This window comes from Primulina tabacum, chromosome 6 (assembly GCF_025594145.1).
Source record: "Primulina tabacum isolate GXHZ01 chromosome 6, ASM2559414v2, whole genome shotgun sequence".
Taxonomy (NCBI): domain Eukaryota; kingdom Viridiplantae; phylum Streptophyta; class Magnoliopsida; order Lamiales; family Gesneriaceae; genus Primulina; species Primulina tabacum.
The window spans coordinates 43,354,316-43,426,404 of record NC_134555.1 but is presented as its reverse complement, the minus strand read 5'-3'; the positions used below and the strand labels follow the sequence as shown (position 1 = coordinate 43,426,404).

The window sequence follows — 72,089 nt, the reverse complement described above, 5'->3', positions numbered from 1 at the left end:
ACCATGCAGCAAACGTTGGAGGATACGCGGTGGATGGGTGCAGGGAGTTCATGGCTGCCGGGGAGGAGGGAACAAGCGGCGCCCTCGCCTGTGCCGCCTGCGGATGCCACCGTAACTTCCACCGGAGGGTGGAGGAGGGGGGTGGAGAGGCGGAAGGGGAGGTGGGTTTTGAGTGATCTTCTCCCTGGCTAGAGCTTGAAAACAACACATGTATAGAGTAAGTGCAAATACCGTATAGTGTGTTTTGTGCTTGTTTTGTGTGTGTGTGCGTGTGTCATTTTCTTTCTTCTTCTTCTTCTTTTTTTGCCATTATTGTTATTGTTTAATTAAGTTAAATAGAATTATTGTACGATTTTTTATGGTTTGATTATATAAGCGTCAGGAATGGTGATTTCTACTAAGCATGGAAATAATTTATTTTTGTTTTTTATATTTGACTTACTACATATACATATACATATACATATACATATATAAGTGTATATGTATGTACGTATGTTTCTTAGCCATGAATTTGTGGAAAGAAAACAAAATACATTGACTTTATCCCACGAGTCTACACAATTTCTTACTTAATGAATTAATTTAAAAAAAATTATCAAAAAACCATCACATTAGAAGTTATGAAATGCAGGAAATTCGACCTAGAACATTTTCGACTAAACCACGAAATCTGAAAATAATCAAGAGCAGGCTTCGTTAATTATGCTCTCCAAGTCACTGTCCAATCTCCTAAATCAGTTAAATACCAAATCAGATCGAGTCTTCAACCATTTATAATTTTTCCATAAATTTGTATAATCATGCATATATTAGTTTTCAAGTCGGGTAACATAAACTCAATCGAAGAGTACTATTAATTGTTCACTAGAATGCCAAGAAAATAGACAAATGTATCCTAAGTATTTTGATTTAATATGGTACGATATATAGAATTGGTAATGAAGCAAAGGGAAAAACTAGAACTAAATTTATGCTCCTCCAAAACGACGATCCATTAAAATCTCATGTGCGATGGATATGAGTGAAAGTGGTTATAAGGTTAGGTATAGAATATATAGGGAGCAAACTTTTAGGTATATGTTAATTTAATTAGGTTCTTGTCAAATCGATAGCGCATCGATTTCATGGTTTTGGAGCATAAAGAGTACATACTTTGGGATCAAATGAATATATCGAAACTATTATAAAGAGAAGCTTGAGACCATTTGAAGAATGGATAAATATGATGGACTCACTATGTTTGTTGTAAAGTGTTTGAGGATAAAAAGTTCGTCTTCTCGACTTATTTTCCTTGCTATCTTTTACCTTCCTTTTCCTCTTTGATATCTCGATTCATCGCGGTTTTAAAATAAGATTGTAGATATGTAGCTCGATGGATCGATGTACATATATAGTCATAGTCCTATGTGTTCGAAGGTCTTGGTCTAAACCCGTAAGGCTAGAGTAAAAGCGTCTAAGCAGCGTTACTATTGTCGACTACCCGAGGTCTCGTCGAGTATCAAAACTAGTTACTGGTTGAGGGTTTTTTTTTTTTTTTTTTTGGGATCTTTTTCTAGACATCCCCTATTGTAATACGAAAAGTTACATGGTGTGTAATTTAGTAGAGAAGTTGGAATATAAATTGGGCTATCATCCATTCGATAAAGTTTGTTACGATTGGATCTCAAACCCGATACCTTATCTGCAACTTGAGACTTTGTTGTTAGATCGAACATTTTATGTGTAGTTAAAATTTATTGACAAATAAATTGTTGAGTAGGTCATTTGTGAGACGATCTCACGAATCTTTATTTGTGAGACGGGTCAACCCTACCGATATTCGCAATAAAAAATAATACTCTTAGCATAAAAAGTAATATTTTTTCATGGATGACCCAAATAAGATATATGTCTCACAAAATACGACTCATGAGAATGTCTCTCACAAGTGTTTGCCAAATTGTTTTCTTAAAAATGTCTATATATATAGTCTACTTATATATTTTTTTATCAATTGGCCCATTTTAAAATTACTTCATGCATCCAAACTGTTAATTCTCTTGCACTCCATTCCAATCTAAGCCCAACAGAATGTCAACTTGGGTCCTTCTGATTCAGAATAAGGTCTTTTGGGCCAATTTCCGTTTGAACACAATTTCACATTTAACTTAAAATCCTATATGATGAATAAAAGAATGTCAACATCATATAATAATTGATCTTCATTTTTATTTGAAAAAAATGATGGTTAATTAGACATTCGACGTGGCCAATCAATTACTAACTAGAACATAAAAAATAATAAAGAAAAAAACATAATATTTGATATGGTGATCAGTTTGTTTGTATTCGTGTCGAACCGAGCTCAGAAAACAGTAGCCCCTATCTAGCCAGACTAGATGAAAAATTTTATCGTCCGAGCTTGAGCTAGACTGAGTAGGGATTTGAAGCACAATCTTTGATTTTTTGTTTGCAAAATATGCTATAAATTTTTAATAATATGTAATATAAAAAACCAAAAAAATAATTTAAGTATTATTTAAAGGTAAAAAAAAAATTTAATACGGAAACCAAGTGCTCGAGCTTGAGACGGTAAAGCACGAGTTTAACCCAAGAGGTACGTTTCCGGGTTTGAATCTAACCATTATTACTAATGGTTAATTGTATGTAATTTGTTAAGCCCATATTTCCATCACCTATAAATATTAAATTAACATAAACTTTATTTTTATTTCACTTGAAAAAATGTAATTAAACAAAAGTTTGTACATTTTTTTATGAAATTATATTTTTCACTTTAACTTTTAATTACTTAAAAAATAACTGTATTATATTTAGAATTTTAAATATCCCACATCCTATAACATGCTATTACTAAATATATACAACGTTCTTCATTAAATAACATAATAAAAAATTGTTTTTTTTTCCGAAAAAAATTAACTATAAATAATAGCTAGAGCTAACGGTACAACTCAAATATTTTTTTAAATATACAGTAGCCTAAGAGCCACGTTTTAATTGATTTTCCAACATGATCGATTATTACACTGATCGAACGCGTGACATTTTAATATATAAAAATATATTGAAAATAATTTTTTTGAAAAAAAAAAAGAAAGACATAATAAGAACGAACGTTTCCCTATCTTTCCAAGGACGTTGTCCCAATTTACTTCCCCGTAATTTAATGACCAGGACCGCTTGACCGACCATTGTAAATGGCAATTTACTGCCATGATATTTCCACATTTCGGTTTGAGAATTAAACACATCAATTTCAATATCTGCTACCAATTTATTGCTATACCACGTGATCCCTCTTAATTTCCTTCATGGAGTTTGCTCATTCACCTTTAATTTCAATTAATCCATAACCAAATCTAGTTGAATCAATTTATTCTCATTAAATGATTTAATTCTTTTGAAAATAATAATTAGCTGTAGAATTTTGTATATCAAGGCCATAGACAGCTCAATTGGACCAACTAAATATTGCATCAAACATTCATTTTTAATAATTTTTAATATATAGATATGTTTGTTACATGGGTACACATCTCAAATAAATAATTAGAATATAAAAATAATATTTTTGACATAAAAATCGGTCAAATAACATTCATTAACTATCTTGAAAAATATTAAAGGTCCGTTTTTGGTTGGTGAAATGAAATGAATGAAATGAAATGAATGAATAATGAGGAAGATGGCATGCACCCCTCTAACACAACAAGATGATTAATGACTTCATATAAGAAACACACACAAATGGAAGGAAAAGACATTGTCTTTTCGTCATTTTCCCATAATTATATTACACACATTATTTGAGGTTGTTTTCCCTTTAAAAGAAAGCAATAATACCCGAAGCTTCATTAAACCTAATGGTTAGATATAGGACATAGACGCAGTTCTAATTTGTTACCTAAAAGATTCCGCTAATGGATAGCTTTGTTACCAATTTAAGCCAACTTAGTACAAAAGCTTTGGATTACTTCATTATAAGATAACGCGATTACATCATCTACCTTAAATTCTTAAAACGATTATTATATGTTTTTTGTTAAGTGCCACATGCATTTCAAAGATCTATAAATCTATAAATTAAAGTTTTTGTAATTTTCTGTCATGTTAACGTTGGGATCAACAAGGGTTGGTTACAAAAAATATGATGATCAATTATAGATGATAAATTGAAAAAAAATATATTATAATAGAACGCGAGATGATGTGTATGACGTTTTATATATTGTTCGGACAAGACATATCACGTGGGTTAGTTATGTCTAGAGTATGTCTTTTGTGAGACGATTTCATGAATATTTGTCCGTGAGACGGATCAACTCTACCAATATTCACAATAAAAAGTAATACTCTTAGCATAAAAAGTAATATTTTTTCATGGATGACCCAAATAAGATATCCGTATCATAAAATACGATCCGTCAGACCTTCTCACACAAGTTTTTTCATTTTCTTTAATTAAACCAACATGATTGCTACATAGAATCAGCGAAATTATTCTGTTTTCTGGAGAAAATTTTGCTCACAGATTTTATATTAAAGTTAAAAAAAATTACGCCACTTTTTGTAATTAAATTGCAGTTCATGGCTCGAAAAATCCTTTAAAAAGTCGAGAAGTTCGTTAGAAAGACGATTTCTTGTATTATAAATAATTAATATAATAAGATAAAACATTAATATGACTAATCATAGGCAATTGGTGAAAATAGTTTTGATCATAAGAATAATAACAATTTTTAAGAGTAAAATTAGCAATAACGTAACTCTAAACATGGACACATTTTCGCTGTTATTAATTATCCAAAACTGGAATTTAAAGAATAATAATAAAGGGAACCGCCACTTTTGTGCTGCTTCGTTCCCAGACAAAGAACTCTATTGTTTCTTAATACAGAACTCAGATTATATCTAATTCATGTGTAATTGCAAAAAGGTGGGATCTTGGGATGGGCTGCAAATTAATAATTAATAAACAAAGCGAAGGCATGATTAATCAAGGCCGCAGAAAATAAAACTGAATGGATATTAACCATATTAGTAGATAATTAATACAAGATTAAGAAAAAAGAAGATCTAAATCAGCACAAATACCAGATTCTAAGAGAGATTGAGAAGAAGAAGACTAGTTAGTACCAGAGACCTAATCTTGGAGATGAATCTGATTCATTTCTTGCCCACCAACATTTTGCTTGCTGCCATTGTCATTGTTCTCTTGCTGGTGGTGGTAGAGCGCCGCGGCGGGGGAGCTGAAATCGCTGTAATTGACGCCGTTGCTGGTGGCTGCGGCAGGCGGGGAGGACATCGCGGTGCTGTTGTTAGATAATGTGAGCTGATGATGATCTTTGTTTTTACCAGAAGTGTTCTTGTTGTTGTGCATCCACACTTTGAAAACCCCTTTATCAACACCGATTTCAGCGCAGATTTCATTTATTAAATCTTCATCTTTCTTCTGCATTCTCCAACCCAGCCTGTCGGCTAGCTCCATCATTTTTTCCTTCTGATCTTGCGTGAATCTAGTGCGGAAACGCTTCCTGCAGCCGGAATTCGATACCGGGGTGGAAGTGGGGTTGATGGCGGCGGGGATATGAGTGATACTGCTGTCGGGAATGGTGGTCAGGCCGTGGCTGAGGGCGAGCAACATGTGCGGCGCCGAAGGGTAGTACGAGGAAGAGATCGGTGGGGGCGAAGGTGAATCATTCGGGCTGTCGCCGCTGCTAGCGCGCGGCGGCTCGTGCGGAGGGTGGTGGCGGTGGAGCGGGTGGAACTCAAGCGCCGGGACAGCATTAGGCGGCTGCAGGAGATGCGGCTCCTCCGGGTCACGGCGGTGGAAATTCCGGTGGCAGCCGCACGCTGCGCATTTAAACGGGATGGGATCAGAGCTGCTAGAGTTCGAAGACGGCATGAACTCCCCGCACCCGTCGACAGCATGCCCCCCGAGAGCCGCGGCGTGGTTCTTCAGGCATTCCTTGTATGTCACCACCAGCGGGTGGCGAAGCTGCAGCGGCGCGTGGCGCTTCAGCAGGCCGTTGCTGAAAGGAGACAACTTGGCTGGTGGGATCCGCGTAGGAGTCTCGGTTTCAGCTTCCGGGGTTGAATTGCTCAGGTCCATAGCAGCAGAGACCAAGTGGTTTAATGTTTTGTTAAAAGCTTTCAATAATTTAACAGCAAGTGATTAGGGTTAGAATTAAGGGTTCCAAGAAAACAAAAGGAAGAATGTAATGTTTGTTTAGGCATGTAGGGAAGGGTGGAGAAAAAATGTAACCATGGCGTAAGAGTTTGTTTGGAGGATGAAGAAGAAGATAAAGAGATAATAAAGAAATCTTGATTTGTGTGGTTGCTTCTTAACCACTTGTTTTATACATTTGCCTTCTCTTTATACTAATTTCACACACCCCTTTAAATTCTTTTTTGGACCAACACTCGTCTCTCTGTCGTATTGACCCAACTCCCCATTTTAAATTACAAAGTTAAGTAGAACTACTTATATTGGGGATAGTCCTTTCAAGATTCAACAATACGTATACTCATTATGGTGAGCAATATCAGACGTTCTTTCTTGATAATCCGATGTTTTGTTCAAGATTTGGCCTCCATATTTTGTAGAGAAAATGGGAGTAATAAAGAGATATATAATGAAACGTCTGCTTATTAGTTTTCTTAAAAAGTACTAGAATTTTTTTTTTTTAAACCTCACTTAGTATCGGCCGAACCATAAAATATTTTTGACACCATTTTATAAATAAAACATATAACTAGTACTGGAAAATCCAAAGAGCAATAGTCAGGACAATAAATCGTAAAGCATTTTACCAAACCTAAAAAGCAATAAATATTTGAAAAGTGTAGCTCATACTACCTCTCAAAAACCTCTCATAAGCATAAAGTAAAATGTCGTAAAAATCTTTAACTTAAAGTCATAAACTTAAATGCGGAAATAGAAGCGCTAGTTCTCGGGCTATGTGCACCGACAGTCCAGCAAGTCACTCGTCAAGACCTCCAATATCATTGCTATTTATATCACCTGCATCAACACACCTAGTGAGTCTAAAGACTCAACACGTCCTACCTTTGATAACAAGTAATACGTAATACAGTCAACATATAACAGTGAAAAATATTTGTACTTAAAATATCATTTTCATGAAGATGCATAAACATAAATATTTTCGTGAACATTTTCATGATGCATAAAAACATTTTCAAAAAGACATAAACATATCACTTAAACATATTCATATTCATGTCCATATTCGTATTCATACTCATGTTCGTGTTTGTTGAATTCAGATTGTTGATTGTGAATTTCATATACGTGTTAGGCGATGGATCCATCTACATGTAACCACAGTACTGGGCGGCGGGGGACATCAGCAACACTCTCACCGGTCAACTGGGCCCTGGCCTTACGTAATATCATATCATCCTATACATATACATATACATATCTGTATCCAAGGAAATACGATCGTCGGGCTCCCACTGGGACCATAACCCTCACGATATCTCCAACATATCATCGTGTTAGTCACAATCCCTTCACATCCTTCAACATATTATCATCACTTAATAAAAATCATGCATATAACATTTTTCATTTTAAACCAAGCATGCAACATGTCTTTTAACGTTATCGTTTCATCATAAAAATCCACAGACATGAACATTTTTAACATTTTAAATCATAAACATATAAAATAATCATTTTACCCTGTAAAAATTCATAAGCATTAAAAATAATCATATTAGCATGTAAAACACCAAATCGGGCACTGCCATGACGTTTACTAATTTTCCGGTGTAAAAAGACCGTTTTACCCCTGGACTTGACGTTTTACGTTTTTGACGTTTTCTTGATTTTAATGACTCTAACATGTCCCAAATAATTATTTAAGCTTAAATTAAAATTCCCATAATTTTATGTAGCTTAAAAACGAGACTTTTTAATTAATTCGTATTTGGACGTGTTTGAAGGCGTTTTAATTCCGAAAAATCCCAAACTTTAATATAAAATTCCTAAATTCTAAATTTAGTCTTTTTATATTATTTTAGCCCTTATGAACCACTAATCGACCCCCGTGAGCCGTTGTTCAAGTTTTAAAGCTTAGGAAACCCTAATATGACACATAAACTTCAACCCCGAGCCATCTCTTGATTTTATCGAGTCACCCCCGAGCCATGTTGGTCCAAACCCTGACCAACACCCTAGAGTACCCTACTGGACCTAAGGAACACACGGAAACCATACCTAACACCAAAATCGAACCACCTCAGAAAGTATCTAAAGTGGCCGAGAATTGCTTAAGGACAAGGACTCTTGTTCTAGCTTCTAGGACTCTATCCGTTAGCCCAACCACCGAACCAACCTATCGTGCCCTGACTTAAGACCCTAAGGACTCACTCAAACCCAGCCTTCGAACCCAGGCAGAGCCCCACACCCCCTGCGCCACAGCTGAACCCTGCGCACCCTTACTGCACCCTCCCAGCCCACTTGGCTCGAGTCCTAGCATGGCTAGGACTCTTCCCTTGACTCCCTCCCGACCTTGGCTAGCCCCTGGAAGCAACCAACGCCCAGCCTAGCCGTGAAGAACAAAAACCGAGCCCCTTGCTTCCCATGACAGCGAGTTGCTTCCCAGCATGCGTTTGAATCGTGTGTGATGTTTAGGTGGTGTTTAGGTGTTCTAAAACTCATGTAAAACCATACCATAACCTTCCCTAGACATGCCAGCCCCTTTATGCACACAAACAACACAAATTGGATCAAAAATCTCACTTGAAACTTACATGATACATACAAAAACGAAAATACATAATATGTTACTTGTTTTTCATGTTTTTCATGCATAAAAGAATACTATGATGTGATGATGGTTTTGGAAAGGAAGAATAGGCGTGCCTTTGCGTAATTAACGCACGATTTTACGTTGACGATTGCGAAGAACGGAACAAGACCTTGGCTAGACTCTTCCTTGCAAAATCTCGATTTTTCTCCTCCAAATTGGTGATGGTGTGTGCCGTGTGATTTGAGGCCTTTGGGAGAAAATATTTCAGAAAAGAGGCGTGTACAAGTGTGATGGGGAGGAGGGTTTTAACATATTATATATTAAATCATTCTACTAATAAGGCTTAGGCCTATTAAGCCTCTAACTTAAGCCCATTAGTTTAATTAGGATTAAATAAAATAATAAAAAAGTTTTTCTTTAATTAAATATGTGAATTTATTAGCCGGGTTGTCAAAAGCTCGTATTTTAGTTGAAAAACCAACACCGATAAAATTTACGCCCCGGCGTATAAAATCGCCTCAAAACCCTTAATTTCACAAAAATACTAAAAAGCATCGTCCATCTTTTAAACAATTAAAATAATTATTTAATAAAAATATTTTACGTTTTTCAGCCCTCGGTCCCCGTTCCTCGATCGTCACTTGAATATTCCTAAAAATACAATTTTATGCATGATGACAATAAAATCTCATTTAGCATATAAACCAATATGTCTCATAATTAGTTAGCAACTAAAGTCGATTAATTACTAAATTTTCATAATTTCCTAGATTCGCATGTAGTTGGTTTACGTCGTCCTAATTTTGGACCTTACATATAAAGTTGAACAGAGTGTACAGAAATGGTTGCGTGAGAGTTACATTGTTTATTTATTTATTTTACCAATTCGACCTGTATAAGGAGCAACAGGACGTGCAGGTCTGCTGCGATTTCTGAGCCCCATCTTAATTTGGCAATGTCCTCGTTTGGACACGACCCTACCAACTAGACCCGAACCGATCCCATTGTTTTTTTTTTTTTTTTTTTTTCAAAAACAATGGAATACTTTCCATTAGATGATAGAAAGATTCAGGTTTACAGATTTACGTAAACCCTCAATTTTCTTTTTTTTATGTTGGCCTGTTTTGAATTTGAATTATTATTTTAATTTTCTTTTATATATGTCATTCTGGATGACCCCTTTGAATTTGCACCCTCGAGCTTTTGGGTGGGTTTTCTTACAGGAAGAGGACTCAAATTCAATAAATTGACCTACACGGGTTACAAGTTCATGGGTGTGTCTTGCTTTTGTTTGACTCACAACAAGCCACCAAAATAATATACAAAATGAGAGATAAATAATTTTCAGGTTTTCCAAAGCCTGCCAATCGATAACTTGTAGAAACATTTACAACAAATTGAACCGTCGGACGAGCTGAAATTTGGTAAGAACGTTCATAAGAAGTGAACCACTCATGAATATCAAGTTTTGTTGTTGTTTGAATTTTTTTACGAACAAAGAAGAGAATCTGATATTTTCTCGAATAAAATATGCACATTTTCAATAAAAAAAAATAATAATTAGTTTAGTTAGCTCATCAAAAGGTGTTTGAGTTAGTTGAGTATGTGATTGCTTGATCAATACTCACGGTTCAATTTCCTCTTCCGACACTTTTTCTTGTGAACATGTAGGATTGGGTTTGCCAAGTGTGATTTAGGCTATTGCTTTAGCCCAAAAGTTTATCTATTATGTACCGATAAATAAATAAAAAAAGAATAATTAGTTTAGTTATGACTAATTGTAAAATAAAGAATTTCTCAAATATTATTTTAATCATGATTTTTAAATAATATATGAATAAATTGAAAAGTCATTTATCAGTGAAAAAACTGATTATATATACTTAAAATTACTAATATATACATTAAATAAATTTACATATCAAATATATATGAAGACGATTTTGAGAAATATTTTAGTGTCTCGTACCATACCAAAAAAATTTACTCTAATATGCTCAAGTATTATAATATAGTATAGATTATGAAGCTTGATAAGTTCAGTGTGGAATTTATAATCACAATTATTTAATCACATACGAACAAAACTAAAGGCTACTTAGCTTGATGTGTGGTTATTTGGTTTAATTAACATACCTTTAAAATAATCGACGTATCTCGTAAAACGAAAGACAAAAATTTGTGTGAGACGGTCTCACGGGTCGTATTTTGTGAGACGGGTCTCTTATTTGAGTCATCCATAAAAAAGTATTACATTTTATGTTAAGATTATTACTTTTTATTGTGAATATCGGTAGGGTTGATCCGTCTCACAAATAAAGATTCGTGAGACCGTCTCACAAGATACCTACTCAAAAAAAAATGTTATACTTTATTCTGGAAATATTCTTAGGATATTTGGCCTCCCGATATGTAACCCAACAGTTGAGTTACACAATTTTTTTTTTTTTAAAAAAAGGTATATTATAATAGTATCTTTTATTCTTTTTAATGTAATCATTTTTTGCTGGTGTTGATGTTGCGACAATGACGGTAAAAACTTGTGTGATACGGTCTAACATGTCGTATTTTGCGAGACGGATCTCTTATTTGGGTCATCCATGAAAAAGTATTACTTTTTATGCTAAGAGTATTACTTTTTATTGACGTGAATATCAGTAGGTTGACCCATCTCACAGATAAAGATTCGTGAGATTGTTTCACAAGAGTCCTACTCGACAATGAGTCTATTGCAAACTAATTGATACCAAAAATTTTGCATAAATTTTTCGATAAACATATATGGAATCGTTTTTAATTTTTTTTGTCAAAATATAAAATTGACATGTGACACATCTCATATATTTTTTGTGTAAAAATTTTCATTTCACCAACTAATTACTTGATCGGAAACTATCTAATATATCTTAATAGATATTTCAAACTAATCAGTTACTTTTGACAATTTATTTAATCATAATTAAAATTAAACATAATTTTTCGTACTTTTCTAATTTTCTAAAATGTTAGATTAAGAAAGCTAAATATTTTAGGAATTTTGAGAAATCGAAACATGGTAAAAATGTGGGAGGTGGTAATTATAGGTGGACAACAAATTTATTAAAATAGCATAATTGTTTTTATTTAATATATAAGTATATTTTAATTAAATATTAATACTCATGAGACGAACCATGTACAAAATAATTTAAGTTAAAGTTCGACTAAAAAATATTTCAAATATGTTTGAGTTCAGGTTAAATTCGAATATAAATTGATCGAATATTTATTGAGTAGGCTCGGAAAACTAATGAGATACCCTATACTCAACCCTTCACAGTTCACACAGACTTGAAAATTCTATCAATAATTCAATGCAAAGTGGAGCAGATGACAGTTTCGAAGGTATGAATTTCGTGACGCGATAAGGGGCGTCATCTTCAGAGGTATCATAACAATGGCAGTCATGGGCTGTGTGATGTTTGGTTCAAGGATATAATCTCAAATAATTTTGAATCTTCCTAGCTACTAATCGAACCAGCTCCAAAGTGGCAGTTTACACCACACTTGTGAGTCCATGTGCTAAGTACGCGTTAATGGCTCATAAATGCACTTGAGAATCTTCTCACAACACGCCCGGTAGAGGATTTAGAACCTTGATTGAACAGGAGTGGTATTTACCATGATTCTATATAGTGGCTGTGACAATCTCCTTTTTCGGACCTCTCATGTCACTTGTTGAAATACTTTTGGAAGTTACAGCTTCATTGATATATCCATGCGTTTTCTTCCGAAAGATTTCCGATGCCTGTCGGAGGTTGCCGGATTTGAGCTGGCATTTATATGGATGATTGTGTTGGTTGGTAGCTTTATTTTGGTTGCCGGTGTACACACAGTTGTGCACGGCATGGTCAGAACCATAGAATTATCAGATAAACAACAGTTTTGTCTTAACAAATTTAATATCATGGATCCGAAGATAGACATGATTTTCGGGATTTATATTTGATTTGTGGACAAAGTGAGACAACCTATGAGTAGTCTAAAAAAATAATTTCTTAGTTGGATTGTATTTAGTTTAATTTGAGCAAATTCTCATACTCTGTTTGAATAGTTGTGTGGAATGGCGCCGAAATATCATTGGCAACTGGACAACGACATCTTGTGAGAAATCCAAAAAATAATGAAAGAGTTCAGCATAAAAAAATTTGCAAGGAAATGCTAGAATAGAAGAAAACGAGGAGTACAAATGAAGCCATACTTTTACTTGCGGATATGTAAGAAAGAATGTTCATGTTGTTCAACTATGAGGTCGGAAGAAGAGGAGGTCTATCACAGGAATCCAACTCTTTTTTTCGTGGAAAAACCATCCCTACCGATGTTACATTCTAATATATACTTTTACGTTATATATATATATATATATATATATATATATATTACACGATTATAAACAAAATAGTTATTAATATTGTTAAACTACATATATGTTTTCCAGCTACATTATTGTTGAGGTATAATAATTGTCTCTATTAAGTAGAACGATTGAACCATGATGCTTAGACTCCTATACTGTTTAAAAAATTTGAGTTGCATCATTACCACCGGCTATAACTTTTGTAAAACGACAAACGTTCGATTTTATGATTGGTATTAGAGCGAGGTCATATGTTTAAGTATCTCAAGAAGCATATTTTATATACTTCTAGAGGAGCAATATTGGGTTAAACATGTATGAGTGAGAGTAGTACTGGGATGGATGACCTCCTGAGAAGTTCTCGTACGTTAAGCTACTCACGTTTTTTGCCGTTTGATCGGTTTGGTTAGGTGGACCGTAAAAGAGTGATTGTCAGATCCTAACGAGTATTAATTTTTAAGAGATATAAGACAGTACCAACAAATAGACATGTACTTCCCCGGACTCATGGCTTAATACTACGATCCATTAGCACCCAAGTATGTGTATTCAGCGCTGACACAAGTATAAAGAAATAAAGTTGCGCAAAATCTATAGCTTTGGGCCTAATGGCAAACGCTTGATCCTAACAATTGGTATTAGAGCCAAAGTCATCGTCTGTTTCTCATTGATTGCAATGAATGCAATTATTAGAAGAGAGATTGTTGATGTACGATAGTTATCTCTGCTGGGTAGAATGATCGAATCATAGTGCTTGAGATGCTATGCAGTTTAAAAGATTTTAGTTGTACAATCACCACCATCTATAATTTTTGGTAAAGCGTCAAGCGCTTGATCCTAAAATTGGTATGAGAGCGAGGTCATGGGTTCAAGTCTCCCAAGAAGCATATTTATATACTTTTTGAGGAGAATGTTGGGTTGAGCGTACATGAGTGAATATAATACTGAAATGAGTGATCTCCTGAGAAGTTCTCGTGCGTCAAACTGTTAGCGTTGCGTCGCTAGATCTGGTTGGCTAAGTGAGCCGTAAAAGAATGATGTTAGATCTCATGGTTAATATTGTCTCTGCTAGGGATACGGCTAACGATAAAGAAAAGAAAAGACTAATTTCTAAAGGATAATAGACATCACCAGCAGATAGACATGTAACTTCCCAAACTCATGAGCCTAACAATCCTATATATTATGATCCATGTTGGTGTACTCTACGCTGCCACAAGTATAAAAACATAAAGTTGTGTATTGGTTTAACAACAATAATTTTTAGCTTAATAATAAACGTTTGATCCTAACAATTATTATTTATATAAGATATTAAAATATTATTAGTATGCTAATTAATTAAGATTCTATGTCGTGACGGTGGTGCATTTAATAAAAGAACGTGGATGTAAATAGTGGTCCAATGAATGAAAGCAACGAGGCCATGCACGCATACTAACATTATGTTTGCCAGTTCCTGAAAATTTTCGATTTTCGTATGGGTTTTTAATCTCGACCAAAAAACAAGGAATTACGTAATTCGGATTATCAATACAAAAAATATTATTCTGCTATAAAATTTCAATTTTGGTAGATTATAATATTTTTAATTAGTTTGATAAAACTAGCTATTAAAATAATTATTTCAGTGGTTTTATATTATATTTTAAACCTTACGTATCTCAATAGAGTATGTCTCTTGTGAGACGGTCTTACGAATCTTTATCTGTGAGACGAGCCAACCCTATCGATGTTCACAATAAAAAGTAATACTCTTAGAATAAAAAGTAATATTTTTTCATTAATGAACAAAATAAGATATTCGTCTCAGAAAATACGAACCGTGAGACCGTCTCACACAAGTTTTTATCATCTCAAAATTGTTTAATAAAGTCATTGTCAACTTTGCAAGTTTTGACGTCTCAAAATTAATACTCAAAGTTGGCTCTTATTTGGAATGGGAATTTTCCCATGTCAAATCCCTCGAAGACACATATCCACACGTTGCTTATCTTCTATAATTGGAACAACCTTATATCTCATTATGCGACGTCTGTTTAGGCGTATGTCTTTGGTAGATACGGATTCAATGAATGTGCCCATTAAAAAAGCAATTTAAATTTAGTTAAATTCTTAAAACAAGTAAGGAAAATAATAATAAAAATTAGACTATATAATTGGAACAATTGAAAAAAAAAATTCAGCCTAAATACATAGTGGGACGGAAGAAGTACTAAATATGGAAAATGAACTACATAATTGGGACATATGAAGAAAGAAATTCAGCCTAAATACATGATACATGAAGTAGTTTGTTTATTTTTCACACAAATTGAGAAAAACCATTGGAAAAACAAAATTTACAAACAATCTTGGTATTGCATTTTTTGTACATGTTTTCGATTATTTTACAAAATGTTACATAATATTACAATTAAATCATCCAAAGAACAAGTAAATTTTAAGGTAGTTTGACACATGTTAGAACAACTCTTCGAGGCCACGTCTAGTTATCAAGAAAAACCACAACAATTTTGTGGCAGCTAATAATGTTTCAAAACTAGACAAAACCACTAGGCATTTTGTGGCAGCATATAATGTTTCAATGTTTATAAAGTTATATATATTATTATTTGTGAGAAATATTGTAAAGTTTTGAACATGAAAAAAATGCAATTACTTTCTATCAAATTATCCAACCATTTGTAATAGTCCACGGGCTAAATTAATAATATGATAACGGATACCGTTGTTTTCAGTTTTCCAAGTATTTAAGATTCGACTGGGAGAAATTTTTAAAAATAACATTGGTCATATTAAATTAAATCAAATCTCCACATATAATAAATCAATGATAAATTAAAATGATTAGCTTTACTTAAAAAATAAATCTAAACAAAAAATTTAACTAAAGGGTAAATTTTTAAATAATTATTTATATTAAATTTTTGTTAAATTTATTTTGTATGAAATAATATCTATAGTTTAATTTTATTAAGTTTAATGATTTTAAAATTAAATTGTATTATATTAATAATAATATTTTTACTAGTTATAACAATCTTTTCGTATCATTTTATCTGAATTAAATGATCTAACAATTTTGATTTAACAATAAACGGATACAAATAATACAAATACATCATTAGTTTTCATGTTTTTCACTTTTTCAAGACAATATAAAGATGATATAAGACAAACTTGTGAAAATTCGATGTATATTTAAATATGAAATCAAAAATAAATAATTCATGTTGATATAATGTTAACTAAATTGAAGGCTCGAAATGTAATGATATAGTGTGATCTGAACTGAAGGCTCAAAATATGAGAATTATTTATTTTTGTTTTCATATTGAGATATAATTCTATTTATAATATTTTTTTAAAAACTGAAATACATAAAACTATTGATGTATTGTTATGAAGTCAAGTTATTACTTTTAAGCAGACGAAAATCAAAATACTATTTAGTCCAGTGTTTCGGACACGCCTAGATCTAATATTATCATGTAGATTTTTTGGAATGTGACGGTTCAATTCCAATATCATAAACATTGTCTTAGTTTATTTTTCTTAGAAAAAAAAGTAGTACAAACATGCATATTATTTGATTGTTCCAGATTTTTAAAATTAAACAAAAATTTGTGTGAGACGGTCTCATAATTCGTATATTTTGTGAGACAGATTTTTATTTGTGTCATTCCTGAAAAAAATATTATTTTTTATGCTAAGAGTATTATTTTTTATTTTATTAGTTTCTTAAGTCAAATTATTCATTAATTTATCTTTGAATTATTCTATCGAAAGATTTTATATAATTTAAGTTTTATGTTTTTTTATTTTTAATAGTAATACACTTTCCATCAATTAATTGATTATTATTTAAAAAAATATATATAATTATTATTTTTATTGTCTTGTCTTAATTAATTAATTCAACGACCCAAACTGAGGGAAACAAAGAAATAAAATAATAATTTGGTAGCACACACCCGATTACGTTTTATGTGCATATTACCGTATACTACAGTAGGGGATCCTCTCCCCTGAAATCTCTCTTTCAGGAGCCGTTTGACAAATTCTTAAGCCTTGTTACATAACATAATAAGCTTCCCCCAACACACCCCACATTCTCACAAAGCACACAGAACTACACCACTCTCCACGCAGACCTCCATAAATCTTTCGGAAAATCCAATGAAATCAGGCGTCGAAGACGGAAACGGAGCTATCGTCGTGCCGCTCCTGATCGGAAACGGTGACGAGATAATCGATCATAAGGACGACGATCATGGTTTCGTTTCAGGCTCTACTTCTTTCTTCAAAACCTGCTTCAATAGCGTCAATGCTTTATCAGGTATTTTTCTCTCTCTTTCTTCTGTTTGTTCGTGTTCGTCGTGTGTTGCGCCTGGATCCATGCTTTAACTTAGGAAAGCGAGAATTAATGTATTTCTCTTTCACTGGAATTTATTGGTGGTGTAATCAAAGTTTTACGCGTAGTTTTCTGGTGTTTTCACGTGTCACTTCAAGATTATTTAATTTGCTGTCAAATATTTTGTAGGAAATATCGTATAAGCACAGATATGTCATTTTCATTTACAATCTTTTTCTATGCAAAATGTATTGCTGTCAATTTTTATGCTTCTGATCAATGTCGTCATATCAATTAATCTGTTTTCATCATTTCTCAAAAATAGCATGGAAGCATAATCATATTTATATAGATATGCTATAAAATTTCTTAAATCATATAAATTTGATGGTATTAACAAATAGCATTCTACTTTATTTGACACACCCGAAATCATAGTTTGATAAATTATCTTTCTCGGTTATTCTTTTAGTGCATTTATTTGAAATGGATAGTGAGTCGCTTCGTTTCTTTGGGTTTCTCAGGTGTCGGAATATTATCACTTCCTCATGCGGTATCGTCGGGGGGCTGGTTGAGTTTGATATTCTTCTTCCTTATAGCGGCCTCAACTTACTATACTGCATTGTTGATTCAAAGATGCTTGGACATGGACAAGAACATAAGAAGCTATTCCGATATTGGTGGCCGAGCATTCGGGTCTAAGGGACGGGCAATCATATCCATAGCCACGAACATTGAACTCTACTTGGTGGCAACAGGTTTTTTGATACTAGAGGGAGATAATTTGTATGACTTATTTCCAGACATGGAGTACAACATCGGGGGGCTCGTTTTGGGAGGAAGAAAAATCTTTATTGTCATAATAGGCTTCCTTATACTTCCCACTGTTTGGTTAAACAAAATGAGCATTCTTTCTTATATATCTGCTACAGGAGTTATGGCTTCATTTGTACTCATTGGTTCAGTTCTATGGGCTGCTGTATTTGATGGGATTGGATTTCATGGAAAGGGAACATTTGTAAATTTGAAAGGATTTCCCATTGCTGTGAGTTTGTACGCCTTCTGTTATTGTGCTCATCCAGTCTTCCCTGCATTATATAATTCGATGAAAGACCAAAAGAAATTCTCTAAGGTACTATAAAGTATAAACTAAACAAGATTTCGGTTTTGATTACTTGAGTTTTCGATTCTCTTATTTCTGGTTGTGAAATGTGAATTTAATCGCAGGTCATGCTCGTTTGCTTTCTTGTTACAACGACTAGCTACGTATCCATGGCGGTTTTGGGGTATCTGATGTTCGGCTCGTAGGTAGAGTCCCAAGTAACGTTAAATCTTCCGACAAGTAAAACCAGCTCGAAGATAGCAATTTACACTACACTTGTGAATCCATTCGCTAAGTATGCTCTGATGCTAAAGCCAGTCATAAGTGCACTTGAAAATCATCTCACGTCAAGTCCCTAGTAGAGGACTTAGCGTCTTGATTAGAACCGGGTTGGTACTTAGCACGATCATGGTGGCCGTGGCCATCCCTTTTTTCGGGAATCTCATGTCACTTGTCGGCGCATTTTTGAGTGTTACAGCTTCAATTATACTTCCATGTGTTTGCTTCTTGAAGATTTCTGGAATTTATCGGAGATTCGGGTTCGAGATGGTGTTGATATGGGTGATTGTGTTGGTAGGTGGTGTGATTCTAGTTGTTGGGACTTACACAGCTTTGGAGGAGATAATTGAACATTTGTAAGAATGAAGTATTTTCCCGTATGCACAAGTCATTTGAAAGAATTCCAAATAAATTTCTCCACATTTATGGCAAAGCTTGTCAAAAAAATGGAATTTAATCAAAATTTTGTTGGAAATGCTAGATTAATCTCAGTAAATACATTAATTCATACTTGCACCTTTTTCGTCCCTCTCGCGCTTTAAGCTAATGGGAGAGAGGGAGTACTGTGGTAACTCGGTGAAGCCAGAATTCACATGTTCAATTTGAAGTGTGTTTGATTAGAAGAAAGAAAATTTGAAGTGTGTTTGATTAGGTACTCAAGTTTTGAACGTGGATTTGTGTTAATTGATTGCAGATAAGAAAAAAATCAGAAGAGGTTGCGTTTGTTTTTTCCTTTGATTAAAAATACTTGAACACTTGGGGCACGTAAACTTGATTAAAAAAACAGCAGAACTAAGTAACAAACTTGGAAGCCCATTTGTGATTGAGCAAAAGTCATTTCTTTGGACTCCCGTAGAATTGAATTCATGGGTCGAAGCATTTTCTTTTTACAAGAAATCATTTATGGGATCAATGATTTTGTCCTCTCTTTCTCGACCTGGTAACTTTGCGAGTAAGGTTCAGCAGAGAAAGTTATTGATGCTTAACCCAGGGAAGAATTACAAGGAATAAGAACAAGAAGCGAAAGCCACTTAAATGGAGGTATTCATTGTATTTCCTCCTTTATTCCTCAGGGAATTCAGAAGACCAACTTGGATGGCTTGAACCAAGTAAGAGCACATCAAAAACTGCTCTGTTTAATGTGTAGAAACAAGATACAAGTTACAAGACATGGTTGCAAGAAAGTGTCTAGCTAATGTGGATATTGACTCTCCAGAACCCAATATTGCATCTACCCCGTTGCTTCCCTTTCTCTTTTACTATTCCCAACTGGTCGTTTGGCCATTGGGATAGAACCATTGCTATGTAGCTGTGGTCTAAGGACCCTATAAAGCCACCTTATTATTCTGAAAAGGTAGAAAAAGGAAAAAGAGCAGATCCCATGGAAGATGAGACTGAAAGCGCAAGGCCAGTTTTATCCACCACCCTTCTCATGGCGCGGTACGTGGGCATCCGCTACAGGTATCGAAAGTGTGGGTGGATCCAAATCAAACAGAGAAATCATTTAGTTTACTTTATGGCTACATCGATTTTCATTTGTCCGTCCACTCATGTATCAAGATTATGTCTGTCCAAGCGCTCAGGTGCATTTATGTAAGTCTATCTGCAATCCTGTTTCCTTCTCCAAAAATTTGAGAGGTTGACAATCCAATCTTTTCAGACCAGCACTCGCATATTTGTCAGAACTCACCATGATCTAATGCAAAAACCAAGAAAAGGAATCTACCAATCTTGTTTCGGATTTGTCTCAAAATAATTTTATGAATATCGAATACATATTCCGAAGTCCAAAAACTAAAAATGGCCTCAAAGCATCGATAAAACACAAAAGTTTTCACTCTTGAAAGTGGAATATCAAGTAAAACATAAATGATAATAAACTGAAAAACTAAATCTTTGTTTCACATTTTAAAAATCATAAAAATGCAAAGCAGTAAAGTACCAAATAAAGATAAACAATTTGGAACTATTAAATATCACAAAAAATGGTTTTAGAATGTTACAGCTAATCTTCAAATGACCAGTTTGTATGCTTTATTGTTCAGATAACTTATTCCAATAGGTCATAGTGAGCTTATTCAAATGTGGAGACTAACATAATATCACATCGCTATAACCACCTGTTATTGAACATAATCCTAATGATCCTATTGACACTATTTCTTTACCTTTCGAGATTTCCTCGGTCCAGGAACCTCCATTCTCCCGACAGAACACCCACACCTTGCTCGAAAAACAAGAACCGCCCTCCCATTAGGTGGAGCCATCTTCTTTAGCTCTGCCTCCAATTCTCTATGGTGATCACGATGCAATTCAAACAGTCCCCTATTTAATGCAGCCTTTTCTAGCATATCAGGTTTCTTGAGGCAATCCTCCGTCTTTATTTGAATATCGAACTCGGGGGCATTATGCAGACCACAGCAGCCACGTTTACCACATCTCCTATCTGTACACACCATGATCCCCACGAGTGCCATTGCTGAGAATAAAATGCTAAGTCCTAAGCACCCAAACAACAAAGGGGAATGAAAAATCTCCTCGGTTACAACATCTACAACTTCTTCACCAAGCTCAATACTTTTGTGTGCTAAAATCTGAGCGTAAGGATAGACCAAAAATCCACATGCGCCAATAACAGCAACCAAGATTATAACATCAATTATAGCAGAACGAGATTGCTCACAAGCCGGGATGTTCAATTGATTCGTAGCGTTTGATGTCCTTTTGTTCTTGTGGAACTGATTAATTTGCCGAAGCTTCATGGAAGGGTCGGTCGAGTTCACCGAGTTGGGCATCTCTATATGCTTGTCAACCGAAATCGAGCTATGAAAAAAGACCATTTGGATTGTGATTACACCAAATCAAGCCCTAGACCGAGTCTTTCTCAAGAACCCACCAATCAAGATCAAATTCTGAACCAGACCCACAACTAAACAGTAGGTTTTCAGATTAACCCACTTCAAGAATCTGGGATAGATTTGGTTTTCGACGCATAACAAGATCGGAATTCGTCGGTGGCCGCCCAACCTTTATTCATCAAACAACTCAAAATCGTCCCCCAGTTCTCCTAAATCGGTATGATAAAGGATCAAAAATCCAGATACAGATAGATATTAAAGAATCGAGATCCAAACGCAAGAGAACAAGAAAATCTAAGCCGGCTGGTGATTTTGAGAAGCAGAGACGAGAGGCAATGAAGTCAATTAGACGTCATTACAGTCTCGTAGCTTCTATTTCTACCTCGTGTTGCATTACGCCTTTAGTTATCGTTTACTTGTCATAACATGATGAAGCGAATGGCTCATAAATTATTCACCCTAAAACCTCAATCTTCTTTTATTATCGAAATATATTTATCGTAATTTGTTTCATGGATCGAGCTATAGGACATGCCATGGATCTGCATGGCTCTTTCTATTGAGTTCTACCGTAACGAGATCGTGTTTAAAGTATGAGTGTGTCTTGTGAGATGATCTACATGGTTCATAACTACTCCTCTTATTACAATATTATACTTACCTAACCGAATCGTTTTTATTCAAACCCTAATAGTGCTCTAAAATGAGTCTTATAATGAATTTAATAAGTAATTTATATTTATTTTTTATTATTAATATTATTCTAAAACAAAACATTTTCTACCATTTAAAAGTATTTATTTTTGAGTAGGTCTCTTGTGAGACGGTCTCACGAATCTTTATCTGTGAGACGGGTCAACATTACCGATATTCACAATAACAATTAATATTCTTAGCATAAAAAGTAATATATTTTTTTATGGATGATCCAAATAAGAGATCTGTCTCACAAAATACAACATGTGAGACCGTCTCACGTGACTTTTTGTCTTATCCTTTGTAGCCTAAATGATTCATAGACCGGTTCTTAGCATGTTAAAGTGGTCATTTTCCTTTGTACAAACGCAATTAAATTTAGACATTTTCAAGAATTGATTAAAAAAAATTAAAAATTGGACGATTCATTCCTATATCGATTGGACGCCAATGTTGAAATTATTTATTAATGGTTTACTTGCGGATTTCATGTTGATTAAAAGGACGTTCGGAAATAGAATTATAAAATATAAATAAAAAATTGTTGCTTTTATGGGATTGATCTATAAATTGGGGACCCAAGGGAAAAGAGATGGACTTTAAATATGGTAGATTATATGTACAGTTACTATAAAAATTGTATTTAAAATATAATTTTCAAATTTTCTTAAGGGGCTACACCTCGCCTTAAAATTAGCTGGCTCATTACATTAGACATCAATGGGCTAGGTCTAGGAAATGGGCTTTAATGGCATGGCTTTGTTTTGCTTCCAATTAATTTACTCTTGTCATTTAATTATTTTTTAAAAAAATTAAAATAAAACCATGTTACGAATCAATTTTGTAATAAAAATTTCAAAATGACTCATGACATTGTGTAATATTATTATTAATTTAATTAAAAATATTGTTTTTTTATGTCAAATGTATATTGTGTAATATATATTGATCTGAATAAAAAACATATTAATTTTTATTGTGATTATAGATCAGATCGATTTGTCTTATTAACATAGATATGTGAGACCTGTTGTTATTTATTTATTTTGAAACACTTGCCATTCAATTATTTGGTTGCACTTTCAAATGCATGGGAATTTGTTTAGGATTATTCATATTAAAAAATTAAATTACATATTTACAAAAACTTGCGTGAGACGGTCTCACGGGTCGTATTTTGTGAGACGAATCTCTTATTTGGGTCATACATGAAAAAATATTACTTTTTATGCGAAGAGTACTACTTTTTATTGTGAATATCAGTAGGGTTGACCCGTCTCACAAATAAAAATTCGTGAGACAGTCTCACAAGAAATCTACTCTTACATATTTTAGAACATATTCTATAATGGATCTTGTTCCGGTTGGACCGTGAAATAGCGACAGTTAATTTCACTTTTTGTGACAACATAAACACACATTATATGCATAAACACACATTATGCATATAATTGGAAATAGAATTTTATAAAAATTGGTGGGCATACATATTTATTCATGTTAAGCATATAGGAAACATAAATTGTGACCACGTGTGTGGTCCAAAATGAGTGCAAAGCTCAAAGCTATCATTTAAACATAAAAAAAAAAAAAACAAAATCATTATATAAAAAAAAAGAGATGACAATTTGATAAAGAAATCCATGATTTTGGCCCAACTTCGTTTTCGTTACATATGTAAAGTTTAGGTTTGTATAATCTTATTTCGATACATACAACAAAATATAATCTCATTGGTGTACTTTGACCTTTTAATCGAATCATTTAATATTGTTCGAACTTCGAACTATTCATTGCAAGTAATGTAAATTTCATGAAAATATAGGAAATGAGTTCGTTGCAATCATTTATTATCATCGAGATCACGTCTAAATTTCAAGATATTGATATCAATCGATCTACCACGAGAACCATATAGACGTTAGGAAAAAAAAAAACCAAAGCTTTTCTCGTTCCACACGCATCATGGCGTGGCCACACTTTTCTTGAACATTGAAAAAGAAGAAAATGCAACACTTTTGTCCACTTTAACAAACTTGCGTCGCCAACCACAAAAATGGGAATATTATAATAATAACAATAAAAGGAGCAAGAAAATGTTACAACACTAAAAAGTCGGGCCACTTTTTGAAAGAAAAAACAAAAAAAGAGAGTTAAAAAGGGAAAAGAAAAAGGGCTGAGTCAGATCAGATTATGGAGTAAAGTCCACTTTTGCACAACAGAATCAAAAAAATAAAACAAAAGGGAAAAGAGAAGAGGGTGACAAGACCTCAAATATAACTTGTGGCTCAAAATTCATTTTTTATTTGCTGACATGGCGGTTCATCCCATTCCCTTGTCTTGTTTCAGAATACAAATTTTTTGGGATATTTTTGAATACTTCACTTGTAAAAAAAGAAGAAGAAGAGATGTTTTTTTTCTCAAATATATTTATTTATTGAAGCTAATTTTTTAAAACACTATCAAGAAATCAATTTAGTTAGGTATTTCTTTTAAAAAGCTATTTTGTTACCCAAACTAGCACTCAATCACAATTAACAATTCCCTTTCACGCACTTATTTTCCTTTTTTCTGTTCATTTGCTGAAATTTTATTATGTAGTTGGATTATAAGAAGGGAAGAAAGAGAGGAAGAAGGAAATATGTTCGCTGAAAAAGACCCCAAGATAAAACTTTTTGGCAAGACCATAGAACTACCGGAGGCGGCGGTCGCCGCTCCAGTGGTGTCGTCTTTACCTGTTCTAACTCAGTTCTCTGTTGCTGCTGAAGAGGATGGCTCCCAACAAGATCTCACTTGTTCTTCTGATTCTATGCTTGAAGATAGGAACTTAGATTTAGATGCAGAGGAGCAAGAATCAACCAAGGTATGAATTGAAATGAATTGGGAAACGAACCTTTTCTTGATTTTGTGTGAAATACAATGGGTTCGTTTTAGTTTTGGTTATTTTGCAAGATTCTGTGGACTTCCAGGGTAGGTTCCTGCTTAAACTTTCATTTAGGTAATCTTCATGATATAGTTTGTAGATGTAAAAATATTTTAATGTTAAGATTGATGGGAAAGCTTTTGTTTGATGCCATTTTAGGATGTGTAAATTGGAACTTAATTTGAGTCGGTAGTTTTATGATTTTGGTTTGAAGAATTATTTGGTTGAGCTATGAAGTTGAGGGATTTGTTTTTGCTTAAAAGGGAGCTGGGGTCTTGATTAGGATAGTACGATAGTTTTCAAGGACTTTGAAAATGAAATTTGGCTCGTGTCCGGATTTTCTTGATTTGTTGTACTTGGAAGATATCAGTATTTCTCTGCAAAAGCCTCTTTTTTCCCGAAATAAACCTTAAAGCATGGATCTGGAATTTTTACTGTAAATTTATTTCATGGAAATCACTTGTATGATATAAAACTAAAAGGATCCAAGAAAATATGCAATGCTTCATAATTCATATTGTAGCGTAACAAATGGTGGAATCGATTCTTATTGAGACCAATCCATGTTTTTTCGCTTCATGGATAGATTACTGGAGTGTGTTTTTGTATCTCTGCAATATATGGTTTGAGGAGTTAATTTACTTTTTGCCTAAGTTCAATGTGTCCCGAAATTCTTGTTATTAATGATTGACGCATAATGGCGGATTTAGCGGGAGATGGGGAGACAAAATGAGGGGGGATGGCTCATTACAATCTTTTGACTTGTAGTTTTAGAAATGAATTACAATTAAAAATTCAATGTCTCGCCTGAATTGAATCCGCAGGTGTTGACACATGATGGTTGTTGCTTCATGGCTTATTTCTTGCAACATAATTTACTATATGGAATTAGAAGAAACAAATTTCCATGTCATCTCTCTAATGTATTATCATTGTGAGACGCAGAGTCTGTCGGGTACAAAACAAGATGCGGGGAAAGATGAAGATCTAGGCCAACCTTTGATGTCAAAGGAATTAAGAGATTCTAACAGGATCCCACCAATGACTGGGGACTCGTGGACACCTTCTGCTGATGACAGTGCTGTAGCTAAGAAAACCTCGAGAACTGAAGAAGACCAGAGTGGGGCAGGTAACTCACAGGATAAAACTTTAAAGAAGCCAGACAAGATACTTCCTTGCCCACGATGTAATAGCATGGAGACGAAATTCTGTTATTTCAATAATTACAATGTCAACCAGCCTAGACATTTCTGCAAGAATTGTCACCGATACTGGACAGCTGGTGGGACAATGAGGAATGTTCCAATAGGTGCTGGCCGCCGTAAGAACAAGAATAACATGTCCCAGTTCCGACATCTAACTGTTCAAGAAGCTCTTCAGAGCGCCCAAGTGGATATACCAAATGTGATTCCGGCGGCTCTGAACCCCAATAACAGCACTGTCCTTACATTTAATTCTGATTCACCTCTATGTGAATCAATGGCCTCAGCTTTGAATATTGCCTGATGAGTCAATCATTAACAATACAAGAAATGGATTCCACATACCTGAAGTGAATTTATCTGTTTCTCATGGAAGTAAAGTGAACCGAGATGATCCCTCAGTTGGAACTTTCACTGGTGCTGCAAGTTCAACGGGTGACAGGAGTAAATATGTCTTGCCAGAATTGACCTCAAACTTTCCTCCTGTTCCTCCACAAGTACCATGCTTTCCTGGAGCCCCCTGGACTTTCCGATGGCACTCTGATCCTTGGAGCTCTCCGATATCTCCACCTACTTTCAGTCATGCTAGTTTTCCTGTGCCATTCTTTTCTACAACACTACCATATTGGGGTTGTGCTGTACCCAGTGCCTGGAATGTTCCTTGGGTTTTTCCGCCAATGCCTACCGCCATTCAATGCGACACACCTCAAAGTTCCACTGGTCAAAATTCCCCTACTCTGGGGAAGCATTCCAGGGATGAAAACGTTCTAAAATCGCCAAATGGAAGTGAGGCAGAGACACAAATGGAGAGCAGCTCCGAAAAGAGTCTGTGGATTCCGAAAACGCTGCGAATTGATGATCCAGAGGAAGCGGCAAAAAGTTCTATATGGGAAACACTGGGGATAAAGCATGACTCTGTTGATTCTCCAGGTGGAGCTCGACTTTTCAAGCCCTTCCAAAACCAATCAAACAGTGATGAAAAATCAGATGTTCTTGAAACCTCTACAGTATTACATGCCAATCCAGCAGCACTGTCCAGGGCATTAACCTTTCAGGAGAGCTCGTGAGCTCATCCATCTCGAACTCCGTGCATATCGCAGGCTCAGGTCGAACGAAATTGATAGACTAGATTGCAGAGGTAGTTCGTTTTTTCGAAGTTTTTGTGCATAATTTTATAAGATACATAGAGCTAGAAAAGAGTGTTTTATGTGATTGAGTGAAACATGCGTAAAAATAAAGAGCCGTGTCGAGCATTTTATCAGATCATCTAGAATGCATGAGATTTCTTTGAATCTTGTGATGGTGGTGTGTGTTTTAGCAAAGTGGCTATTTTTGAATTTAGGCTCAGATCTCTTGAAATTTCAACGGAAATTTCGATTTTTTTATAGGATAACTAAGAGGGACTTTATCATTTTGAAAAACAATTCGCAAAAAAATCTTAATATCCCCAAAATTTTAAATATATTACGACACAAATTTATGTGAGACGGTGTAATGGGTCGTATTTTGTGATATAAATTTTTTATTTGGGTCATCCATGAAAAAGTATTACTTTTTATTGTGAATATTGGTAGGGTTTACCAGTCTCACAGATAAATATTCATGAGATCGTCTCACAAGAGACCTACTCATATATTATTATGAAAATTACTAGTTCAATTGATTTTGTGAAGTTTAATTTAATATTTTAATCATACATTCATACCCTCATTCTACCATTTTATTAGTGAATTGTTTTGTTCCATTTTTTTATAAAATAACGTCTGTTTCTTAAATCTCTCAATCCTATTTTTCAAGAAAATAAGACAGGTAATTATTTTTGAAATTATTTTTTAAACAATTCATTATCTTTTAAATTTATTGATTAAGAAAATTTGTTCAAAAAATTGTTTAATGGAATATAGATTAAAAATTCCCATCAGTATTCTAACAGCGTATTGCTTTTTGACTGCAACAAGTTTTATCATAATTAAATATTAATGTCACTTAGTATTGAATATTGAGTTGTATAGATTGATAAAATATCTAAGTATTACTTCAATATTTCCAAAATCTACAATTATTTTTATGTTTTCTAGATCGATAACGAAATTTTAAATGCTCAAAAAACTTGCACAAGTTAAAATAGTTTCCATACTCAAATCATTTTGATGCAGAAAAATAATGTGACAAATTATTTTGTCAAATTTTTTTACAAAAATAAATAATTCCAAGCTTACATAGACTTTTTGGACATGTTTTGCTCTTGTTATTATTATTTTTTATGACGATATAACTCGCGGTTGCTATTTTTTATGTGTATTGAGTGAAGTCAAGGGCTGACGTATGGGGTATATTCAATCTAGGAAATTTAATTACTTTTGATGACTTTCATGGATTTTAGAAATCTAGAAGTATTCAACATGGATTTTTGTAGACTCTATAAAAGTTTTGGGTATCCGAAATTAGGATTTGTAGAGTTGTTAAAAGTAAAGTGGTATTCAAATTTGATTTTTGAAGACTGTATGAAAATCTATAAGTATCCAAAATTTCCATAGATTTTCCATGATTCTTATAGATTTCTTTATGTACAAAATTTAAAACACTAGGTATAATAATTAGAAATAAAAAATTCTCTTCTACTCACTCTAGAGATTTTGGTAGACTTTTATCAACAAATTTTTGCACCCCATATCGGCGGCCGCTCTTCTTCCTCCTGCACAAATTCCTTCAAAGGTACCTTCTTCAGTCACGATTTTTTTTTTGTTGTTGTACAAATTCAAGTTGACTTCTCAATTATTATGGTGTTTCATTTTTCTTTTTTCCTTGTCAGCTTGATCATGATTAGTTATCATAAATCTATATAATTTCACGATTTTGTCTACACATTCACACAAATCCTATTGAGAATAATTCGATGCACACAAACCTAATTTCACAATTGTATCAAATGTCTCACTACATTAACAATATCTCGAATCTACATAACAAATGAATTTAGTTGTAGACTTCGAATCTTTCGTTAAATTGATTCAAGTATTATTTGTTGTCTAGCGACCACAAATTTATATATATTAGTGTTGATATAACTATCTAAACATTAAATTTTTTTTTGGTAATTTTATATATATAAATACATGTATAGATAAAGACAAAATCATCTACTATATTTGCTCGAACGAGCTCTGTTTACACAAATTATTAAAAATAAAAGTCACTAAACATCATAGACGAACAAAATACGATTAATCATTGATAAAACATTCAATTCATCTATTTTTTAATTAAAAAATATCAATATATTGTTTTAATCATTATTGTGCTTGGGACATCAATTTTTTTTTAAAAAAAAAGATGAATTGAGTTTTTTTTTTTATCAATGATTAATTGTATTTTGTTCATACGTAGTTTTTAATAATTTGTATAAACAGAATATGTTTGAGCAAAATATAACACAGTTTGAAACACGAAGAATTAGTTCCGTGCATATGTATGTATATGTTGTGTCATCGCCGCAAAAGTCTTGGTCAAATTAACCCAAATAATGGGAAACAAAAAATATCAAAAGGTAATTTCCAGGAAGAAATGCCCTTTTGTCTTTTTGACTAAATAAGGTCGATACCAAGAGTCGGTCCATCAATTCCTCCCATTCTCGTTTAATGTCGCAGTCACTATCAAAGACGGGGAGAAATTTCCCACTCATTCTTGGAAAGTGGCGCAGAATAATATTTATATATAAAATATTATTATTCCAACCTCTTTTCACTAAAAAAAAAACACCAAACGAATAAATTACATGCACTCACCGAGAAACTTCCTCCAAATTTCCAAGATTTGAAGCCACTCCTTCCCTCGACTATAAAAAGAGAACCTCCACATTAAATTCTCTCAGAAAAAAAAAATCAACACAAAATACATGCAAGGAAAATTTATCTTTAAACTTGCAAATCTTTAGATTCCTCATCGATCGAGAGAAGAAAGATATCATTATTAGCCATGTCTCTCGATAATGTAAGCCAGTTCCCACTCGAGAATATTTCTCTCTCTCTAAATTCCAAAATCCTGCAGTTCACATTGATTGCTGGATTGGTACTTAAATTTCTGTTGGTTGCGTTCCTTGACAAGAAAAGGATGCACAGCTTTTTCTTGGGACTTTTCAAGTCCGCAGTTCGATCCCAGGTGTTACCCGAGGATTCCAAATCCAAAAAGCGGTCTGTCAAGAAACAGAAGAGGGTTGATCCAATCTTGCGCAGAGGAGATGTCGAGATTGTCTTAGGAAGTCTAGGATTGATAAGCAATCCCGAAGAAGCAAGGTTGGATATAGAATCTCATGAAATATTTAGCCTTTTCGAGGAGAAAAACCCGAGCCCGGATGAATTAAAGGAAGCTTTTGATGTGTTTGACCGTAACGGGGATGGGTTTATGGATTCAGAGGATTTGCAGAAAGTTATATGCTCTCTGGGATTAGATAAAGGATTGGAGATGAAAAGTTTCGAGAGGATGATTGATGTTTTCGACGATAATGGAGATGGGAGATTGGATTTTGAAGAATTTGTTAAATTCTTGGAGTACTCTAGTTTATGATGAAACATTCTTTGATTATTGTAAAGGAAATATAAAATCATGCGTTGTTAGAAGTTGGGGAAACCGAGCTTGATCTTTTTTACACAAAAAGCTGGATGTTAATAGTTTTGTTTGGTTGAGCTATTATAATTTGAAGCTACAAGTTTCCTGAAATTCTAAATTAATTCATACGATATTGTTTTACCCATAAAATAAATAATACCAAAATATTCTGAAATGTCTCTTGTTTTTTACTTTAAAATATAATAAATACTTCGATTTTTTTTTATAAATATTTTCTTCTAAACTTAAAAACCATCCAACATAACTAATATTTTAAAATGTCAATGCATAAAAATAATAAATCACCAATAACAAAATTGTAAGTCAATAAAAAAACTCAATATTAAAACTTCAAAACAATAGCATAAAATATTTAGTAGCATAATCCTCAAAACTTTAATTTCAAAAACTTTAAACTTAAATAGAGTAGAGCGGAAAATAAAACTGTATTGTCAAACCCGATCCACTCAAGCGTAAGCGTCTCCCTCAAAATCATCCTCCCTGCAACCATCTATACCTAATGAGTCTAATGATTTAACATGTTCTGACCATACGTACCAAATAATAAATATACATGAACATACATTTAAAAATCATATTTTTATTTAAAGTAAGTTGGCATAGAAATCTTAAACGTAAATAAATCATAAAGACTTTCATCATTGTATATCATTTTGGGTGAAGTTTGATTCTTGAAAATGACTGTCATTTATCATGTCATCATGCGGTCGATTGATTGGTCTATATACACCAAATATCTGGGGACGAGGCGTCAGCAACTCTAGTCACTGGGCCGCGGCCAAATATGAAAATACGATTGTTGGGCTCCATCTGGGGCCTTCCCCCATAAACGGACTCCTTTTGGGGCCTTTTCTCTTATAATATTTTCATTTGTAAGTTCACCATTCCTTCTTAAAACGGATCCCCTATATATCATCTATGTCACAGTCAATTTACATCATTCAAAATATTTTTCTTTTCATTTTATTATAAAATATTGTGTCATTCAAAAATCGAAAAAATAGGATTTCAGGAAGATCGTACAACCTTTGCATATATCATAAACATTTTAAAATATCATTTAGCATATATTATGATTCTTCGGGACAATGCCAGACCTTTCGAACTACCCGGAACGTGAAATAACCATTTTACCCCTGGACCCCGAATTTTCTGTTGTTGACTTTTTTATATTTTTTTTGACTCAAACCTATCCAAACCATCATGTAAGCTTAAATTTGACTTCTGATATTTTTCTTAGACGTAAATCAAGCCTTTCGATTTAATTACTTAATAGCTAGACCATAAAGCGTTTTGAACCCGAATTAATTCAAAACTTAATATTTTATTCCCAAATTTTGAACTTAGACTTTTCATCCCTAAACTACCCTCGTGAACTATGAACCATCCCCCATGAACCATGGTTTTGCCCCGTCTCTTTTCCTAGCCATTTTCGAACCCTTCTTCAACTCCTAAGCCACACTCTTTCAAAAAACCAAGCCACCCTCGAGCCACCTTGGACCAGACCCTAGCTACCCTCCTGGACCCTACTGACCCTACTGGACCAGCCCCTGACCAGTAGTAATCATGCATAGCCTCGTCTCCTAGCCTCCCCAAAAAACCGAGCCCTAAACTTCCATCCTAGTGGCCGCAACTTCCTTCCTTGGTCCATCAGCAAGTCCAGACCTGCTAGCTCTCTCCCTAGTCCTTGGACATGGCCTTGGGATGCAAGGGATTCGGGTGATCGTCGTTGGAAGAAGAACGATGAAGAAAATCGAAGAACGAATGAGAAAAAAATCGTAAACTTCCTTGGCTTGCAAGAGGAAATCACCCGCTGTTCCTTTCCTTTCTTTTCTTACGTGAATTGTGTGTGTGTCGATGTATGTGTAGGTGTTTAATTAGGGGCATGTGTGTAGGACTCTTTCAAAAAAATTTCATAAATACTTAATTAATGAGTTTAATTAACTCTAATTTTTAATTAATAGATTATGCCCATTAAGATTAATAATCATTATGTCTCAAATTAAAAAATTTAAAAATATTTAATTTCAAAAAAATCTCATAAAATACATAATTTCCTTGCTCCCATTAATTAATTTAAATTTGACCTTAAAAATACAATAATTTTTAAATTATTTAAATTAAATATTTCTTAACTAAAAATGAAATTTTAACTTTTAAATATTTAAACCTTAATCGTCTCTGGTACTCCGACCCCGGCCAACCACCGGTATTATTCGCCTAAAAATTTTTAAATTATGCAACCTAGCAAAATTACACAATTAATCATTTAAGCACTCAAAATATATCATTCATGCATTCAAAATCATTTAATTAAAATATTTTACAATTTAATAATTTTCATGCATGCGGTCTACGTGGACTGATTTTCGAGCGTTACATTTTCGATATGGGAAATTAACAAATTTAGTCACCTGAGTCATGTTACTGTCATCTGATATGTTAAAATTGGGTTTTAACCACGGGATTTTGTTTCTAATTGGTTCATAAATATAATTCTTTGGCGTCATATAAGCAATTTTTTTATGCTTTCTCACTATTTTCCAACGTTAAAACAGAATATGACTAAAATAAAAAACTAACTAACATCGATATGACTACCTAAATTTGACTATTTAGCCAATGACTTTGGCAATTTTTTTCATATGCTGTATAACCGGCATACCCAAACAAATTAAATTACTCTTTTTTTCTTTACTATATTACCGTTAACATCATGTCTCCACTTTCACACATATATTTATTTACTTATTATTAGTATTGTTATTGTTTCTTTTTAGTCTACTTTAGAATTACCTTAATTAATGTCAAAGAAAGCACTTTCTTAATTTGGTTGTATAATTGATGTTGACAAAAACTTCTTTCGGGTCGCATTTTGTTAGACGAATATCTTATTTGGTTCATTTATGAAAAAATATTATTTTTTATGCTAAGAGTATTATTTTTTATTGTGAATATCGGTAGATTGACTCGTCTCACATATAAATATTCGCGAGACCATCTCACAAAGAACCTACTCATTGATGTTTTGCCGGTTCGTGGTAAAGCATGTGTAAATTCAAGATTCGGAGAGAGGAAATGCTCTAATAAATTTAGGAGGATTCATGAAATTTAAAATTTTCAAAAACTTGAATTTTCTTTAAAAAGTTTGACCTTTCTCCCCTCGTTCCCACTTAATCTACTGCTATACAAATCAGAAGATAACTACAAAGGCCACGTGAACTTTAAAATGCAACAAATCTACACCTCGTATCTGGATGACATCTAAAAGAAATTGATTTTTGATTTGATTGGGATTTTGATCGATTCATAATTACTAGGCCCCGACCCCAAGAAAATCTATGAAAACAGGAATTGTCGCACTGTTCTGATCACAATGGCTCTCTCCAGTCGATGACGGTCCAGCAAATGATATCTCAGACGTTGACAATTTGTTGTTCATTGTTGAATCCTGCAACAATATTTCCCTTTTCATACGTCGTCCCCTCTTCTCCCAACCTGCAAATTTAATGATCCAAACAATATTCATTTAATGCTTCAGTTTGATATATAAGTATCATATTATAGAAGATTGGTATTCTAAAGAGGTATGCATCATGTAATTTATTGAGTGAAAAGAGGAGAAAAGGTGGAAAGATGCAAACCAGAAGTTGCATAATTTTCATCCGTGTTAAATCTTGTGTAATAATTTGCAGACTGAGAACTCCATTTTCCAAGTTTCATCCATGAATTTGATAGTTCCCTGTATCTCCTGGCCATCACAACGTGCCAGTGATTCTTCACTGCATTATCTGTTCTACCTGGAAAAAGCCTGGAAATCAGCGACCATTTGTTGCCATATTGTGTTTGAGCCGCCATTAATCTTCCCTCCTCTTCTTCACCGAAAGCTCCTTTGTCGATCTTCGGGTCCAGCTGATTATGCCATCTCAATCTGCAGCTTTTGCCTTCGAAAAATCAAGTAAAAGATTACTGAAAGAACAAGTAACTAACATTGTTTTGAAGATATGTGATTAAAGACCATTACTTGATCTTCCTGTTAGATTTCCAGCTATGACGTTCCAGTTCTTCGGACCGTACACGGCTACAAGTTCTCTCAGTTTGTTGTCTTCTGAAGGTTTCCAGTGCCCTCTAGAACATAATTTCGACTGCTTATTTCTAAAACTTTTGCAGTTTTCATCTGGGTTTTCTCCGTCAATGAAGTTGATGAAGCCATTGTTATTAAATTTCTCGCCGCAAGCTTCCATTGCAGCATCATCAAACATTCCTCCCCCTCCCTTCGAACCGCGTCCACGTCTCCTTCGCAAGTCCTTAACTTGCTCATGAGAAGCCTTAAAAGCATAGACGACAGGGAAACCCAATTCACGACGGTGGTTGATGGCGCCGGAGCCACCATCTTCTTGGTCGTGTTGCCGCGACATGGAGATTACTTATACACACACAGCAGAAACGAAAAAGCGCAGAGCAAAAAAAGGCAAGAAAAAACGGCTTATTTAACAGAGAATGAAGAAAACAAAGAAGGTTGGAATAATTTGAGAAAGAGACGGAGATTTATTCACGGAAATCCACACGAATTACTGAGCTCCATCTGCGGAGGGACATGAAGGGCCTGCCGCCTGCCTGGCTCTACCCAGTGGGCAGTAGGTATGACCCCTACTTTGACTTTATAAGGACTCCATTAATGCTCTGTGCACCAAATATGGGTGCAGTCTTCTTACATTTTTGGATTTCACGTAAACAATGGAATGGAACTCTTTGTAGCAAAACATTATTTTCCCCCTTTTGAGGTTTTCAGCACTAATTTTCAAGCGGCCATTATTGGTTTGGAATAAATATAAATATATATTATATGTTCTGAAAAGTAAAAATTTATGGTAAAAAGTAAAAATCTCAAACTTTCAAAATTTACCAAACTACACACTTTATAATATTTTTCTTTCTACTCAATTGTGAATTTCTTCACAAATGGTGAGCCTATTTATAGAATTTCTTTACAAATAATCCAAAAATAAAATACATCATTACCTCCATCATCACACACAAATTTCTAATTTTTACAACTCTTATTTTCAACATTCAAATATTCAAATATTACTTTTTCAACATTCAAATATATTATTTTCAACACTCCCCCTTGTGATGATGATCATGATACGATGATGTCTTCATTACGTGTTTTTATACTGCCTCGTTAAAAACCTTACTAGGAAAAACCCATTGGGATAAAAACCATAGTAAGGGAAAAAGAGTGCAGTCACGTAAACTCCCCCTCATGTTGACACGAACAATTCTTCACAAATTTCGTAGATTGCGCGTCCCAATATTATATATGTGTTTTCTGAATATTGACGTAGGAAGTGCCTTTGTGAAGAGATCTGATGAGTTTTCACTTGATTGAATGTGACGAACATCAATACATTTATTCTTCTCTAGTTCTTTGGTGAATGCGAAGAACTTAGGAGGAATATGTTTAGTTCTGTCGCTTTTTATGTATCCCTCTTTCATTTGAGCAACACATGCAACATTATCTTCATATAATATCACAGGCTTCTCGTCGAATGATAATCCGCATGAGATTTGGATATGTTGGGTCATTGATTTTAACCACACACATTCACGGCTTGCTTCATATAGTGAAATAATCTCGGCATGATTTGATGAAGTTGTTACGAGCGTTTGTTTCTGTGAACGCCAAGAAATTGCAGTGCCTCCATGAGTAAATACATATCCAGTTTGGGAATGCGCCTTGTGTGGATCAGATAAGTATCCAGCATCGGCATAACCAATTATACTTGGATTAGCATTTTTTGAATACAAAAGTCCCAAGTCTGTCGTTCCTCGTAGATAATGGAATATATGTTTTATTCCATTCCAGTGTCTATTTGTTGGATATGTGCTAAATCTTGCCAACAAATTTACGGCAAAAGATATATCAGGCCTTGTACAATTTGTAAGATACATAAGGGCACCGATAGCACTTAGATATGGTACTTCTGGACCAAGAATATCTTCATCATCTTCACATGGACGGAATAGATCCTTTTCTATGTTTAATGATCTAACCATCATTGGAGTACTTAAAGGATTTGATTTATCCATATTAAAACGTTTAAGGATCTTTTCTGTATAATTTGTCTGGTGAACAAACATTCCACATTCTTTTTGTTCAATTTGTAAACCCAGACAATACTTGGTTTTTCCAAGATCCTTCATTTCAAATTCTTCCTTCAAGTATGACACAACTTCTTGAATTTTTTTATTCGTTCCAATGATGTTTAAATCATCAACATATACAGCAATAATTACGCATCCGGATGTTGTTTTCTTAATGAAAATACAAGGGCATATTGAATTATTTACATATCCCTTTTTCATCAAGTGATCACTTAGTCGATTATACCACATTCGACCAGATTGCTTTAAACTAATCAAATACCAAAACGTAATTGCATCCATCACGGGAGAATACGTTTCTTCATAATCAATTCCAGGCCTTTGAGAAAATCCTTGTGCAACAAATCGAGCTTTATATCTTACTATTTCATTTTTCTCATTTCGCTTTCTAATAAAAACCCATTTATATCCAACAGGTTTTACACCTTCAGGTGTAAGGACTATAGGTCCAAAAACATTACATTTATTTAGCGAATCCAATTCAATCTGGATGGCTTCTTTCCATTTTATCCAATCCCGCCGATTTTTACATTCACCAAAAGATTTTGGTTCATGATCTTCATTAGCATTTATGATGTCGATTGCCACATTATAAGAAAATATATCATCAATTTCTTCTATATCTTTTCGGTTCCATATTTTTCCAAGTATTAATATAATTGATAGAGATTTCATGATTCTCGTCAGTTTGTGGTTCTGACAGAACATTTTCATCATCTTGTGTTTCTTCAGGAACATCATTCTCTATTTTGTGATCATCATGTGTTTCTTCAGGAACATCATTATTTATTTTGTGATCATCGTGTTTCTCTATGAATTTTCCTTTTCGAGGATTTTTATCCTTGGAACCGACTGGCCTTCCACGCTTCAGGCGTTTAATGATATCATGAGTATCTTCAATTTGTTTATTTGGAATTTCAATTCGAGCAGGGGCATTTGCAGCATGTATATATGATTTAGTTACCTCTTTTGTGTCTGCAAATGCGTCTGGTATTTGATTTGCTATTCTTTGCAAGTGCACAATTTGATGTACATCTTTTTCACATTGTTTTGTTCTTGGATCCAGATGTAACAATGATGATACATACCATGTAATTTTCTTTTCGGTATGTTTTTGTTCTCCCCCTAACATTGGGAAGATTTCCTCATTAAAATGACAATCAGCAAAACGTGCTGTGAACACGTCGCATGTCTGAGGTTCAAGATATCGAATGATTGATGGACTATCATAACCGATATAAATTCCAACCTTTCTTTGAGGTCCCATTTTCTTTCGTTGCGGTGGTGCAATAGGCACATACACCATACATCCAAAAATTCTCAGATGAGAAATGTCTGGTTCTTTACGAAATGCAAGCTGCAATGGGGAGTATTTATGATATGCACTTGGTCTGATGCGAATTAATGAAGCAGCATGTAAAATTGCATGTCCCCATATAGAAATATGGAGCTTTGTTTTTATAATCATTGGTCTAGCAATCATTTGCAGACGTTTAATCAATGATTCAGTCAATCCATTTTGTGTATGTACATGAGCAACATGATGCTCAACAATGATTCCCATAGACATACAATAATCATTGAAAGTTTGGGAAGTAAATTCACCAGCATTATCAAGTCTAATTTTCTTGATTGTATAATCGGGAAATTGATTCCTCAATTTTATTATTTGAGCAAGTAATCTTGCAAATGCAACATTTCGAGTTGACAATAAACATACATGTGACCATCTGCTGGAGGCATCAATTAATATCATAAAGTATCTGAATGGGTCCACATGGTGGATGTATTGGTCCACAAATATCACCATGAATACGTTCAAGAAACATTGGTGATTCAGTTTGGATTTTGGCTGGTGATGGTCTTATAATAAGTTTTCCAAGAGAACATGCTTTACATTGAAACTTATTATTCTGAAAGATCTTCTGGTCTTTCAGTGGATGACCATGTGTATTTTCTATAATTCTTCGCATCATTGTTGAACCAGGATGTCCTAATCGATCATGCCAATTGGTTAATATTGAAGAATTATCTACTACCATGTTTGATTCAATGGGACTTATATGTGTATAATGCAATCCAGTAGGGAGCATTGGTAGTTTTTCAATCACATATTTCTTTCCTGATTTATATGTGATAAGACACATATATTTCTCATTCCCTTCATTCATTGTTTGAGTATCATACCCATGGGAATATACTTTAATAAAAATCAACAAATTTCTTTTCGATTGTGGTGAATATAAAGCATCATTGATCAAAAATTTTGTACCATTAGGTAACAAAAATTGTGCTTTACCACATCCTTCAATCAAGTCTACAGGACCTGATATTGTATTCACCGTTGTTTTTGTTGGTTTTAGTTCCAAGAATATCTTTTATCTCGGAGGATAGTGTGCGTTGTACCACTATCGGGTATGCAAACTTCACCTTTGCTCATAGCATTTTCCATATTTGAACTTCAAAAAAAATATGCAATGAAATAAGATTACTGACAATGCATATGTAAATATAACACATATCATAATTGTACAATAAAATATTATTATATAAATACATGAAAAATAAATTATTGTACATTTATATTCTACCATTATATTGTTCATTCTCAGAGAAATCATTGAGAAAATCAGTAGCATCAATATTGTTCATTTCTATCCCACCAACATATTGATCATTTCCAGAGAAATCATTCATAAAATCAGCAGCATCAAAATGAGTTGAATCACTCAAACGGTCACTGCGTTCAGTGAAGTTGGTCTCTTTTTCTTTCCCCTTTATCGATTCTTTATAGAGCTTGCAAAGGTGCTCAGGGGCTCGACAAATACGAGACCAATGTCCTGGAGTGCCGCATCTGAAACAAGAACTTTCAAATCTTTTCGAGTGATTTTCATTAACACTCATGTTCTCATGATGCCTTTTCTGTGGGTGGTTCGTGACGCCCTTTTGAGATGAGTTATAAAAATAACTATCTCTATTGTTTTCAAAACCACGGCCTCGACCACGACCACGACCAATTCCACGTCCACGACCTCGACCTCGACCAAAACCTTGTCTTTGAATTTGATTCTGGTTTCCAGGTTTAAATTCATTTTTACTTACAGCATTTACTTCTGGAAATGCTGTTGATCCAGTGGGTCGGGACTGATGATTTCTCATTAGCAGCTCGTTGTTCTTTTCCGCCACAAGAAGACAGGCGATGAGTTCAGAATATCTCGCAAATCGACGCACTCTATATTGTTGCTATAAAGTTATATTTGATGCGTGGAACGTGGAAAATGTTTTTTCAAGCATTTCCGATTCTGTAACCTCATGTCCACAAAATTTTAGCTGCGAAATTATTCGATACATCGCTGAATTATAATCACTGACTTTCTTAAAATCTTGGAATCTTAACATATTCCATTCATCACGGGCGGTCGGAAGTATAACTTCCCTTATATGTTCAAATCTTTCTTTCAATCTTTTCCACAGAGCCATGGGATCTTTTTCGATGAGATATTCACATTTTAAACCTTCATCGAGATGTTGACGCAAAAATATTATAGCTTTTGCTTTTTCTTGTGATGAAGATATACCATTTTCTTTAATGGTCTCGCTTAGACCCAATGACTCAAGATGCATTTCTACATCGAGAGTCCATGGCATATAATTTTTTCCCGTGATGTCGAGCGCAACAAATTCGAGCTTTGTCAAATTTGACATGGTGATTCTAAAAAAATTACGATGCATTTTATTAGTTAATGAATATTGCAATACAAAGTAATGGATAAACAACAAGTACAAGCATTTGTAAAAATAAAGAAAACACACGAGGAGGATATTTTCCGATAAATAAAAGACTCGTGAGTATGATAACCAAAATAATTAAAAATAACCTTGAGAAAGTCATCTTCTTTTTTCTTCGAAAAATTTGATGAAGAATAATTTTTAGAGAATATGAGAAAGTTGGAGTGATTGAAAGAGTTTGTGATATCATATTTATAGGGCAAAAACCAGCCGTTTTGTTACCGTTTATGACCGTTGGTGTAAAAAAAAATAAATGTATGTATTTGTATAATTTTATGGTAATAATATGTTGTATATAATATTAGTCATGTTTAAATAATTATGTAAATCATATCACATTATTATAATGATGTGTCATAAGTTATTTTGTTTAAAAACCTTATAGGCTTTTATACTTGTCGTATTCCTTACCGGGAGTGTGGGATGTCGTCTTAACACCCTCCTAGGATTTATAACAAGTTTTTGAAAAATTTATTTTTATTATTTTTAATAATAACATTATATTATATATTAAATATATACACAATAAATAAATAACAGTAAAATAAATATTATTACTTTTGTTATCTTTTTCTTCTGTTTGAAGATTGGAAAAGTATAGAGGACTTTTAGAGCTTTGTGCTGATAACGTGTTGTGAAAAGTAAAAATTTATGGTAAAAATTAAAAATCTCAAACTCTCAAAATTTACCAAACTACACACTTTATAATATTTTTCTCTCTACTCAATTATGAATTTCTTCACAAATGGTGAGCCTATTTATAGAATTTCTTTACAAATAATCCAAAAATAAAATACATCATTACCTACATCATCACACACAAATTTATAATTTTTACGACTCTTATTTTCAACATTCAAATATTCAACTATTACTTTTTCAACATTCAAATATATTATTTTCAACATTATAGACCTATAAGTTGTTTTTTTATTTCTCTGGTCTGACTGGTTAAAATCGGTTTTAATCATCTAATTTTTTTTCGATAATTTTCATTGACAGACTTTACGTTCAGAATTTTGATATGATATCGAAAAATTATTGATTTTCTCGGTACTATGTAAATATATCGATAAAATATGACTAAAAGCCAACTAAAAAAATTTACATAATTAAAACTTAACTTCCACAAATTATCGAAAAAAATGTATAGTATCTTCCTTGAATTAAACACTACTGCTATTTTAAAAATATTTTTATTGTTTTATAAATGGAAAAAAATTATTAATGTGTGTTTCAGGAATAGTTGTTCAAACACGTACATATTCTTAAAACGATTTTTAAAAAATTTTGAAAAAAATATTTTAAGAAAAACATTTTATAAGTAATTGTCTAAACGGAAAATGATTTAATTATAAAGAATCTTAATGATTTTAAATATATAATTAATAAAATATATTATTATTATTTAAAATAAATAAATATCTGATAAAACTGGCAAAAGATATCAGTTATCTAATTTCTTGCACACATAGTCGTTTGTCAACTAATTAGTTAATCAAATATAATCTAATCTGTAATTATGGTTATTAATTACACGAGTAGGTCTTTTGTGCGACGGTCTCACGAATCTTTATCTGTGAAACGGATCAGCTCTATCGATATTCACAATAAAAAGAAATACTCTTAGCATAAAAAATAATATATTTTCATTTATAACTCAAATAAGATATTAATCTCACAAAATACGATCCGTGAGACCGTCTCATGCAAATTTTTGCCTAATTTTACATATGTGTGTATATATATATATATATTTAAATAATTTTATTAATCATGATTACATTAATTTGACCTTCACGAATAAATTATTCTAATCCCATAATACTTTTCTCTTACGTTAACTCTGTTGTTATAACAGTATTTTTCATTAGCCCAAGGTGCTCCATTATCCCAAACAATACATTATTTTAACTTCTAAGGTTCAAGCTAATTTCACTTTAGTGCTCATAGCTAGACAAAGTTGCAAGTTGGGCAAGCATTGGATTAAACTACGGAAACTGCGCGTTTAATTAATTATTTAATAATTTAATTTCGAAATTTTCTTTCAGATTTTTGTTTTTAATTAAATATGATTTCTGCAAATTAACGTGGTTTCTACTCTATTCTATCGAAAGTAGAGGGATTCGTGTATGTATTGGTGCGGTGATTATCGCGAGACTGTGGTTTATACAATATTTTTATTTGCAACTATATACTAATACTAAGATCTTTTATCACGCGATACTTGCATATATAATATATATTTAATAAATTTAAAAATAAAATTTATTTTATTCATATTAAAGTTGTATATAAAATATAAATATATTGTTGTAAAATTTTATATATTTTTTAGTTTTGGTTTTATATTATTTTTATTTTGAGATAGATAGATAGATAGATAGATAGATAGATAAAATAATGAATTTACTTAATCATTGTTAGAGAGAAAAAAAGGGAATAGAAAATCTACGTCTATTGTCATTAATATTAAATACTTTGTAAATTTGTAAGGAAAATCGTATTTTTTGGTCTTATAAGTTCATTTCTTTGATATTTCAAGTTTTTGTGTTGTTAAATTTTAATGTTAGTCAATTATTTTTGTTTTTATTAAAATTTTAGTCATAATTTTCGATGTATCGTTAATGTGTATAGTAGTATATCAACGTTGCTAATGAAATATAATTAAAATTATCAAAAAATACATAATTAAATTTGAAAATTGATAATCAAAATTTCATTTTCTCATTCAATGACAGATAATCAAAGTCACATCCGATTAATTTCCCGTTTATTCTATATTTATTTCAATAATATGTATGGTCTGATTGAGTACGTAAGGCTAGCTACTGCAATCCTTCAACCAATTGAAAGTTGAGACGTCCAGAGTGGCCCAGTCCCATTTTTGTCCAAAGTGGCCCAGTCCCATTTTTATTTATTTATATTATATATAGTACGTAATATAATATATATAATATTTTACAAATTAAATCAAATATACACGGGAGAAAACAACAAAAAAAACTAAAAGTTAAAAGCAAAAAAATAAATCAAAGTTTAAGAAAACAAAAAAAAAAGAGGACATTTTTGGAATATTAAAAAGCTTAAGCAAAAACAGGTATTTAAACTGAACTTTTAGACGATAAATATTTTTTTATAAAGAAAAACAAAAATAGACATGATGCCAATTATTTTGTCTAGATTATGTCCATGCTTAATAATAGTAACTGATGTACTTTGAATTGAATGTATTTATATGAGGTACACCATAATTTAAAAATTATCTCGAGAACAAATTGCAATTTGAAATATTGAAATTAAAAAGTATAATATTTATATTATGTAAAGATAATTTCGGGGGCACATATTTGTTTTTATAATTAATTTAATTTATATTTTAAAATAATAATATTATAAAAATATAAAAAACTAAATTTGATTTTAAAATTTTAAATAATGATCATATTATAATAGTGAAAAATATATTAGTATAATTATATAGTATAAGATGATATACAATTATCCAGTTGTGTTTTTTTTTTAATGAAATTATTATCTATGACATATGCAGCTGGTACATCACGTTACCGTCCGGTCTGGTCAAAAACCCTAGGTACTTTCTTCCACCATTGCTGAATTTGCTGTCGCATTTCCGAGAACCCCCCTCTCTCTCGCCAGAATTCTGGTGTGATGCACAGGTATAATGGGCAATCCTTTCAATTTATGTGTACATTGGTTCTTCGCTGTTATTGCGGCTTATATTTCATTCACGTAATCCTGTGATTCTTAGATCTTTTCACCATATAATTCTCGAGTTGTTATCTTTCTGCTACGCTCACACTTAGACGTCTTCTCTAATTATTCTTCTTTGTTATTATTGTGGGTAAACGGCTATGAGTTTTGGGTACGGCCATTAGAGGTTGTTGAGTCGATTCCTAGTTTTGGACTCTACGGAATTTGGGCAATGCAAGTTTGTTTTCAGTTAAGAGAAAAAAGTGTTGACTTTTTTAATCAATCTATAAATTCTAGTTTCTAGGACTGTGCGCCTGGTTTTCTTTGTTTTTTCTCTTCCCGAAATACAGCAAGACCGGGAGCCTTTGCTATGTTACTACCCAATACTCTACTTACTTTCTCAGTGATAATAGAGATTAATGACTTTTCTAGGCTGGTGAAAAGTTGTGATCTTGATAGCGGCTGCTGCTTGTCGATGCCATATGGGATTTTGAGGACGTTTCATTAGGTGTTCTTTGGCCATGGATTGCGATTGAGTAAGATTATGTGATCACGGGCACCCTTATATAGATATGTTAGCAACCTTTTCAATGCTTTAATGTTGTATTTTTCTTGTCTGTTAATCATGTGCTTATTTGAATGTCATCAATATCTAATATCAGGATGACCGGTCAGAGGAATAACTATGGCAAACGACCCCATTCCCAGTCTGATTTTGCCGAAATTGACGGGAATAAAAGAAGAAAATCTGGAATGGATAAAGATCCCTTTCATATTGGTCCTGATGACACTGTGTATCGCTATTTGTGCCCAGGGAAGAAAATTGGAAGTATTATTGGAAGGGGAGGAGAAATTGTTAAACAATTAAGAATTGACACTAAATCGAAGATCCAAATTGGTGAGTCCGTTGCAGGATGCGAGGAACGTGTCATTACCATATACAGTGGTAGCAAGGAGAGTGGTGATTCTGACGGATTCGATAGTCATCTTTGTCCTGCTCAAGATGCCCTTTTTAGGGTACATGATAGGATCATTGCAGAGGATGCGATGGTTGAGGACTCAGAAGAGTACCCACAAGTTACAGTTCGACTTTTGGTACCTTCTGATCAGATTGGTTGCATAATTGGGAAGGGTGGACAGATAGTTCAAAGCATTCGCAGTGAAACTGGGGCACAGATTCGTATTGTAAAGGATGATCATTTGCCAGCATGTGCATTGCGTTCAGACGAACTTGTCCAGGTACTGTGGAATGCGGATGCCCATGCAAAGCCACGTATTCTTTTGTTTATATCTTGGTTAATTATTATTTATAGTTCAGAGCCACGTGGCTGTAGCACTTTTCATATTCTAGCAAGATTACTAATGTTACCTTAGGACGATTTAGGTGATGTATTTCAGTTTGTCTTTTTTAGCGCCCTGTTTCTTATTCTGGTTTGCAATGGTAATTGTTAGATTTTAGATCGACGATGTTCTCAGTTGTGATTGTGTTTTTGGTTCTAGTGCACTATTCATTGTCATTCCTTTTTGTTCATGAAAAATGTCTGTGATTCAACTCAAACCATGTTTTAGTCCAATGACCCTTCCTCTCTTCTTGCTACTCTAGATATCAGGCAATGCTTCTGTGGTGAAGAAAGCTCTGTATGAGATTGCATCTCACCTGCATGACAATCCATCTCGATCTCAGCATTTGCTTTCTTCTTCTGCTCGTACTGGGTATTCTTCTGGTGGTTCAGTTTTGGGTTCTGGTGCTGGTGCTCCAATCATGGGATTAACTCCACTTGTTGGGCTCTATGGGGGATACAAGGGTGAAAGGTCCGAGTGGCCTCAGTCTCTTTACTCAGCTCCTAGGAATGAAACATCTTCAAGAGAATTCTCAATTCGCTTGGTGTGTCCAACTGCTAATATAGGGGGTGTCATTGGCAAGGGTGGCACGGTAATCAATCAAGTAAGGCAAGATTCTGGGGCAACTGTTAAAGTTGATAGCTCTGCTGCTGAGGGAGATGATTGCTTGATATCTATCTCCACAAAAGAGGTAACATATAGTTTAATTATCTGGATCGAGGTTTTGGTATATTAGCTTATATTGTCACAAATTCTTGGGTTTTGTTGGTTTAGATTTTTGAAGATACTTTTTCCCCAGCAATGGATGCTGCTTTACGTTTGCAGCCTAGGTGCAGTGAAAAAGTCGAAAGAGACTCTGGCCTTGTTTCTTTTATGACCAGGTTACTTGTTCCTACTTCTCGAATTGGCTGTCTCATTGGAAAAGGAGGGTCCATAATTTCGGAGATGAGGAAAGTGACCAAGGCTAATATTCGCATACTGTCGAAAGAAAACCTGCCTAAGGTTGCTTCTGAAGATGAGGAAATGGTGCAGGTGAACTGATAGGCATTGTTGTGGTTTTTATTAATTAGCATTAAGTGCACTTTTCTTGGTTCAAGCATAACTGGTGCCAGCTTGTAACCCTTATACTTGTTAAGTAACTGGTATCTTCTTTGGAATGCGTGTGATCACTATTGCATTGCTCAATTTTAAGTTTCTTAAGATTATCTCAACTGCTAGAGTAATTACGAGAATAGTAATGTGGTGTATACTTTTAATGTTTGTGGTCTCTCCTCAGCCTTAGCAGAACTAGTGTGAAATAAAAATAAGCCATGTAAATGAGGGAGAGGAAGCACAATCCATGGATTGGCTAGGACCATAAAAGAAATAAGTGAATGTAGCTGATGTTGTGCTTTACTATTAGCAGATTTCTGGAGATCCTGATGTCGCCAAGGATGCTTTTATACAAGTAATTTCACGCTTGAGGGCTAATGTTTTTGAAAAGGAGGGTGCTATGTCTGCATTTATGCCTTTTGTCCCATATCTTCCCATATCAGCGGATGGTTCGGACAGCTTGAAATATGGAAACAGGGATGCTAAGAACCGTGAGCGAGGGTATTCTTATTCTGGTGGATATGGTCGTACTGCTGACTTGGCACCAGCGGATAGTTATGGTGGTCCTCGGGTAAATTTTTTTTATACTCTCATAACTAAAGCTAAAGCATGAGCATACATCATTGTCCATTTATTTTGTTGTTCTGCATTGTGATCACATTTTCCCACCATCTGCAGAGTGGCGGCGGCGGCAATGCTTATGGAGCATATGGAAGCTATTACGCAGGGCGATCTGTTGGTTCTGGGTAAGATTTGTTGCATTCTTCTTTTTATTCACTTAATGTCTTTGCTCTTTTGGGTTTTGTATCAGAGGTGTAACCAGTTGAGAGCGTTGATTGTGTTCTCCTTGAGACTTTGTGAGGAAAAGCATTTACTGGGATGGATTTCTTATGTCCTTGAGTTTGTGCTAGACTACCTAATAACCTGATTGTTTCTTCTTTATTGATGTGGGCTCTGGGACTTTTTTTATTGTTATTAGGAAAATTGACTTTTTTCCAATCTTCTTAAAATGCATAACTGCCTTATCTGTCATTGAAACGTCTATATGTTCCCGATCCCTGATTTTCCATTCCTTAACCAGGTTTTCTGCACGTAGTCCTGTTTCACGTGGGAGAACCTATGATTACTAGAGCTTTGTAGTAATTACAGGTAGACCATGATATCACTTTTCATTTTTTGTCTCCGCTTGCTTCTGTTGCTGCTTATCTGTATTGAAGTAACACGGCACTGAAGCATTTTGACAAGTTGCCTCGATTGTCATACCGTTGACCCAGTTGACTGATGCTATTCTTTTACCTTTGTTTAATTTCCCTTCACGATATAACAGCTGAGATATCTGAAGCCTGAAGTCAGCCACTTGCCTATAGAAGCCACCCACCTTAACCCAAAGACCAGTTGATAGAGGGTTTCGATTAACTGATGGCCCACCTTGATGGTTTTGTAAATGAGGACCAATATCTGAAGACTCACCCCTTGAAAATGTCAAGTTTTGGCACCATACATCACCAAGCTTAATCTGTATTGCTCCCAAGAACCTGCTGCCAATCTCTGTTTTACGTTTTCCTACTGATGTATCAGACGACTTCATTCTTCTCAGCTGTATGTGTAGGGTGATATATGCTTGTTGGTTTCCTGTAGAGTCGATACTATTTATTTCTCATGTGATGTGTTGGCTTATATGATTGCATCTTCCATCTCCAGCGTATTGAGTATTGCTATTTGAAACTAATCTATTGGCCATTTGACTCCATTATTGTTGTTTATTCTTGGGAAGTCTTTTGTCTATTTTGTTTGGGCTTCAAGGCAATTCTATTTTGTTTGAGAAGAAATAGACTATGATTGGCTGAGGATCTCTTGCCAGCATTCAGTCTTATCGATGAACAAAATCGTTACCTGTCTCTAATTACTCAACATATATATCTGCATTTTAGGTTTAATGGACTGTAGAGACCGGTTGTGATGTCAGCAGGTAAACTTGACACAATATTTTCAGGCATGCGTCTTGCCCATCACAGTTTTGTCTCTTCTAGTGTCCACCATAGGCCTGGTAAGTAGTTAACAACCCCGACCCCCACCCAAATGGTTTTGGTACCATTCCTTCATGCCTAAATCCGTAGATTTATGCATGCATGATTTTATTCTCCTTGTAATTTTATCTTGTATATTACATGCAATTCGTGTCCATATAATATTCGTGCGAAGGTGGTTGTATATTTCCAGCATCATCATATATAGGCTGCCACGCTGAGGATGTTTTCCTAGTACATTTTTATGAGATTCACGGTGAATCAAAATATCCCCGTTGTGGATATTCAGTTAATGCAAGAACAATGTGGCGGGATAAATAGTTATTGATGACGTCGTAGTGCTTGCAACTGAGATGATCGACACACTTGCTCTCATATCAATTGTGCTTGAAGTTGCTTGGCCATGCTCATATCGCGGTTTACACATTTATTTATTTACTTTTTCTCGAGGTATTGAGCAAACAGTTATGTCCCATGTTTTGTATTGTCTTAGAGTTTACGGGGTCATTGTGTTCTTTCGATAGCTCTGAGAGAGTGAGTGGTCGGCCACTTTTATATTTATCGGGTGATACTTCTGTAACTTCCGATATTACATTAAATTAAATGTCTAATTAAGAGGTGATATATTAGAAGCATAGAAGGGTCATCTTTGTTATGGTTTGTGCTTAATTTTCAAACACTTGCTACCATTTTTGGTTTATATAGTAGTTATTGCTTGACTGTGTTATTGTATCATATCGATCAAAATGGACACCTATACAGAGAGAAACTAAAGACCATTTAATTGAGACGCTAGAGAAAATCAAACAACGCACTTTCCTTGTAAAATATACAAGCATGGCTTTGGTAGAAATCCTCCAAAATTTTAAATATTCATCGTAGCAAATGAAGTATTCTTGGTTATATTCTGCAGCACAAAAACCAAAGACTTGCAACATGTATGCTAACTAAGTTGTAACAGAACGTGAACCACAGCATTTGGTGGTGAAAGATCATCGACATCCACAAATCCCAAGATCGATCACATCGAAATGAAAAGGCACAAAATGTAGAACAAAAACAGTAAAACTAAAGTGACGCCACCCTCCAAAGGTACAAGAAGCTCATCAAACAGAGAGAATACCTTCTCTAACAAGAAGGCCAAAGATCAGAGCTAGTGATCCAACCGTGATACACTGTGTGGGAGACGTTAAAGTCTGAGAATAAGCAGAAAGCGTAATTACCGCACCTACGATTCCGATCAGAAACGCGCTTTTGTTTTGATCCATTTCTTTCCCCTGGCTCCTGGATTACAATCAAGATCAGAAGTAGAAGGGAGGGGAATTTGTGGGCATGAGTTCTAATAGTGGAAGATGGAGAATTGAGACTTAAAAAACCTGTCTGAAAGTCCACTCTTCGGGAGCCATGAATCTTTAAATTGTTAGGTGAATTGACTTTTTTCTCCTTGTTATAGTTGACTTTTCTTCTATGAAGGAAAAATTATATATTTCCAATGTAATGAAATTAGAAGTTTATTATTTGTTTTGATTTGTGGTATTAAGTAGGATTTGGGCTGGTGCGGCCGTGTTGGTTGTAGTAACGTGTTTGTGGTTTGCATTATGAGAATGTAAGGGATTTTACAAATTCATCATTTCTCATCTTACTTTTGTATTTTTTATGTTGGGTGTAATAATTGTCTCTGCTTGGTAGACTGATCAAATTGTGGTGTTTGAGCTGCTATGCGGTTTAAAAAAATATTTGAGTTTCATCATTACCACTGGCTATAGTTTTTGGTAAAACGGCAAACGCTCAGTCCTACATTTTAATTAGCTTATTTTGAAGTGCAACTGATTAATTATACAGATCAATTCAGCATCTGACAGAAAAAAAATACAAATGGATGAATTTCACTTTGTGTATAAATATTGTTAAAGTGATGAGCTACTCATCAAACCTCCCAATGATTTGTTTGATCAGGGTGATTAAAAGTCACAAGTGAATACTTTGGTGGAAGAATGTAGATTTAATCGAAATTTTGAATGTTGGAATTTTCTCCCACACATTTTTTATTATTATTATACTAAACCGTTTAATTCGAAAGATGAAATAATAAATTATGTATAATATATTTATGATAAAAATCAATAGTATTTGTCATTTGATAACATAATTCTAAATCGTATATCAGTTAAGCTCCACACATTGATCAATATCTATTCAACGACAATTATTGTTCATCAACATGATGATTGTTTTGTGGGAAAATTACAATTTTAGTATTGGAACTCGATATATTTTTTGTTTTAGTCAGTATAACTTATCAGTTTCATTCATTAATTTGGATTTTTTTTTTGGGTCATTTTTTTGCCAAAATCCGATAACTTTGTCAAATTTTTTTTAGACATTGACGTTTTCCTACATAAGCTCATGCAACGAAAATAAATCTATATTGCATACATTAAAATAAAATCTAAACAAAACATTTCAAAATAAGAAGAAAATAACTGGTTGTTTCTCTTTATTTTTGTTTAGATAGATTTTGATGTGTATAATATATGTTTTATTCTCATTATATGAGTCACGCGGACGAAAAAAGGAACAAAACAAAAGAAAAACCAGATTATTGAAGAAAAAATCAAAATTGACAAATTATATAGAATTAAAACACAAAACAAATCGAACTTACAAAACTAGAATGAATATTTTCTCATTTCTTGTCAACCTAGAATTATGAAAGAATTCATCACCAATATATGCCGCAAATATTCTAACACAAAATTAAGCTCACTAAATATGAATCCACGATGTAATTTGTGCTTTTCAATTATATAATATATTCACATAAGCAAACCAAAACTCATTAAATTTTGGCAAAAATTTGTGTCAGACGATCTCACGGGTCGTATTTTGTGAAACTATCTCTTATTTGGGTCATCCATGAAAAAGTATTACTTTTTATGCTAGAAGTATTAATTTTTATTGTGAATATCGGTAGGATTGACCCATCTCACAGATAAAAATTCGTGAGATCGTATCACAGAGATATACTCTTAAATTTTTACGGGCCGGGTCGAGGTTTTAACATATTTAGAAAACTCAATATATAAAGTTATAAACAATTTATTTTAAAAAAAAATTATTAAGAAGTGGTCATGGCCTTTTCACGGCAGATTGATACACCAACCCGACTCGCGATTGGCAAGAAATATATAATGGTTTAAGTACAGATTGTCGACAATAAAATAATAGAAAAGTGATATATTACGCACTATCCTTGTCAAAGAGATGAACATCGCGCAAACAAATATACATGGATTAGCTAGTTTTCACCAATTTATGCATGTCTCCTCCATTTTTGTGAACAATCAGTTGATTTCTTCCTTAATTACAAAGTCTGAATAAATACTTATCATATCAAATAATAAGATATATAGATAACAAATATATATATAGAAGTATTATGTTTATATATATATATTATACACACACACATACTTTCATGTAACACATATATGTAGAAGTAGAAGTAGAAGTAGAAGTAGAAGTAGAAGTGAAAATTGAAATTTTAGTCATGCAAGTTGGATTGTTTTGATTTTAGTTATGTAACTTGTCAAAGTTTGGTTTTCATATTGTAACTTACTTGGATTTTTTTTGTTTTCGTCATTTTTTTGTCAGAAACCACTAAATCCATCGAAGATAATTTATTTGACATTGATTCTATCATACGTGTCATATATGACCCAAAAAAAAGCTTATATTGTACACATTAAAATATACATAAACAAAAATTAAGGGAAACGACAAACTTTTGTCCTCTCATTTTGAATCATTGAGGTCGTATTGCTTTATTTTTTCATATCTTTTAATTTTAATTCAAGTAATTTGAGTTTTACTCTCTTTACACGTGTCACGTATTGTAGGATCGATGTCAAATAAATTTAGTGGTTTCGGAAAAAAAAACCAAAAAAATCGAAATTATTATATAAAAATCAAATATTGACAAGTTTTAGTACTAACAAAAAAAACCAAGTTACGAAACTAAAATTACAACTTTATCAAGTGTAGAATAACCAATTATTTCCATTTTAGGTAATGGACCAAATCTTTTCCTTTTCATTTTCCTTTTTAGATCTGGGAACTTCTTATAATGGAGTTGGAAAAGTACAGCAGGTGACTTAATTTAATATGGGTCTGTATCAGCTTTAGCAAGTAAATTATTTACTAATCCACGTTTTGTTTCGAGATTATATTCTGCACAAAATCTTACCTGCTACGCAGTTCTTATATCTTTTCGACACATATAAATTCCCATATCAGGCAAAGTATAGAGCACTGCAATTGAATATTACAACAGTTTTTATTTACTAAAAGAACCCTTTTTTTCCCAAAAACTAGGAACGTTTATACTCAAGAAAGATGAAGGAAGGCGTGGTCGAACTCGGTGTGAAGGACTCTTCAGCTCCAAGAACTGGGATGAATCGTGGAGCAGCTGTTGTAGATTTTATCCTGAGAATTGTTGCGCTTATTGCAACCTTAGCAAGTGCTATTGCTATGGGGACAACTGATGAATCGCTTCCGTTTTTCACTCAGTTCATTCAATTTCGGGCTAAATACAACGATCTTCCCATGTTCACGTACGTTATTTATTGATTCATCTGGCGTAATTTATGATAATGATTTTTTTACGTGCATGCATGGATGATGGATATAATCTTGATAGTTTTCCTAATGAATTAATTTATGCAGGTTTTTCGTGGTGGCGAATTCTATTGTAAGTGCGTATCTTGTTCTTTCTTTGACACTGTCCATCTTCCACATTGTAAGAAGTGGAGCACAAAAGAGTAGGGCTGTCTTGATTTTCTTCGACGCAGTAAGATCCCTTTTTCATTCCATCACACACACACACACAGAGAGAGAGATATACATATATTTCTTGTATATATTCAGAATATGTAACAACGATAACCATGACGGAATATTTAAATGAAAAGGAATAGTATACTTAGCACACAAGGGGAACACAAGGACAAATTGGTTCGCCATATGCCAACAGTTCAACTCCTTCTGTGAGCGAATTTCAGGGTCGCTGATCGGATCATTCGCAGGGATGGTAGTTCTCATACTCCTGATCTTGCTGTCCGCTGCTGCTCTCTCGAGACGTTGAATCATCCGGGGCGGGTGATTTATATGTTGCGCGTCATTTCAATTCAGTGTTTGTCAAGAATGCGCGTTTGTTGTTTGTGAAGTAATTATTACATATGGTTTGATATTTTACAGTGTATTAAAATTTAAAAACCCCAGCTGAAGAAGATTGAACTGAGCTTTTTAAGCTGTATTTGTTACGTTGTATCCAATGCATTTATTCTCTCTTTAATATCTTATTAGGCAAAGATTTGTGTATATCTTCTCTCATATAAAGTTGATAGAATAGATATTTTATAAGTCGATATAATTAAATTTTTTATAATTTATATAATTATAATTTTAATATAAATTATGATATTGCATGATATATATATTTCGTTTTTGAGAAAGTTACCATTTTCATAACATATATTTATCTTTTTGTGATTTTGACAATTTAAGTTGTCAAATTTCCACCCTCACATATGATCTTTCAGCATCAATTGACTTTTGGAAATTCAGGTAAACCTGCAAAGACACATTTATATGAGTGATAACACCAAAATTCACTCACCATGCGGGGTTACAAATGTTGATTATTTCCCAAGTGTGAATATTTAGGGGAAAAAAATTTTCAAAGAAAAAATATTTTTAAATGCAGCGAGTTTTGAAGGTTAAAATAATACTGTTCAAAATAGTAAAACTCAACGAAAGCAAGGCAAATTTTTTTTCCAAGAAATTATGTTGAGAAAGTATGTATGTTCCTCTTACATTTTCATTGGTAGATACACTATAAAGAAAGGCCGATGTGAACCAAACAGAGCCTTGACTGTAAGGCATGGTTTCAATCAAGAAAAATCTCTAAATGCTGTACTCCATCACATAGGCAAAGTGCCAAAGAGGCTGCTGCAGTAACGATTCAATATAAATACACGAACCACGTAAAATGCGAATATAGTTCAAGATTTCCAGCCAACTTCAAGATTCATACAGAACTCTATTAGTTTGTCACTTTCGATCGATGAGCGCCACTTCTTGTGCCAGTTCACGATTCTCATGGGGATGAACCAGTAAAGAATAGTATGGTATCTTAATATCTTTTCCATGAATTTTTTTGAGGCGTAAAGCTATCATAGACGTGTTATCATCAAGAGTGTGCCTGATGTAAAGAAGACATGCATACTTATTAAGTTATAAGTCACTGTTGTGCGAGTGCGAGTGCGTTTGTATAGAACTTGGAGGATTGAAGTGTAGTCGCTTGTCATCTTTGTTCCAAGAAATATCTCATAGAACCTCACTGCCGAAGACAACCTTCTTCTTGGTTAGCAGCAGAAGGGAGTCCTTTTGGTAGAAATCCACCAAATAGTTCCCATGCTTTCGAATCAGTGATGGTTTTCCATGAGATCAGCGAGAGTGATCTTACCACAGTTACCAGAGTCCAGCCGTTCAAACTGTTTAGAAATCTGCAAAATGTCCTTCTCGGAAACTTTGCCCATCTCTTTAAGTTTGTATACTATGAACTCTGATTTGCTGCCAGATAACATGTGAAATGTTTAACATGGTACATTTTCTTCGAGATAGAATAAAAGGAGAAATTATACAAGAAGTTGCACTCGTAAAACATAAGCTCGTATGCCATAAGTGGTGGGAAATATATATATTGGCTGAGACACTGAATCAAGAAAGAAGGATAACTTATATTCAAATTTGGACAGTTAATGAGTTCTTTTCCAGTCAAACAATGTCCATATTAAATATGATTGTAAAATAACAAGAGAAACCATAATCCACATCCAATTTGTATGGCAGCTGCCCAAGTTATGAAAAAGAGTGGACCTACCAATTTGATGCCAGTGGATAGACACAAATAAAAAATAGAACAGTTGAAAGACTAATTCATGCAGTAGCAGACAGAACAACCCATAAGGGAAAAATATATATAATCCAAACCGAGTCCAGTTCCAAAAGCGTATAAGTCACGCACGGGAATTATCATACAATTGTAAAACATCAAAACAGTGGTTGAAAACTTACCCAGATTGTAAGTGCTTGTGTGTGTTGGAGCAGGCCATACTAGAAGCAAAAAAAATAAAAATAAATAAATAACTTTCTAGTATATTCTCAGATATGTTGGCATTCCTGCACCATTCCCATTATACTCTTCTAGAATAGGAAATATGTTCGACTTTATAACCTTTTAGTACATATGTTGCTCTAAGAAACTCCCATTCTCATCCTTACGAAACAACACACAAGCATTTTCTTGAGGTCGATGTCATCAACACAATGCGTGACACTAAAGTTGTCAACTAATGAAGAATTTATCATGCTCAAGATGTAATAGCAAATTAGTTAACACATGGAGAGGTAACTAAAATAATGCAAACTGACAATGTAAGTATGGAAGCTTAAATGCATATCATAAATGTCACGTTTCAAGAGAAAAATGTTGTACAGTATTTACTTCCATTTTCATTAAATAAAGAGAGTAAATTCTTTCCAATCTTTATGCACTCAAAAACATTAAGAAATGCATGAAGCTGCCAAAATTGTGGTTAGAAAACCACTTAGCGGTACTATTGTTGATATTCAAACTTCTATTGAATGCAATCAGAAGTGTCCCATGGAAGCTGATCTTGCTTCAACAACAGTAATAATTTTAGACCGAAAAATAACTTCAGAACGAGCAAAGTTAAAAAAAGCTTACGTTACGAAACCGTGGTTATCAATGTCAGCAGCTAGAAACTGAGCTACAGTCATATCTTGTCCAAGCACCCACTTCGCCATACTTCTATTTCGCTTGTCAACTCTTGCTTCAGCCAAGTAAAGAAAAGCTCTAGCAACTGCAACTGTCGACAACAGCAACCAAATTGATGCAAAAACTCGACCACATAAAGAATTGAATGCCCTGTCACCGTATCCAACAGTCGTGACTGACATAACAGACAAATAGAACGAATCCACCCAATCCAGCCTCTCAACGAAATGCATAAAGGCGACGCCAGTTCCAATACAAAGAACCACAACTCCTAAGGCCAACGAAACCTTCATCCGAATCCTCATCCTCCCCTTTTTAACATCTATTATGTAAGATCCTGGGTCATGGGCTCCTCTACTCTTAATAGTCTTCAAAAGATAATTCTCTTGCAAATCAAGCACAAAACTAAGCACCCCGGTCAACAAAATATCTACGAAGCCAAATCCCACAAGCACAAATGTGATAGAGAACAACTTAGTCACAGTACTATCAGGAGTTATATCACCATAACCAATCGTACACATAGTCACAACGCAAAAATACAGAGCATCAACAACAGGGTGTGTCTCAGTTCCTTTGAACTTGTCCTTACTCAAAGAGTACATAATCACACCAAGACTCAAGTATATAATCAAGAGAACAAAACCCTGTCTTATAATTGATGAGTTACCAAATTGGGGTGGCTTCGAACCTGAAGAATGATCGATTTCATTAATAGTAGCCATGGCCGGTGCAGTCTTGGACCTGTGAAGATTGCTCTTTGAAAATGGGTAATCGGGATCAATCAGCCAAGATTGCTGATTATCTGCGTCAAGATTTGATCTTTCCCCATCAACAGTTGATCTTGCATAATCAGGATTGGAAAGTGAAGGTTTTGGGGAGGAAAGGGATAAAGTTAAGGCATCAAGAAGATTTGAAGACGGAGAATCGTTAAGACAACCCAACGAAGATGAGGGGGAGCCAAAAATGAGCATGTCTTTGAGTTCTTTGGTCGAAGGTGTAATGGACAAAGGTGGAATAGTAATTGTAATTTCACTGTCTTCAGGCAAAGGGCAGAGTGTTATTGGTGGTGGTGGTTGGGTTAATCTTCTTTGGTCGAGAGAAGGGAGGAGCGGCTCCTTTTCCATATGCAAATTCAGGGTGGCCGGAATATTCCAAGATTCCGGGTTTTACGCCTGGCCTGTTGTGTGGCAGGGGTGGCTGACAGCTGCCCGAATATTCCAAAGTTTCCCAGGTGATTCTACTGGCACCTGTGGAACTTACACATAAGAAAGGAGAAATTTGTTGAGCACAGATTACAAAAAGAGAAATCTTTGCTGCAGTTCCACGATGGATCGTGGAAGGATGAACTGGAAAGCAATTGCGATTGAGCTTGACAGAAATTAAAGTTATAACTATATAAGGGGCTGTTGTGCAATAAGGAAAAGGATTCACATTGAACCACGTAATTATGCTCGGAATGTTTTTTTTTTTAACAGAAAGGGGCTTATGTTGATTGACTTTGGTGTCGTTTAATTGGGTTCTGTGTGTGCTGTGCTAACATTGCTGCCACATAAAAAATAATTAAAAATGAAAAACGGAGTAAAACTGAAATATGAAAAGTTAAAATATCAAAATCACAAATAAGTAAAAAATACAATTCTCATTTTTGTAAACTATTTTTTCAATGATATATGGAAAAAAATAGTTTACAAAAATAGAAAATTGTATTTTATTTGGAAAAAAAATAATGAAACATATCAAATATTTGATGGACTAAAAATAAACTAACAGATAATTTTTGTTTTCAACCATTGATTTAAAATATAGAGTCTCATAGATTATCAAATAACCGTGTAAAAAGAAAATGAAGAAAAAAACAGAAGGAAGAGTCGAACTATCAAAAGATTTTGTCCGCATAATATTCTTGCTTTTCCACTCAATATATACATATATATATATTTATATATGATGTGATCCGTGTGAATTAGAGGAGTTGGGTCGGGGCAATCCACTGAATCGGATAAGAGTTTTGTTTGGGAAAATGAGCAAGGGATATATCTTGATGACTATTACTTCAACCGTAATCTGCAAACAAATAAGAAAATGAACTCGTAAATGGGCGCTCCGATCATAAGTCAGTGAAGATAAATGGATAAAATGGTTGTATATGGGTGAATATACGTGACTGCCAAAAGCTTAGAATCAATGAAAATGCCCTCCCCTCACTTATGTAAAATATATCTACTATTTATAGAAAAAGATATAATATTTACCTTATTTTCAGCGTCAACTTACTAATTATGACAAGATCCACATATGTCCTATTTCTGGCAACTTTTCTGACACCATACCTCTGTAAGATAGAGTATCTCATACTTACGCACTTGAATGCAGTGCTATTTTCGAGGTAACGCCGGTAAAAAAGCTTCCGTGAACTTGTACGAGAGCCCGGGCTTCTGACAACCCGGAAAGAAGATATTCCGGACATTGATCTCCCGACCTCTGATGAACTCTTCTTGCAGATTTCACTTGATTTGGGCTATCAATTTAATATCCCGGATCATCCATGATCCGGCCTCTTATGGGATATCACCAATATATATATATATTTTATTGCATTCGAGTGGACCCAACCAAACAAGTCATAATTTTCTTCATCTCTGTTTATACATTATATAATTGCATTCGAGATGGCCCAACCAAACACGCCATAATTTTCCTCATCTCTATTACTCTATGTTCTTACTCTCCCCTTTAATATCCGACGACAAACAAACACTGCCTTATTCGACGTCGATTGTCTGTTTTATTCTCTCTCTTTTTTTATTCATTATCGATTTCTTCATTTTTCAAAATTCTCACAATAAATTCTTAAAAATTCATTTTATTTTTTTACTAGTTCATTAAAAAAACGGTTAAAGTAAAACTGACGATGGTGACTACGACCATTGGGAAGGATTTGTCTTATTTTATTTTGTGGGTCACTTCATCAGTAATCGAAGTAACGTCACACATGTCTTATCATGAAAATATACAAGTGTGATATTTAGCAAGAACACAAAAACTTTTATAAGACGAATATCTAGTTTGACTCCTTCCATAAAAAATATTATTTTTATATTAAAAATATTTCTTACCGGAGACTAGAGAAAGAAATAATTATGTAGTGTTTTACAACTAATCATTTGTTATTGGTTAGATCTTCTTAGGTAAATGTCGTTTTCTTTTCTCTCTTTTTTTGGTAATTTACGCTAAATAGCAAATAAAAAAAAAAAAGGTTAAATCGTTACGCATCTATTTCATTGTCAATACGCAGAGGTCAATTTATGGTACCTTTCATAAAATTTTCTAGTCTATTTCTTATAACAGCTGCAAATTATGCCATAAACAAATATTGTTTAGCTTGTATTACTCAATCTCTAAACAAATCATTTTCCAGGTTAATTGGTTGTCTTGCCCATCAAATGTTTGGTTGTAATTTTATTTATTGATCATTTATCTCAGATAACTCAAACAATCGATATGAAATTATAATATTATCTTTCATATATTTATTCGTGAGACGGATCAACCCTACCGATATTCACAATAAAAAGTAATATTCTTAGCATAAAAAGTAATATTTTTCATAGATGACCCAAATAAAAGATCTATCTCACACAAGTTTTTACCAAACTTGATATCACCAATTTGATTGTTTATGAAACTCAATAATGGCTGTAGATCCATTTTCCTCTGTCATTGAATCATGTGTGTTTCTCATTGTTTTATAAGAGACCAACTTTTCCGTAGGGATCCAAGCACAAATGTCCATCGGATGTGTTTCACAAACGGAACATTCCTTCCCACCAAATCAAACGATTAACCTGACTAGCCATGGTAAGTTATGTTAGTCGATGCCCTTTAGCGATGAGTTCGAATCCCCTTCAACTTTATAATGCCAAAACAAGAGGTGACTCGAATGTACCGACGTGCACGCATCATGTTAGACGGGCACAAACCGAGAAAATGGAGCTGACTCAGTAGAACCGCAGGCAAATTCACTTCATTTCAAATGGAAAACAAATTGAAATTTTATGTATAATTATTTCAAAAATTATAATATCACCCTCCCAAACTCATGGAATTGTATCCTAGTCCAATTCACTAATGTTGGGTCGGTATGAGTCTCTTGTAAACCTCTATCTTGATGGCCTATTTTCATTTATAATTGGGCTGAAGTATCAACTTTTGAAAGCCCAACCCAAGCAATGTTAAAATGTTAATCTTCCACATTCCAAACCTAGGGGGGACATAATCCCGCTTTAATTCCATCGGGTGAATACTAAACAGAAATTTATTCATTAATTTTTTTGATCGAATTTGCCATAATTTCAAAATCCAAACCAGAAACCATTGCTGCCTATATTATATAGCTAGTGTTTTTTGCAAGAGTGGCGTGCATGTAAAATAATTTTTTTATGCATATAGTGTGCGTGTACAATTCATTTTTTTAATAACTATTTTGTTATAAAATATTATAAATAAAATTTAAAATCATGTTTAAATTTTTATGGTTTTTAATAAGTTTGTTTAAACAATTAATAAATTTAAAAACTTTTAAACACACTAAACAAAACGAAATCTGAATTTAAAAAAATTAATTAAATTAAGTAAATAGGGGGTATTTGAGGTATGTTCCTATTTATGTCAATGAAAGGCCTAAGAATTTAGGCAAAAATTTGTGTGAGACGGTCTCACGAGTCGTATTTTGTGAGACGGATATCTTATTTGGATCATCTATGAAAAAATATTACTTTTTATGCTAAGAATATTACTACCTTTTTTTTTCTTCATGTTTTGAGATATCTCATTTTTTATTTTTATTTCATGAACTTTAAAAACTAGATTTATAATAAACTTTAATTTATATTTTAGGATTTAGTATGAAATTTATGATCTTCTTGAATAACTTCCTTTTCTTTTTTTAAAAAAAAATCAAATGTTGTATTTAATTAATGAATGCTTATTTAAATTTTTCTTTTGCATATGAATAAATATATCAAGTAAACAATATTTTCTTTGCACCTCTTATTCAAATTGTTATTTTGATAATTTTATTTTCACCCCCCAAATAAAAATGTTTAGCTCCGCCCCTTAATATACTTTAAAAGATTTATTTATTTTTCAAAGCAAAGCTATAAAAATATTGAAAACAAAATCAAATCGACCCTCCGATTTTGAGGATGCCTACGTTTATATTAGAAGTTATTTCACAAGTTCCATAATGCCAAAATAGGGATTTATTTTTTCATTTAAAATTATTTTGATATGTAATATCGAAGGTGACTCATTCTGACCTTATAAAATGTATGAAATTATTGTTGAACTGAACCTATATATGAATTTGTTACCCTGCACACCAGGTGCGCAGGGTATATCATGAGCACCGCCTACGTGGCGGTGCATGATTGGTCAGCTTTTTTTTAAAAAAAACAAAAAATTTTGTGTGGTTGTGGGCGTGCCACGTAGGCAGGCGCCCACAGGTGTGCATGAAAAGAGTGTGCAGGGTATCAAAACCTATGTCTCATTTATATGGTCAAAATCAAGAACAATTGACACTTTCTGATTTTGGAAAGACAATAATGGGCTGTTCTTTCACTCGTTTTTTTTGGACCTCGAATGGATTCAATCAAATGTATATAATCTTGAAAATCTTCCGTCAAAAACTTATCTGTGTTCACTGAATCCGTAGCACATTATTGAGAGAGTTGTATACCTAAATGTCTTGTTCATTTTACTATCACCATTGTGAATTATTGGGACAATGTATATAAAGTAAGTTAGCTAGGCAGCTAGTCTTGCTTTTTGTGTGGGATCGTGATAGAAGACAAAGGCCGATAATTTTATTATAAATTAAAATTATATTCACTACTATTAAAATTTGAATGTCTGTATATATTTGTATTTATAGTTAATATCAGAGTGAATGTTGTCGGTTCGATATTACATATGTGAATTATTGGAACAATATAAAGTAAGCTAGTTAGTCTTTGCTTTTTGTGTGAGATCCTTATAGTACACAAGTGCCAACAACTTTATCTTAAATTAAAATATACTAACGACTATTAAAATTTGAATGTTTGTACGTATTTATGTGTTTGCAGTTAATATCGGAGTTTGTCATCAGTTCGATATTTTTTATGAACTAGGAAAAGACACGTGCGTTGCACGTGAGAACACACCTCGATTGTTGATAAATGTTGATAAATAAATGAGTTAAGAAGAGATTAGTAGTTTGAAACTAATTAATGATTTTCATCTATTTTATTTGGTCAGACAGTAAAAAATAATGTAATATAATTTATACAACATGTATTATAAAGTGAAAATGTTATTTGTTCAAAAATTGTTGTGTATTTAAAATGTAAATGAATTTATAATTGTTGCAAAATATATTAGTAATCAATCTTAAAAATATAACATAGAATTGATGTCGTAACAAAATTATTAAAATAAATATGAGATAAAGAAAAAATATAATCCATAGTGTTGATCACATTATTTTACCACTATTTATTTAATTTAAGAAAAATAAAATATAATGTAGATAATGCATTTAAAATCTTAAATCAAATAATTGTGTCAATCTTATCTTATTTTACATTTTTGACTTTTCTATCTTTCACGATTTTTTCCTTTGTTATTTGTCATTTCTTCTTGGTGAAAGAAGCAACATCATCATCATCTTCAATAAGAATTCTTGTGAGATTGTTGCCATCAATTATATGCATTTTCATATCTTTATTCTTTGATGATTCTTTTCTTGGACGACCTCTCTTTTTTTGAATTTTTTTATGTTGAAAACCTTTCCTTGCGAGAGAAGCAATAATTTCATCATCCTTAATCTCCATCCTTGTAATGTCGTCGTCTTCTATTATATTTTTGCCAATATCGTTAATGATATTTGTTGGACATCCTCTTTTCTTTATAATTTCTTCTTGTTCGAAATCTACTGATCTCTTTTTGCTTGCATCGTTGTTGTTGTTGAAATTTGTGCTTGGATTTTGAATGCCTTCAATTACAAATGCTAATGTTCCGTCTTTTATTTCAACCGAGTTGTCCATTTTGAGAAGAAATGTATATTCTTCTCTATTTGGTGTCTCTAAATGCTTGTAGTATATTGAAGTGTTGCCATCCTATAGATAAAGAATATTTTATTAGTAATTGGTAAATATATATATATTCTTTGTAAAAATCATTATTTGTATACCTTTGTAATGGAATCGATATAATCTTCAACGCTGCAGCCAATAAAAACATTTGCGACATTCCCGAACAATGTAACCCTTGCAGTGTCAGTACCATCATTTACGCTCATCGTTATTCTATATCTACAATAACAATTTAATGTAAGGTATTGTTATCAACTCATGTAAACTTATAAATATAATATTTAAATGTAATTTTACTTTGACACAATATTGATATTGAAGTCTATGCAGTTATTACAGCTCCGGGTTTTCATTGTTTTGTTGACTGATTTTGAGCAATTACTAAATGCTTCGTACCATGGATTCGCCTTATTTTCTATCTCATGTATGTATGCATTGAAGCAATAGAATTTGTTCAGTATTTGTTAATAAGTGAGATACATCAAGTCAAATTAAATATCAAATTGTGATTCCCTTATCTCATGTTTTATAAATATCATTTATAAAATAAGTTCTCCATTGAGTAAACATTAGAAAAAAAAAATCGTGAAGTAATAAAAATAAATTGAATAATAAATGTTACGTAATCTTTGGCAGAATATTAATCTGATTGAGAATTTACCTCAAAGTAATTTCTTCAGCATCTTTAATTTGATGTGTCATGCATAATTCTTCTAGACTTCTATCTTTGATGTTGTTACCTAGCCTGTAGTAGAATGATTAACATAAAGATATTTACAAACTTGAATAATGAAAAGAATAAATATCAATATTATAGTTTTGTTAAAAACAATCGAAAATAATCATACCATATATTTAATGTTTCTTTTTCCATGCAAGATGGATTTGTGAACATTGTTGTTGTTGATTTGAGTTGAAACTTTCCTATTATCAGTCACAAGGAGAAGTGGTCAGTAATGCTAATGAATAATTATTGGAAATATGTATTATGAAATTTAAAAAATTTTACCTTCAAAGATATGTCTTTTCAAGTTACAGAAAGTTATAACCGGTTTATCCATCTCTATCTCTTGTAAAAATAGTCCTTCGTTAATAGCAAGATCATCCCATAAAGTAATTGTTATAGTATCTAGCCTTTAAGTAGAGGAACAAATAGTTGAAATCATTATAACTATATGTATTAAATCATATGTCGTAACATTTTAATACTAAAATAATGCTTCGAAAAATATGAGCTTGCATTTTTTTTAATAAAGACATATAGATAGAATAAATACTCACAAATGATTATAAGTACTATCTCTCTTCTATATCTGATGTTGTTCATATCTTTTTTGTGAAATTTATTAAGCTGTCGAACTGCCTTCAGGACATCAATTATATCTGCAAAATTTTTACAGCATTTGATAATTTCATTACATAAATCTAGAAACTTTTTATTGTTCGCATAAACCGATACCTATATCTTCATTAGTATGTGATTCTCTCCTCGCATCATTGAACAGTGTAAATCCAGAAGTCATATTGGAACAAGTGAATTGAGTTTGTAGTTCGTCAATTGTCGTCTTTGTTTGGAAAATCAGTTCTATCCGTTTGTTAACATTCGGATAGTTATTGTTGACTTCTTGAATAATCTGATCGGAGATGATGTAAGTTTTGTTTATCTTCAATTGATCTTGAAAAAAATCTATTGTGTTCGAGAACATTATTCCATGTATTTTTGTTCCCTTCAATGAAAACGGAAAATGTTTATTTTTATTATTTTAACAACAATTTAAAATATACATGAATATGGAAGAAATTACCTCTTCGTCCACAAATATCAGCTTTCTAATAGGCTTCGAATTTGATTTGACGGGTATTTGGTTTCTCTGTCGTTCTACTTTAACTTTTATGGAAACATTGTTTTGACTCGGTTGCAACGAGATGATAGGACATATGTGCAAGGTGTCCATTTGAGCTATATTATTTTGTACTCTATAATTGGCATGACACAAAAAATGTTGAGAAAGAAATATATTAAACAACAGTAATAATTTAAATAAATAATAAGTATATTGGAAATAATAGAAATTGATAGATATTTGTCTACCACATTGTGATTGAAATATAATATTTTGGCATGGTACACAAATCGAACGGGTTCTTAATTCAAAATGTCTGGAAAATGAAATAAATATAATTATTTAAAAGCAATGGAACCTTGGGTTACAAAAGTCGATGGTTTGATTTCACCATGTTTTTCATTCAATTCATCGACTCTATTCAACACAAATATGTTTAATAGAATGTACGAACATTAAAGATTACCTATCAAATTTTGATTTAAGGAGTTTCGACTTTGAATGAATATCCAGCCAACCTCCAAATCCCTATCCTTCTCCGAATTTCGAAACGCGTTTATGCAAACTTGTAGAGAAAATTCATGTGTATTTTTGTTGAATACATTTAAAAGTATTACACTATATATATAATTATTAATATAATAATAGAGTCTTAATAGAATCCTTCTTATCTTGTGTTAAACAAATCATTCTTATCTAGAGTTTTTCTTATCTTGTGTTAAAAAGAATCCTTCTTATTTAAAGTTATACCAAAATAATAACTCAATTAATAAAAACAATATAATTTTATTTAAAATTACTTAATAAATTATTATAATCATGTTAAAATAAGTATATGTTTTTCATAACCTTTAATGCTTATTTTAAAATATAATTATAATTGGAGCATGTGAAATTTTATTATTATACAAATTACCTATGTAGTCCTACTTCAATCGGTCGTTCATTTATTAAGTTTTAAGTAGATATATTATAGCTATGACGTATCAAATCTAAGAAAAATAAATTAATTTTGCTAATCTCTTTTTTATATATATATATATATATATATATATATATATATATAATATTATAATAACTAAATTTGATATCATATTATGTTTTTTGATAAATCAAAAATACTATTTATCTCGAATTACAAAATGTTATCTTTTTATTTATTACAGATTATCATCTCGTATTTTTTTTTATAAACCGAAAATACTTTTTTTTTTCTCGATTGAAAAAATTACACTACATATATAATTATTAATATAATATTAGAGCCTTATTAGAATTCTTCTTATCTTGTGTTTAAAAAATCTTTCTGGTCTAGAGTTCTTATCTCGTGTTAAAAAAATCCTTCTCATCTAGAGTTCTACCGAAATAGAAACTCAATTACTAAAAATAATATAATTTTATTTAAAATTACTTATCAAATTGTTATAATCATGTCAAAATAAGTTTATGTTTTTCAGAACTCTAATGCTTATTTAAAAATATCATTATAATTGGAGCTGGTCAAATTTTTTTATTTTCATATCAAATAGTATTTTTGATAAATCAAAAATACTATTTATCTCGAATTACAAAATTTTATATTTTTATTTAATACAAATTATCACACACACAGATATATTTTTTATTTAATAGAAGTTTTCATTATGTTTTGTTAAAAACTAAAAATACTCTTTTTCTCGAATTAAAAAATTTTCTATTTTTATTTAATACAAAATATCATCAAATCAATCTTAGTACAGATTGTGAAACAACATATTGTATTGAAGTGAGCAACAGTGTGTTGCCCTCCAAGTATACCTTGGGTCAAGAATTTGTAAACCGCCTCCGTCAAGTGTAAACCATCACTGAAGAGCTCAAACTTCCGACAAATATCATAGGAATCTTTGAAAATAAATCAAGCTAAGTATTCAAATAATGGTAAAATATACACAAGCCAACACCAATGTTCACCCAAATTATACAATCGAGGTCGATGAAAATTTTACGAAGGCATAATGAAAAAAATACACAATAATATAATTTAAAAGATATTTTCAACAAATATGTAGATATTTGTAGAAAAAAATATTTTCATTTTATCTATAACCAAATAAAAAATATAATAATAATAATAATAATATTTTGGCATTTTTTATGAAAACATATGTTAAATTTAAGCATAATAATAAAAATCAAAATATTTTGATATTTCAATCAAACTTGATTGATTTTTATTTTCAACAAACATGTGAATTGTCGTCGGAAAAAATATGTTCGCTTTATCTATAACTAAATACAAATATATAATAATAAAAATCAAAGTATTCATAGAAAAATATGTTCTCAAACTTGACATTTATCCAACAAACATGTAGTTTGTCAATTTTGACCTTATCATAATAATTGATTTTACTAAAACATCCTTACTAAATTACTCAGGTATGTACAAAATAAGGACAAAGTTGACAATACACAATGAAAAACTTTGACCCTGGTTCACACTTTTATAATATGTATTATAAGTTGATATAATTATTAGGAATGTGGTTGTTGAGGAGCAGTAACGATCTTCTTTGTTGTAAGAAAAATCATTCAAACCTTTTTTGTATGGTTTGAAATTTTTAGCTTATATCATTATCAAGAGCAAGGATTCTATAATTCTAAAGGATAAGTAATAAAAAAACATATGGTAGGTATATTGTTCCACAATGTTTTAAGACAATATGTTTGACACTATTTCGGAATTAATAAAAGAGTAGGTCTCTTGTGAGACGGTCTCACGAATCTTTATATGCGAGACGGGTTAATCCTACCGATATTCACAATAAAAAGCAATATTCTTAGCATAAAAGTAATACTTTTTCATGGATGACCCAAATAAGAGATCTGCCTCACAAAATACGACCCGTGAGATCGTCTCACACAAGTTTTTGTTTTAGTTAAAATAGGGAGAAATATTCAGTTAGTGTAACCTAAATCCATATATTTAACCACAATATGAAATTATATTCCCTACTGTATAAATATTTTTTTGGATTAAAGCTTCTTGTTAAATAAGGATTTTCTACATTATCCGATGTTGTCAGATATTATATAAGTTCACCTACCTCGTGTTTGGATCGTTTGATAGATTAAAATTCCATGATTTTAAATTATTTAATTTAATTTGGATGGATTGTATTCAAGTAAATTTCAAATCAATTTTTTAAATAAAATTAAACAACTTCAAAATTTTCATATTTTTTTCAAATCGAATATATCGATCCAAATACAAACTTAATTATTATCCAGCAATATTGAATAAATTCGATGAGTTGAATTGAAAAAACAAACTATTTCACACTTTTCAGCACTCTATTTACCCAAATTCGTGGGAGTTTGAATTTGTTCATTTCCATTCAAACATCTTAATCAAAAAAATTAATATCATACAAAATTAAATCAACTTAATCGTTAGCCAAACTGACATCGAGACACGCGTGGAGACATCCTACGAGACATAAGTCGCCACGTGGATGTCCCCTGTCGTGACACCCTGTCGGAACAGATGAAACATGGCCCACTGTTAGTGGTGATTATCCTGATATATATTAGCTTAAAGAAAAGTCATTGGTCAAAATTGAAGTTATGCCTTATCATTAACCAATCAGAACTGAGACAGCGATTCAGATTCTCTTGCTACTGCCTACTGCTCTTTCGGCAGCCGTACTACTTCAAATATTTGATTTCAGTAGTCAAATAATTGATTTTACATTTTTACTAAAAAAATATTAAAATTGTAATTGATAATAAAATTACAATTCAAATTTTTAAAACATAGAGCATGGAAAATTATCATGTTACAACAATCTCTTTCCATTAATCATACAACTTGCAAAACAATCTAAATCCGATAGTTGTCTACACTCTAATATCGAATGTAGACTAAAATTTGTCATTTTATCGAAAGTTATAACTTGTAGTAATGATCTTATTTAAGTGTTTTAAATCATATAACTATTCTGATATCACGTTTCGATTGCTCTCTCAATACTTAATAGGAGCAATGCTCCCAACATCATTTTTTAACATATTAATAAATTTTATAATGAGATATAGGAGAAAAATTATTTAAACCTCTCAAATGAACAGTATATAAAAAGAGCAAATTTCCAAAATAAATTTCTCTACAATTTGGAAATCTAAAACCATTCAAAGAAAAGAAGTGAAGCTTCGGAAATTTCTCGTAAATTAAGAGTAGGTCTCTTGTGAGATGGTCTCACGAATCTTTATCTGTGAGACGGGTCAACCCTACCGATATTCACAATAAAAAGTAATACTTTTAGCATAAAAAATAAACTTTTTTATAGATAACCCAAATAAGATATTCGTCTTACACTTAAAGTTTAGTTTTACAACACGGAGAATACAATGCTTTCAACCTCTCAAAATATAATTATTTAGTCAAGTAGAAAATATATAATCTTTTTTAAAAATTGCTCACACTTTCGAAGTCGTGGCAGTCCATTTGTTTTATTATATGATTTTAGTAAATAAGAGGTGTTACCATAAGCATGACTAAAGCTGGAAAAAAATTCTGAATTTTCGATATACCAAGATTATTGTATCGAAAAAATATCGAATTTTTGGTATAACGAAGATTTCGGTACAGTACGGTAACAATACCGAATTTTTCGGTACGGTGATGACATGCAATTTGAAAATTTCGGTATATACCATAATACCGAAATACCGAAAAAATATATAATATTGTAAAACAATAAATTTATAAAATTTTAAAAATTATAAGGTTTTTTCGGTGTAAAACGGTATACATCGATACCGTACTGAAATTTTTGATTTACCGTACAATTTCGGTATAATCAGTATGTTAGTTATATGTACCGAAAACGGTACGGAATCGATATGAATTTTCTTATACTGTAATTTTCGATACGATACGATATATAATTTTCGATACGATACGGTACGGTACGGTGTACCACCCATAAGCATGACCCGAATTTCAGAATCATCTGGATGAAAACTTAAGTAATATTTTTAAATGACAAAATATATAGTTGTTATTTTTAAAATTTTAATTATAAATAAAAAATATTTAGCAAGTAAGTTATATTATTTTAGAAATTTTATGTTAAAATAAATGCAGGATTTTTAGCTCCATGTAAAACATCCCCCATGAGTTTGATCACCTCATGATATTGTGGATTGTGGAATAAACCTTTGAAAATTACTTTTGAATAAGAATAAAAGAAAGTCAAGTCAAACAACTTCATAATATAATAATAATATGTGGTATATTTAATGTTATCTATACTATATATTAAATTAAAATACTTTTACTAACTAACTTTAGTATGGTAGTCAAGATTTTTAATAATTTTCAAAACAATCTTTAACCATATACCGCATTTTTCTTCAAATTTTTATTTTTTTTCTCATATCATTCCATTTTAAAAATTAAAAACTTTCTTTTCAAAATTTTAAAACAAAAAACAACGTATACCCTAATTTTTCTATGGAACACACGAATTACATTTGTGACGATATAATTGATCGGTTTATTTATGTTACATTTTATTTAATTTTTGTTTGAAAATGTAAGCTTATCTACTTGTGGGCACAACCTAATATCCTAGTAATAATTGATCAAATTGATTTGAGTTGGTAATTTATGTTAGTTCGAAATTATATTGAACCAGACAGGCCATAAAATATGCGTTTACGAATATTCTACTTGGACTTTTTTTAGAGGAGATGGTTGGTTTAATCTGTGAGCAAATTTGAAAAAGAATACTCCTAGTCTAGTTGTGGGCACATACTCTACTTGTATTTTTTTGAAATTTTAACGCGTTGTTATTATATCAGTTTGAAATATTTACGTATTTGTGACTTTTATACGTATAC

The 72,089-nt window shown here is 32.8% G+C and overlaps 7 protein-coding genes, 1 long non-coding RNA gene and 2 pseudogenes across 19 annotated transcripts in view; 5 read left to right on the top strand and 5 right to left on the bottom strand.

Moving 5' to 3' along the window:
- LOC142548291 (mini zinc finger protein 2-like) overlaps nucleotides 1-401 on the top strand; it is a 631-nt gene extending 230 nt beyond the window's left edge. Inside the window, exon 1 of the mRNA XM_075656603.1 lies at nucleotides 1-401. This exon is cut by the window's left edge and continues 230 nt beyond it. Within this exon, the coding sequence (XP_075512718.1) occupies nucleotides 1-176 (176 nt within the window). The 3' untranslated portion in view covers nucleotides 177-401.
- A 4,614-nt stretch (nucleotides 402-5,015) lies between these two features.
- LOC142549800 (zinc-finger homeodomain protein 8-like) lies at nucleotides 5,016-6,429 on the bottom strand. Its single transcript, XM_075658964.1, has one exon. The coding sequence runs from the start codon at nucleotides 6,116-6,118 to the stop codon at nucleotides 5,150-5,152; it is 969 nt and encodes a 322-aa protein (XP_075515079.1). The 5' UTR covers nucleotides 6,119-6,429; the 3' UTR covers nucleotides 5,016-5,149.
- A 10,775-nt stretch (nucleotides 6,430-17,204) lies between these two features.
- LOC142548290 (amino acid transporter AVT1I-like) lies at nucleotides 17,205-19,431 on the top strand (annotated as a pseudogene).
- Nucleotides 19,432-20,875: 1,444 nt separating this feature from the next.
- On the bottom strand, nucleotides 20,876-22,262 carry LOC142549799 (uncharacterized). The gene has a single exon (XM_075658962.1). It carries the CDS (start codon nucleotides 21,761-21,763, stop codon nucleotides 21,080-21,082), a length of 684 nt encoding a protein of 227 aa, XP_075515077.1. The 5' UTR covers nucleotides 21,764-22,262; the 3' UTR covers nucleotides 20,876-21,079.
- A 2,671-nt stretch (nucleotides 22,263-24,933) lies between these two features.
- LOC142549798 (cyclic dof factor 1-like) lies at nucleotides 24,934-27,863 on the top strand (annotated as a pseudogene).
- Nucleotides 27,864-30,577: 2,714 nt separating this feature from the next.
- On the top strand, nucleotides 30,578-31,165 carry LOC142550306 (putative calcium-binding protein CML46). Its single transcript, XM_075659534.1, has one exon. The coding sequence runs from the start codon at nucleotides 30,578-30,580 to the stop codon at nucleotides 31,163-31,165; it is 588 nt and encodes a 195-aa protein (XP_075515649.1).
- Nucleotides 31,166-34,414: 3,249 nt separating this feature from the next.
- Nucleotides 34,415-35,875, bottom strand: LOC142548288 (uncharacterized). The gene is made up of 3 exons (XM_075656602.1): nucleotides 35,253-35,875; nucleotides 34,873-35,172; nucleotides 34,415-34,726 (listed from the first exon to the last, which is right to left on the bottom strand). Exons 1-3 carry the CDS (start codon nucleotides 35,644-35,646, stop codon nucleotides 34,545-34,547), a joined length of 876 nt encoding a protein of 291 aa, XP_075512717.1. The 5' UTR covers nucleotides 35,647-35,875; the 3' UTR covers nucleotides 34,415-34,544.
- An 8,838-nt stretch (nucleotides 35,876-44,713) lies between these two features.
- On the top strand, nucleotides 44,714-49,776 carry LOC142549795 (KH domain-containing protein At4g18375-like). Of its 12 annotated transcripts, none has more exons than XR_012821254.1 (8): nucleotides 44,714-44,868; nucleotides 45,565-46,141; nucleotides 46,506-46,934; nucleotides 47,018-47,275; nucleotides 47,649-47,906; nucleotides 48,014-48,081; nucleotides 48,147-48,484; nucleotides 48,663-49,022. XR_012821254.1 is itself a non-coding variant. In XM_075658952.1 (8 exons), the coding sequence occupies exons 1-7, from the start codon at nucleotides 44,861-44,863 to the stop codon at nucleotides 48,463-48,465; spliced, it is 1,647 nt and encodes a 548-aa protein (XP_075515067.1). In that variant the 5' UTR covers nucleotides 44,714-44,860; the 3' UTR covers nucleotides 48,466-48,484; nucleotides 48,663-49,022. The 12 variants fall into 12 exon arrangements, 11 of the variants coding, with proteins under 11 accessions (XP_075515067.1, XP_075515072.1, XP_075515069.1 ...); XM_075658952.1 differs by having other exon boundaries at nucleotides 48,417-48,484; XM_075658957.1 differs by adding an exon at nucleotides 45,307-45,438 and having other exon boundaries at nucleotides 48,417-49,022.
- A 563-nt stretch (nucleotides 49,777-50,339) lies between these two features.
- Nucleotides 50,340-50,850, bottom strand: LOC142549797 (uncharacterized). The gene is made up of 2 exons (XR_012821255.1): nucleotides 50,739-50,850; nucleotides 50,340-50,646 (listed from the first exon to the last, which is right to left on the bottom strand). It is a non-coding gene; the product is annotated as an uncharacterized LOC142549797 (long non-coding RNA).
- A 4,328-nt stretch (nucleotides 50,851-55,178) lies between these two features.
- LOC142549794 (two-pore potassium channel 3-like) lies at nucleotides 55,179-58,617 on the bottom strand. The gene is made up of 2 exons (XM_075658949.1): nucleotides 57,173-58,617; nucleotides 55,179-55,995 (listed from the first exon to the last, which is right to left on the bottom strand). The coding sequence occupies exons 1-2, from the start codon at nucleotides 58,348-58,350 to the stop codon at nucleotides 55,848-55,850; spliced, it is 1,326 nt and encodes a 441-aa protein (XP_075515064.1). The 5' UTR covers nucleotides 58,351-58,617; the 3' UTR covers nucleotides 55,179-55,847.
- Between the last annotated feature and the right edge of the window lie 13,472 nt (nucleotides 58,618-72,089).

Excerpts from the sequence above, each read along its gene's own strand:
- LOC142549795 (XM_075658952.1), top strand. Across the intron at positions 47,276-47,648 it reads AAGATGAGGAAATGGTGCAG|ATTTCTGGAGATCCTGATGT; the intron begins GTGAACTGATAG and ends TACTATTAGCAG. Across the intron at positions 48,082-48,416 it reads GGGCGATCTGTTGGTTCTGG|GTTTTCTGCACGTAGTCCTG; the intron begins GTAAGATTTGTT and ends TTCCTTAACCAG.
- LOC142549794 (XM_075658949.1), bottom strand. The coding sequence starts at position 58,350 with ATGGAAAAGGAGCCGCTCCTCCCTTCTCTCGACCAAAGAAGATTAACC. Across the intron at positions 55,996-57,172 it reads GATAACCACGGTTTCGTAAC|CAAATCAGAGTTCATAGTAT; the intron begins GTAAGCTTTTTT and ends GTTATCTGGCAG.
- LOC142549800 (XM_075658964.1), bottom strand. The coding sequence starts at position 6,118 with ATGGACCTGAGCAATTCAACCCCGGAAGCTGAAACCGAGACTCCTACG.
- LOC142550306 (XM_075659534.1), top strand. The coding sequence starts at position 30,578 with ATGTCTCTCGATAATGTAAGCCAGTTCCCACTCGAGAATATTTCTCTC.
- LOC142549799 (XM_075658962.1), bottom strand. The coding sequence starts at position 21,763 with ATGGTCTTTTTTCATAGCTCGATTTCGGTTGACAAGCATATAGAGATG.
- LOC142548288 (XM_075656602.1), bottom strand. The coding sequence starts at position 35,646 with ATGTCGCGGCAACACGACCAAGAAGATGGTGGCTCCGGCGCCATCAAC. Across the intron at positions 35,173-35,252 it reads AAATCTAACAGGAAGATCAA|GCAAAAGCTGCAGATTGAGA; the intron begins GTAATGGTCTTT and ends GATTTTTCGAAG. Across the intron at positions 34,727-34,872 it reads TGAAAATTATGCAACTTCTG|GTTGGGAGAAGAGGGGACGA; the intron begins GTTTGCATCTTT and ends TTAAATTTGCAG.